The sequence below is a fragment of the Chelonia mydas genome, chromosome 2 (genome assembly GCF_015237465.2).
Source record: "Chelonia mydas isolate rCheMyd1 chromosome 2, rCheMyd1.pri.v2, whole genome shotgun sequence".
In the NCBI taxonomy this organism is placed as follows: Eukaryota; Metazoa; Chordata; order Testudines; family Cheloniidae; genus Chelonia; species Chelonia mydas.
The window spans coordinates 116,538,762-116,598,977 of NC_057850.1; the positions used below are offsets into that span (position 1 = coordinate 116,538,762).

The 60,216-nt window shown below is 44.3% G+C and overlaps 3 protein-coding genes and 1 long non-coding RNA gene across 5 annotated transcripts; 2 read left to right on the plus strand and 2 right to left on the minus strand.

The window, feature by feature from the left end:
• The first annotated feature begins 3,203 nt into the window (after positions 1 to 3,203).
• On the plus strand, positions 3,204 to 7,327 carry LOC102930047 (tubulin beta-2 chain). Its single transcript, XM_037893221.2, has 4 exons — positions 3,204 to 3,420; positions 5,229 to 5,337; positions 5,669 to 5,779; positions 6,038 to 7,327. The coding sequence occupies exons 1-4, from the start codon at positions 3,364 to 3,366 to the stop codon at positions 7,096 to 7,098; spliced, it is 1,338 nt and encodes a 445-aa protein (XP_037749149.1). The 5' UTR covers positions 3,204 to 3,363; the 3' UTR covers positions 7,099 to 7,327.
• Positions 7,328 to 9,823: 2,496 nt separating this feature from the next.
• LOC122464560 lies at positions 9,824 to 12,304 on the minus strand. Its single transcript, XR_006288723.1, has 4 exons — positions 12,278 to 12,304; positions 11,613 to 11,634; positions 11,146 to 11,193; positions 9,824 to 9,848 (listed from the first exon to the last, which is right to left on the minus strand). It is a non-coding gene; the product is annotated as an uncharacterized LOC122464560 (long non-coding RNA).
• A 16,227-nt stretch (positions 12,305 to 28,531) lies between these two features.
• LOC102944825 (tubulin beta-1 chain) lies at positions 28,532 to 31,549 on the plus strand. The gene is made up of 4 exons (XM_007058831.4): positions 28,532 to 28,691; positions 29,600 to 29,708; positions 29,995 to 30,105; positions 30,488 to 31,549. The coding sequence occupies exons 1-4, from the start codon at positions 28,635 to 28,637 to the stop codon at positions 31,546 to 31,548; spliced, it is 1,338 nt and encodes a 445-aa protein (XP_007058893.1). The 5' UTR covers positions 28,532 to 28,634; the 3' UTR covers position 31,549.
• A 139-nt stretch (positions 31,550 to 31,688) lies between these two features.
• On the minus strand, positions 31,689 to 57,810 carry BPHL (biphenyl hydrolase like). 2 transcript variants are annotated; one of them, XM_037893222.2, is made up of 7 exons: positions 57,627 to 57,810; positions 50,246 to 50,349; positions 47,463 to 47,629; positions 40,657 to 40,810; positions 39,118 to 39,249; positions 36,055 to 36,178; positions 31,689 to 32,240 (listed from the first exon to the last, which is right to left on the minus strand). In XM_037893222.2, the coding sequence occupies exons 1-7, from the start codon at positions 57,752 to 57,754 to the stop codon at positions 32,153 to 32,155; spliced, it is 897 nt and encodes a 298-aa protein (XP_037749150.1). In that variant the 5' UTR covers positions 57,755 to 57,810; the 3' UTR covers positions 31,689 to 32,152. The 2 variants fall into 2 exon arrangements, with proteins under 2 accessions (XP_037749150.1, XP_037749151.1); XM_037893223.2 differs by lacking the exon at positions 57,627 to 57,810 and adding an exon at positions 55,696 to 55,806.
• Between the last annotated feature and the right edge of the window lie 2,406 nt (positions 57,811 to 60,216).

A 60,216-nucleotide genomic window follows, 5' to 3' on the forward strand; every position in this document is an offset into this window, starting at 1 on the left:
TTAATAGAATGTCTATACTGTATACACTTTTGCACATTCGAATGTTGATAGTTCTGCCAGTAGCTAGCCAATATGCAATTTATGGGACCCAGCATAACGTTTAGCATTGGTAACACAACTACTGCAAACTCCTCCCAATTATACAATTAAATTTGCACTAATTGTGCTGCAAGCTGCAGTCTTTTTTTTAGGACACTATACATAGCTACAATGCAGTGTTTACTGTGAATAATCTATGTAAACATTATTCTGAATCGTTACCTGAAGGATCTAGTGGTCTGGTGAAAACAGGCTTAATAAAATGGTAATTATTTGTAGGAATGTAATTATAAGAATTAGATGTAGAATATATGCTTAACCTGCCACAAAAATGTTGGCTTGGAATTAAAACTACACATAGTTTGCTAAGTGTAGTCAACCAGATAATTAAATTGCTCCTTGTTTAGACCTGTAAAAGCAGATTTTTACAGGGAATGTAAGTGATCTAATTGTCTTTGAAATCACTTATTAAAGATAAAACCCAACTCAGCAGCTTTCAAGCAGACCAGTTTGGAAGTTGAATGGCTTTTAAAGGAAAGGATGCCAAAAGAAACAAGTGGCTATCCTAACAATGCTCTGTAGAACACCTTAGAACATCACATCCGATCTGCAGTATTCAATATTTAGGCGTACTGAACTGTATAAGGAAGATTTGGAAGGATTCGTCATTGACAATAATTGGAGAACAGAACAAAGAAAAGAAAAAAAAATTTGGCAAAATGCTGATGTAAATTCTGGACTCTGCTGCATTTTTTTATTCCAGTGGAATATCTGGCAGATTTATTAATATAAAGATTTGCTAAAATCTGAGGGGAAAGGCTATTTCCTAATCCTATAATATGGAAACAGTATATGCGTTTGGGCTCTGGGTTTATTTAATTTCTATTTAATGGAAATTCACAGCAAAATAAGTATACATGTGGACATCAAACGAAATGTAAAGTGAAATAGACCATAATATTGGTATCCTACATGATTTGCTGAGCACAGAAAAACATTCCTAGTGCAGCTGCAGCATAAAAGATACTGCTCCTACACGCTTTCAGAGATTCGATCTCTCTGTCTTGCATTATTACCACGTTCACTTTTGAATCATTTGCTCATCCTGCCCCTATCTGACATATTTGGAGTTCTCCCAGTAATCAGGATATTGATGTACTGTGATAAAAAATAAAAGCAAGCAACCTGATGAAACAATTATAGACTACAGTATCACACACATTCAACTTCCCACCTTCTCCGGCTCCTCATGCTCTGATAGCGTAGTGCAAATCTGCAACAACATGACAAACCGCTACAGGTTTGCTACAGTTTGATCGGTTTTGCAGCAGAGGTCAGATAAAGCTATGCAACAAGAAAATTTAGTCTATATTTTGTGCACGACGATCGCAAATAGCTGCCTGGCATGTGGACAGAGGTCAATGTTACATTGCTCGGGAGCAGCTAGGAGGATTAAATGCAGTCCCTGTTGTTGGAATATGAAAAGCTGACCTCATCACCTAGAAAACATCAGGCAGCATTACTCATGGAATATCTGGAAATACGGCCAAGGTTTGCAAGGGAAAATAATAATAATAAAAAAAAGCCATTAGCAACATAACCTCTGCGGAGGAAAAAAACCCCTGCTTTGTGGAAATGAACCGGTTTAAAGTCTCACCGCGGTTGATCCTATTTTCTGCAGGCTGTTTCAAAGTGATCCAATGTCTCATTCCAGTGAGGAAGGTCTCAATGCAAAACAAAAAAGTATATGGCGGGGAATATTTTTAAATTGGATTGTATGCAGATCAGGTTGTGAAGTTTTTTGTTAAGTTTCACAAGAATCAGTACTGACAGCGGTCTCTGATCTCCTTGCAGATCCCTTAGCTCCTCCCTGGACACACCTATCGGCAAACAGCTAATTGCATGTATGGTGTATGTGTGTGTTTGTGGGGATGGATATGTTAATAAGCAGCAATGTTTCCTTCTAGTATCCTTTTTCATTGTTCTTTTGTTCCACGAAACCGACGAGCTTATGAAAGCCCCCTTAATCTCCTCTCCTCTCCAGCAAAAATAAAATAATCAAATGACAGTAGAGTTGCTATTTAAACACTCATTGAAAAACAGGCTGGGTAACACACAACTGCATGTTTCAGAGCCCGAGCCATGTCTCAGACAGAGCCCATTTTCCTGTCCTGATCCTGGAGCGGTCCCTGCTTTCCACCAGGTAGGAGGATGGGTCCCTCAAGAAAACCGGATGTATATTAAAAACCACTTGTAACCCTCACACTGTATCTAGCGGCTCTTGCAGGGTCCGAGTTTTGGCGATCACCCCCATGGGACCACGAAGGACATCTGGGGGATCTGGCGTCCCCCAGCCAGTATTCTGTAAACACATGAGGGCTCTCAGACGTGGAAGAGGGTGTGTGGAATTGCAGCGAACTCCTCTCCTTCCCCCTCCCCCAGCACCTTGCAGTGTTTGATGCTGCAGCAAAGGGAGCTGCCTAAGAAACAAAAGGCTGAGGAAGGCGGATGCGGATGGATCGATCTATGGACGAAACAGGTTAACGTCTTCCATTCGCACAGCCTGGCTTCCCTTCACTCTTTTGTGTAAAGAAAAGGAGGATTGTGGCACCTTAGAGACTAATCGATTTATTTGAACATAAGCTTTCCTGAGCTACAGCTCCCTTCATCGGATGCATTCATTTTGTGTAAGCGCCAGCAAAGCACTTACGCTATGAAGGCTGCTCTTGTACTGCCAGGGAGAGATTTCCCTCTGTCCAGTTTGCCCTGAGCTACCTGCCCGCAGGGTTCCCTTTGATCTCCGTGTTATACAGTGTCCGTGAATGTTACTCGGGTGGAGGGTGCAGAGGCTGGGGCTGTCTCGCCAGGGCTGGGGGAGAGCAGGGCGCTGCTCCTCACCCTGCTCGTACAGCGCTACTCTCGCTCTGCACAGGATCCCTAGGGGAGCAGGAGACGCTCGTTGCCCCTCAGGCTGTGACAAGCCCCCTCCCAGCTGCTGAGGCTGCGGCTCCCCACTCCGCCCCCCGCGATGGCTCCCGCCTAGCGCCCCCAGTGCCCAGGAGACAATGCAGCAGCAGCAGCAGCATCCCCCGAGCGCACGGCGAGGCCCCGCCCCGGCATTACATCACCCGCTTGAGAAGGGCTGCGGGGAGCGGGCCTGTGACGGGAGGGGGCGGGGCCAGCAGCCCCCCTCTATAAAAGGAGGAGCTGGGGGGCCGCGCGGCTCAGAGCTCACAGCTGCAGGTGCCGGAGCCAGCCAGGGAGCAGGAGCCGTAGCCGCCAGCCGGAGGCAGAGGGTGTTTGTGGCCGTGTGACTCAGGCACCATGCGTGAGATCGTGCACATCCAGGCTGGCCAGTGCGGGAACCAGATCGGAGCCAAGGTAAAGAGCGGGGCCCGGTCGGGGCGGGGGCCCCCGCTTGTTGTGTCCCTCGCCCTGGGGCTGGCAGGGGGCGGCTCAGTGGGGTGCGCACGCGGGGGCTGGAGTTAATTAACGCTGCGCTGTATTATGTAAGGGCTATTCACGGTCACTGTCCAGCCTCCTTCCAAAAGGCGGCTGCTTTAGCGCCTGGTTGGTTTGTGTCCACACAGTGTAACGCTTTAGGGCTGACCTGCGTCGTCTTTGCTCGCGCTCCTACTGAGAGCCGCGGAGAACCGAGGCGATTCCGGCAGCGGGCCGGGGTCGGGGGGGAGAGAGTCCTCTCTTCACCCAGCCTGGCTGCCGTGCTCTGAATCGCAGCCCCTCTCGCCGGCGCAGCCGCAAGCCCAGCTGCGGGCGCCTCCCTGCAGGCTGCAGCCGCCTCGCCCTTTGCGCGCGGGGATGCGACTTCTCGGGCATGAATCCGATCCCCCGCGTGCTCGCCACGCCCTCCTGGTCCCTGTCAAAGCCGTCGGGCCGCCCGCCTAGCTAGGGCACTGCAGACCGCCCGAGCCCGCTACCCGGGACAACCTGCAGCTGTGGTCCGCCCCTCCCAAGCCCACAGCCCCCGTCTTCTGCCCTGCGCCTGGGTGAGTCTGAACAAATGGCGCTCGCACTTGCTGGTGGCTCTTAAAAAATCAGTTGCCACGTTGCTGCTGTTCTTCCCCGTCATGGATTCGCTCTAATTGTAGCCCTGCACCTTCAGCTGCTTCTGACGGGGAGACGCCTTGTCTGCTGTGTCAGTCATCCTGCTGCAGTTACCGGTTAGGTTTGCCCACTGGCCACACACTACAGGAAGGCGGGAGGGGGAGGGATGTAGTTCGGGGTTCTCAAACTTTAGCAACCTGAGGACCCCCATTTTGATTTTAAAATTTTCAGGGACCTCCCAGCCTCCCTGCTTAGCCCTTGCCCTGCCCCCTTCCCCTGGGCTATGCCTATGCCCCTGCCCCACCCCTTCTCTGAGACCATGCCCCCACTCACTTCATCCTCCCTCCTTCCATTGCTTGCTCTCCCCCACCCTCACTCACTTTCACTAGGCTGGGGCAGGGGTTTGGAGTATGGGAGGGGGGTGAGCAGTGCAGGAGCTGGCGTAGGGGGTTGGGGTATGGGAGGGGGTGCGGGTGCAAACTCTGGGCTGGGGAGGGGGTTGGGGTGCAGGAGCAGATGCAGAGTGCAGGCTGGGGGAGGGAGTCTGAGTGAGGGCTCTGGGCTAGGGCAGGGGGTTGCAGTGTGGGAGGGGGTGCAGGGTGTGGGTTCTGGGCTGGGGCAGGGGTTGATATGTGTGTGGGAGGGCGTGAGGGGCTTACCTCACGCAGCTCCTAAAAGCGACTGGCATATCTCTAGCAGCCGAGAGGGGTCTCCATGCACTGTCCCTGCCTGCAAGCACCACCCCCGTAGCTTCTGTTGTCTGCAGTTCCTGGCCAATGGGAGCTGCGGAGTTGGTGCTCGAGGAGGGGGCAGTAGACCCCATGACCCCCTCTCCACCCGCCCCAGGGGCTACAGGGCTGTGCCTGCCACTTCCAGAAATGTGGGGGAGCCAGGACAGGTGAGTCTGTTCCCCAGCATGCTGGAGGTGTGCCAGGGAGGGGGAGGAGTTCCTTAGTGGGGCCTGCAGAGACCTGGAGTCCCTTCGAGGACCCCAGTTTGAGAAATGCTGCTGTAGAGCATTAAAAGGTCTGCTGGCAGTATGTGGAGGGAGGAAGGGAGGGGAAGGTCACACAGCTGACAGCCTAATACAATTATTAACTGCCCTTTTCAAAACCACATTTCAGTTTTGGGAGGTCATCAGTGATGAGCATGGCATTGACCCCACTGGCAGCTACCATGGAGACAGTGACTTGCAGCTAGAAAGGATCAACGTTTACTACAATGAAGCCTCTGGTAACTTTTTGTTTACGGCTCTGTGTCCTCCTGAAATCAAAACTAAATGTTCTAAAGCACATACGTGCATCAGAGGTTTATGTAATTAACTTCAGTGCATTCTACACTCGGTAAAATGCTCCCTCTGAATTTCTATTAAATCCTTGGCAAAGCTTTAATGCCTACTTCAAATTCAAGTTGTCACTTCACTCAAGGCTGTTCTTTTTAAATACCATTTCTTCACTTGTCTGGGCAGTAGCAGTCTGTCTCCAGTGAATTCTGAGGAGCACAGTAGCCCACTTGTTAAACAGCTGACTGCAAGTCTGTAATCTGGCTTTTATTCCTCCCACAGGTAATAAGTATGTACCCCGTGCAATCCTTGTTGACTTGGAGCCTGGCACAATGGACTCTGTCAGATCTGGACCATTTGGCCAGATCTTCAGACCTGACAACTTTGTCTTTGGTATGTAATTGTATGTATCTATGGTTTACTATTGTCATAAAGCTTTAAATTGAACACCCACTCTGTGCCTAAAACTAACACAAAATTTACCTAGCTCTATGAAACTTGCATGGTACTTAGCACAGTGGAGCCCTCCTCCTTGCTAGGAGTTCCTAGTACTGCTGTAATATAAATAATGTTCTGTCCTAAATGGAGCATGTGAAACTTCTCCTTCATATTCTGGTGACTAAATCAACATCTTTCCACTCCACCTTCCAGGTCAGAGTGGTGCTGGAAACAACTGGGCAAAAGGCCACTACACAGAAGGAGCTGAGCTAGTGGACTCTGTCCTGGATGTGGTAAGGAAGGAATCGGAAAGCTGTGACTGTCTACAGGGTTTCCAGCTGACCCATTCTCTAGGTGGTGGCACGGGGTCTGGGATGGGAACTCTCCTCATCAGCAAAATTAGGGAGGAGTACCCAGACCGTATCATGAACACCTTCAGTGTAATGCCATCTCCGAAGGTGTCAGACACAGTGGTTGAACCCTACAATGCCACCCTTTCTGTCCACCAGTTGGTGGAAAATACAGATGAAACCTATTGTATTGACAATGAAGCCTTGTATGACATTTGCTTCCGCACGCTGAAACTCACAACCCCTACCTATGGGGACCTCAACCACCTGGTCTCTGCCACTATGAGCGGCGTGACGACCTGCCTCCGGTTTCCCGGACAGCTGAATGCTGATCTCCGCAAGCTGGCAGTCAATATGGTGCCTTTCCCCCGTCTGCACTTCTTCATGCCAGGGTTTGCCCCGCTAACTAGCCGTGGCAGCCAGCAGTACCGGGCTCTGACGGTGCCAGAGCTAACGCAGCAGATGTTTGATTCTAAAAACATGATGGCAGCCTGTGATCCCCGCCATGGCCGCTACCTAACTGTGGCAGCAATATTCCGTGGCCGAATGTCCATGAAGGAGGTGGATGAGCAGATGCTCAATGTCCAGAACAAAAACAGCAGCTACTTTGTTGAATGGATCCCCAATAACGTCAAGACGGCTGTCTGTGACATTCCCCCCCGCGGCCTCAAAATGTCTGCCACTTTCATTGGGAACAGCACAGCCATTCAGGAGCTGTTCAAGAGAATCTCTGAGCAGTTCACGGCCATGTTCCGGCGTAAGGCTTTCTTGCACTGGTACACTGGTGAGGGCATGGATGAGATGGAGTTCACTGAAGCAGAGAGCAACATGAATGATCTGGTATCAGAATATCAGCAATACCAAGATGCCACTGCTGACGAGCAAGGAGAATTTGAAGAGGAAGGAGAGGAGGATGAGGCTTAAGATAAAAAGGCTTAGGAAAATCTTTAGTAAAGGCAGGCAAGTGTTCTGAATGAAGTCTGTTCACAGTTGTGGTGAAGCATGCTTTATTATGTCCTTTGGTACCCTCCACTGTTGCCTCTGTCGCCAGTTTTGTAACCTTGACAATGTAACAGTAGTTGCAAAAGTAACTCTAAAAATCTTCTGTTTAAATGGCTAACTTCTCAAATATAAAAGGCATCTGTGTTCCAAATGGTGTCTTAGACTTATTTCTCTCCTCTCAGACCAAGAAAAGCAGAGCTGGAACTAGCTTCCTAATTGCAGTCTTACATTAAATTATGGGTGTGATTGGCAAATAGCCTGAGAAGTTGTGTACCAGTAAACAAGGGATCCAATCACTTGCACTGACATGCTAGTAATTAAGATAGTTAATAATTTTTGGAGAGTGAGTAAAAAATGCAGTGCCCTGGTGTAAAAGTCAAACAACCAATCTATTGTTGGGAAAGTTGCTTTGACTAATAGAAACAAGACACTTCACTCAAGGATCTTGCAACTTCTGTTTACAGGAATATATGATAGTGAGGTCAGCTAGACAGTAACTTATCAAAACTGATTTCACAGTGTGCCTGCAGCCTTCCCTTGTCATTCAAGAGCTCTTCTTAATGCACTTGTTACAGGGCTTCCAGCATGCTGGGCAGCTTCACCTCCCTATGACTTGAATGATCCTGAGCAGCCCAGTTCCCATTCGTGAAATGGGAAAAGTGTATGCAGAGAGGCAGGAGGTTAGAATTGCGTCAGCAATATTGTAGTCATGGTTGAGAGGGTATGTTCATGCCCAAAGAGCTGTTCAGGCAATTAATTCTTATTCTCAAAGGTGAACACTTTCCAAAATAGCAGCTAACCCAACGCACCAACATGCTACACTTCTGGCCAAACTGGATCATTCTAGTACAACTTGCTTGAAGGTTACACACAACATAATCAAAACAGAACTTAACTACCCTCTTGCAGCAGACTTTTTTTAAAAGAACCCTACGAATGGCTGTATCCCACACTAGATCTTGGCCTCTGCAGAATTCCTGCTGGCTGTAACTTTAATAGTAAATGCAAAAAGAAATGCACTTCACTTTCACAGGAAGGTCAGAGGAGGCAGGAGCCTTCTAAATTATTCTCCTTCAGTTGGGGATGTGTGTAGGGGGGAAGAGTTAAAAGGCATTCGCTCCCAAAGGCCATAGGTAACCTGAGGGTGAAAATTGCAAGGGGACCAGTGACCCTATAACACATCCTAAGGGGCTCCAGGTGTAGAGGGCCTTTGGGGGGCTCCCTAAACTAGAGTAAATCCAACCCAGCAATGTAGGATGTTGGAGACAAATAGCCTCTTTGGGCAGGTTCTGACTACATTTGTCATGCCCTGGCCTATCTGTCATTACTGCAGGGAGCAGCTCTTTTATACATTAAAACTTTTCATATCAGTAATTCTCATTAAGGTGGCAAGTACAACAGTGCATTCAAATGTTTTGTTTCATTGTTTCTCTTTAGTCAAACTTTACTTGACACAGCCTTTCTCTTCAGGGTGAAAGTCAAAATGACAGTGGTATAATAGTGGGCAATAACAGAAACACTCCCACTGTTGCTTAATAAGGGCCCTTAAGATATTGAGCTCAACCTCTGCTGAGCTAGGAGCACAAACCCAAAGGCCTGCTCTCTGGCCTTTAGGTGAAATGCTTGGTCAAGCTAATCTTGCTTGACTAAGAGTGAGCCCACCATCTGTATTTAACATTGTTTTTTACCTTACTATTTTACCCCAACTTGTCTGCTTACACAGCTCTAGCTGTGCTGTTGTGATGCTTTATGCATCGGATGAAGTGAGCCGTAGCTCACGAAAGCTTATGCTCAAATAAATTTGTTAGTCTCTATGGTGCCACAAGTCCTCCTTTTCTTTATACCCTAAGTTATAGTGCCTCTTACTGAACTTCAATTACCTTGGGCCTCATGAGAGTCTTAGGCTTTGTTTTAATGGTAGAAGATTTATTTACTTCCCCACCCCCATCTTAGAGTTCAGCTTCTTATTCTAAACCACAGGGAGGGGGATGCATCTTTCAATGGGGGCGGTCCCTGTACAGCTGTTAGATCATGCCTCCTAGCAAAACCACTTGTTGTACCTCTTATACCACAGCAGTGTTATGGTTAAGGTGGTTCTAGTAACTCATTGCACTACACACCCACTCTTGCACTCAATAAAAATCACGTAAAAGTAGGCTGCTTTGGTTGTCAAAGTAACCCTCCTTTTGAATGGCCTGGTGGGGCTGCACTTGAAATCTTGTCTGCTTTCATGCCTGCTCTAATGGTGTTAGAGTGTACAATGCTGCCTGTGTTGCCTGGAAATTGGGGGTGGTGTAGAAGGGCCAGCACTTTCCCTTTTAGGGATGGTTGCCTTGTGGAAATTACAGCGAGGATAACTATGCAAAGTGGGCAGACTATTCCTCCAGGCACAGTCTGTAATCTCAATCATCCCTGTGACACAAATCATATGTAGCTAAGGATTGGGGATAGTATGGTACTACTTACCGTAGCTGTGACTGTTACAACTCTCATTCACCCTCAGTGGGTTTAGTCTCCCATTCTATTTTAGCATCATCAATATGTCCAGGAGATAAGGCTTACGGGGAATTAGCCTACTAAGTACTGATGCTTTCAGTACTGCTCATTTGCTAGAAAGCAGCATGCCTTCCTACCCCTTTGACAGTTCGCTGTCCTGTGTGGGTTTGCCAAACCTGCCAAAGAAGAGAAGCATTAAGATAGATAATAGGATATTTTTGGATAGAGTATCTTCTACAAAGCTCAGTAACCTGTCAATCAATCCAGGCAAATATAAGGTTACAGTCTATGAAAAATTATCTCTGGGCATGAGGTGGGGAAAATATTGGATTTGTGGGGGTGCAGGAAAAATAAATTATAAGCCATGGAGAGAAGATGGGTTTCACATTTGGAATAGGTACAGGGGTCCTCAAACTTCATTGGACTACGATTCCCCTTCTGACAAAAATTACTGTGCAACCCCAGGAGGGGGCACTGAAGTCTGAGCCTACCCCAGCTCTGCCACCGCAGGTGGCGGGCCAAAGCCTGAGCCCTGCTGCCCAGGGCTGAAGCCCTTGGGCTTTGGCTCCAACCCTGGGTGGTGGGGCTTTGCCTTTGGCTTCTGTCCCAGGCCCCAGCAAGCCTAATGTCAACCCTGGTGATCCCATTAAAATGGGGTCATGACCCACAGTTTGAGAACTGCTGGGATAGGAAGATTCAATATCATTTTATACCTAGAACACTAGAATCCAACTGAACCTTTAATATACCCTGGAGACTGCCAATTACACAAACCTAAGGATTTCATATTTCAGATAATGAGCAGATGTGCCCTTCACTCCCTCACCATGGTTACACTTCTCTCTCACAAAGAAAATTTGTGCATCTAAGCAGGGTTCCAGAATAGAATCTGCCAGCCCCTCACTGCTATAAACAAGCATTTGACAGAGGCATCATAAATGTCCAGTTGGAGTGCATCTCCTCTATTATCTTGTGTATCAAATGGGGCCTCTCTTTCAGATTCGACTGTGATACGTGAGGAAGGCTTATGCATTCTAAATACCTCAGATAGTGTCTATTTAGCAATAGTTATGGGTGCAATAGAAAAGATTTTGGCAAGAAATATACAACTGAGACTTAGTGCCAATCCTTATTGGCGGTTTCCAGTAAGGCCTCACACATCATTAATAGTTAGAACCAATGCAGTCAAAAATAAGGGGATCAGTTCCTGTCATGTAATTGTGTGAGGTGGATATCTGCAGAATGTACCTAATGGATATGAATATATAAAGAATATAATTCATGCAAACAATTCTGACAAGAAAACTCTCACTGTTGATGGTGTGGAGGTACTACACTACTATGACAGGGCTGGATAATCCCTACATAGTTATATAGGGTTGATTTATTTAAAAGAAAAAAACACAACAAACTCCTGAGGTGAGGGTCTGGTATCAGTGAGATTGCCTCTTCATTTTTCCATTCATTAATTACCTCTGGGTCTCTAGTCTTTCCTTGTGCTGAAACTCTGCCTGGGGAAAGCTGGAGAAAGGATAGGTCAGTGGTTACAATGCTAGCCGCACTTTTGGGAGAACTGGGTTCGGTTCCCTGTTTTACCACCAACTTTCTGTGTGACCTTGGGCAAGCTAGTAAGGCCCAGATCCTCAAAGCAATGTATTGGGAAAAACAAGATTTACACGGGAACCAAGGCAAAGTTATTCAATTGCATTGTGATACGCTTCTGAAACTTGGCAAATGCCAGAAAACCACAATAGGAAACTTAAAGCATTCCAGCTGAGATGCTTACAAAGAGTAGTTGGTGTCCACTGGTGGAACAAAGTAACCAGTGCTGGTGTGTTACAAAGGACTGGCCAGCAGACTATAGAGACAATGATTTGAGAAAGAAGGCTGAGGTGGTTTGGACATGTTATATGGCAATATCAAAAAACAATATTCCTTACCAAGCTCTTCACTGGATATGACCTGGGGGAAGATGGAAAAGAAGAGGACAACTGATAAGAAAACCATTGAGAAAGATGTTGCTGTTATGCAAACAGACTATAATGGAACAAGAAATGTGGCATTAGATAGAAGTGGAAAGACTGGGTTGCCTCACATCACAAGGCATGAGAGCATCTAATAAAATAAGACTAGATCCTCATAGGTATTTAGGAGCCTAGTTATGTGCCTACATACCTTTGAGGTTCTGGGCCCAAGTCTTTCTGGGCTAAATCCACGAAGGGAATTAGGTGTTACAGTCCCTAACTCTTAGGTGCCCTGTCACGTAGCGGAATCCATAGCCATGGATTAGGTGCCTAGGCTCCCTATACAATGCCTGGGGAACGTTAGGCACCTAAGAATGGGATTCAAATAAGCCAGCAAGCTGAGTGGGTGGCTGCCTAAGCTAGCCAGTAGGAAATCCAGAGAAGAGTGTGGCCTAAGCCCCCTCATGGAGTTAGGTGCCTGCCTCTGGGCCAAAGGGATTCTCAACTGTGATCAGCTAAGCCCGGTCAACCCTTTCTTGTGAAAAACAGTGGAGCAGGGAAGGTGTTGGTTGTGATGCTGCTGCTGTCACTGCCACCCCCTTCCTCTTTCTATCCAATAACCCCACGGTTAGAGTACTCACCCAGGGTATGGGAGACCAAGGTTCAACTCTCCTCTCTGCCTGATTTGGCTTGGACCCAGGTTGCCCACCTTCCGGGTTAGTGCCCCAGCTGTTGGATATAAAGGGGGCAACTCCCCCTCCTTGGTTGCCTTTTATGTGGGCTCAGTGTGCTTTGAGAACACCTACGACCGGGCCCCACAAAGGCACTCAGACGGGGGAACACCTCGTTTGAGAACCCCACCAGGGCTGAGACATGAGCTAAGGCAGCTCGGTGATGTCAAAACTTAGGTAGCTTTGCACATGCTTACAAGCAGAAACTTAGGGGAATTTACCAGTGGAGACTTAGGTGTCTAGGGATTTTAAGCACCTACAGGGTTAGGTGGCAGCTGAGCAGAGGTTTTTTTGAAGCCCTTAGTGGTGCCTAAATGTTAAACTTACACACCTAAGATGGCACTTAGGTGCTTCAGTACCTTTGTGGATCTAGCCCTCTGTGCTTCCCTCTATAAAATAGGGGTACTAGTGAGGATCAACGTGTTAAAGAGTGTGGGATGCTCAGATACTATGGGAATGGATAAGTACCTTAGATAGACGATAGCGCTGGTGCTGTGTGTGTCCTCCAGGACTCAAATCCACATGGCCTGTTCCATTGAAGTCAATGTCAATCTTTCTACTGGATGTTAAACTGGGGTCACAGAGAATGAAAATGGCAATGTGGGTTAGCAATGTGGAGAAGGAAAGGAGGGACCCCATAATCTTCAGCTCCTCTCTATGTGGGTGTTGTCAAACCCATACCTTTTATTTAAGTTCCCCATTGTTGTTTAGCTCCCACTGCAGAGCTGTGGGAGAGCAGTGTCAAGAGAGGAAGCCAGTTTAGAACTCTCAGGGAAGAAGTAAAGGGGTGTGTTGGGGTGTCTGGTGATGTGAGGCACGTAGAGGAAAACTTTTGCATTTTTCCCTCCCTGCCCAAACCCTAGAACAGGGGTAGGCAACCTATGGCACGATTGCCAAAGGCAGCACACGTGCTGATTTTCAGTGGCACTCTCACTGCCCGGGTTCTGGCCACTGGTCCAGGAGGCTCTGCATTTTAATTTAATTTTAAATGAAGCTTCTTAAACATTTTTAAAACCTTATTAACTTTACATACAACAATAGTTTAGTTATATATTAAAGACTTACAGAAAGAGACCTTCTAAAAACGTTAAAATGTATTACTGACATACGAAACCTTAAATTAAAGTGAATAAATGAAGACTCGGCACACCACTTCTGAAAAGTTGCCGACCCCTGCCGTAGAGGGTTAGGGGTGAGGACAAATCCCCCATTGCTATTTGCCTATATGGCATGCTCCAGGAATACTGTATAGGATTAACTTTTCCATAAGAAAGGTAATCTCAGGGGCCTAAATAGGTTTATACTAACATTTGCATACCTAATGTTGTGTAAACTATTCTAGCCTCTAATTAAACAATTGGTGTTGTCTCGTTTGCTACATGAGTTTTTGATTTAATGAGCCCTGGCTTTTTTGTTTGCCCCAATTACCAGGAGATGAAACATTCCCTTAGGGATTCCAGGACTTTCACTTGTATTTGGCTCACACCCTTTCTCCTCAAGGGACTCTTTATTTTCCTCTTCCACCTGTATTTGTGGCTCCACAGCTTGAGGGTCTGCTTGTATTTTTCTGGCTCACCTTGAAGCTGTGGGTCAACTGTCCCCCTGAATCCACCCTGTATATGGCAGGCACTGGTTTCTTACTTAGAAACACAAACCCCACCACACACTCTTTCTATGCAATATTCCCCGGTTCTCTCTAAATATGTGCTTTTTTTTTTTTTTGTAGGAACCAATTATGATGCATTCCAGCTAGTACTAGTTGATGTCAGTCCAGCCAGTTAAGGCCATTTTCACCCCCTTGTTCAATTCTGCAGCATTTACACAATTAAAAAAATATATTAGGAGCCAACTCTGCACCTGGTTATATCAAAGGTTTCTTTCTGCAGTATGTCCCTGATATAAGATTCAATTATAGTTAAGGACCCTTGCAATCCATCCATCACTACTTGCGCTGTGTGTTCTCCTTGTACAAGTGGGAGTGGCAGCACCTGGACCTAGCTGCTCCTGTGTTGAGCCTCAGACACCTCCATTTTGGATTCTTTCTAACACAGTCCAAGTGCACAGCATGCTCAACTGTATGAAAATTCAAAATAGAGGCACCTGGGCTGTGGCATGGGGCTAGCAAGGTGCTACAGGACCCAATGCATTTTGGGAAAGGAAGGAGACTGATTAGACCCCTACCCCATTGGACACTACTACAAGTGGAGCCCCTGGAATGCTCATTTGAATACAAGCCAGTGGGGGGTTGGGGTCATGGGAGAGTTCTGAAAGGACTACCTCCCAGGGACTAAGCAATCAAGAGAAATAGTGCAGGTGATAACCTTTCTGTATCCTCCAGCAGTTTAACAAGGAAATTGGTTTCTCACCATTAGTTTCAATCTGATGCAAACTATTTCACTCTCCATAAAGTCATGCTAGTAGAAAGAGAAGTGATAGCTCTTCAAACACTTGTCAAAAGGTTACCAGTTTACATTCTCCGAGCAAGCAAGACACAGTTTAAGGTTAGACTATTCTCCTCACCCGCCCCTCCTCAAAACCTTTAAATGTGGGTGTGATGTTACTGACGTCTACTGTGTGCATCCGATGAAGTGAGCTGTAGCTCACGAAAGCTTATGCTCAAATAAATTTGTTAGTTTCTAATGTGCCACAAGTACTCTTGTTCTTTTTTTGACATAACCTGTGACTGTATAGATCATTGTTGCAACCACTGTTATATATTTGCAGCAAATATTGTACAAAGGTTGTTGTGTAAGGTGTCTATGGAAAGGTTATGATTTGCTGGTTATGATTATATTATCCGTATGGGTGTATCATTTTTGCAGTTGAAGTTATGAATATTGGCTATGTACTTCTATATCAATGTGTTTTGATTCTAAGTAGCCTCATTGAAGCATTTGGTCAGCTTCTTGAGAAGGGACTATTCTCAGTAAGTGCCCAATCAAGAAACACTTAACTGATAATGGATTTTGGGAGATGCCAATCCACATCTGAGCTTTCCTGGGAACATTCAAACTAACATGTAAACAATGGTGTTGGCCTGTAAAGAACTAAGTCATGCATGGACATGTGGCTTGCCCATGTGAGTCCAGGCTCCTTCTTGCTGCTGGGATCGTCCACAAGGCAGAGGATATAAAAGGCTGCTGCAGCTCCTCCATTTTGTCTTCAATCCTGCTTCTTGCCTCTGGAGAGACTTTGCTACTGAAGCTCTGAAAATAGGATTGAATGACCCATCCCAGCTGTGGATGTACTCCAGAGACTTAATTTGAACCTACAGTTTATTCCATCGCTGCTACAAGCCTGAACCAAGAACTTGGCCATTAGTGTATGTAATTGATTCCATTTAACCAATTCTAGCTCTCATCTATATCTTTTTCCTTTTATGAATAAACCTTTAGATTTGTTGGTAAGATCTAACTTGTATATTGACCTGGGTCTGGGGCTTGGCCCTTTGGGATTGGGAGAACCCTTTTTCTTTTACTGGGGTATTGGTTTTCATAACTATTTGTCCCCATAACGAGTGGCACTGGTGGTGATACTGGGAAACTGGAGTGTCTAAGGGAATTGTTTGTGTGACTTATGATTAGCCAGTGGGATAAAACCAAAGTCCTCTCTATCTGTCTGGTTTGGTTTGCCTTGGTGTGCAAAGGAACCCTAGCCTTGGGCTGTAACTGCCCTGCTTTAAGCAATTTGTCCTGAATTGGTGTGCTCAGTTGGGTCCCACCAAAGCCAGCATCATTACAGTAGGATTCTGAATTCAAGGAAAGGAGAACTGAGTTAGCCCTACTAGTTTCTTATTTAATCTTTGACTTTTGTGCAGTAGCTAACCCTTTCCTAATGTACCTCAGTTTATCAATATTTTTGCACGTGGCTTCCTGGATTAGTCAAAGGCATTATTTTTTCTTTTGGCCATAATTCCTCTATAATTGAAGTGATGGAAGTGTTAACAATACTCCATCTCAAATGGACCCTGAACACACTTATATTGAAAGCTGAGACAGATGTTTTAGGCACCAAGCTATGCCATCTTTGTTGAGTGTCCACTGTCTTGGTTTCAAGCAGGTTCTCACATTTTTCTGTTTATGCAATCAAAATATACTGCCTATCCCTAAAATTAATAATGAAAAGGTCCAAGTGGCGGCGTTAAGCTCAAACTAAGACCTACATATATAGAATGGAATTCTGGCTTATTGATCTGTTAAATTTTGCTTCTTTGCTAAATGCATAATCTCTGTCTTATTATTTGTATTTCAGAGGCATCTAGATGTTCCTTGTCCTAGGTATTGTACATCCATATAGTAAGAGCCAATTCCTGCTGTAAAAGCTTACAAACTAAATAGACAAGTCAGACAAAAGGTTTAAGGGAAACAAGGCACTGAAAGGTGAAATGACTTGCCAGGTCACACAGAAAATTAATGATAGAGCCAAGAAAATACCCACTTCTCCTGAGTCTCAGTCCAGCATCCTATCCACTGGATTACACATCCTCTCATCCAGTCTTATCCAGATTGAGCATAATCTTTCAAGAAACTAAATACTACAGCAAAAAATATCTGAGTAATTATGATGCTCAGTAAAGCAGGCTTGGATTAAGCAGCTGCAGGACCGTGAGAAAAATGAGAACTCGTGTAAGATTCTACCGGAGAGAACATAAAAATGTTTTAATTGAGAGGAATACTAGATGAACTCCAGAGAAATTTTGCCCCAAGGCACTACTTTGGTTCTGAACTCAGGGTGTAACTGTAATTTCTACTTGCAAACCCATTATAATTAGCAATGTCTGAAAGCTTATTTGGAAAAAAGAAATTTGTCACCTAGTCAAAATGGTACTTTTATAGCTCTGTTCTGATACTACAAGTTAGAACCAACTTCTAAGCCAACAGATAAGGTTCTGCGTTTGCCCAGTCTATAGTTAAATTGCAAGTAACTATCTAATTGCAAGATAAAGCACTGAGACTAAGGAACAGGAGCAACTCTGACTGGCACGTGATTGTTACAATTCATACCTTGCTCTTGCTGGCATACAGCACATTTGTTCTGCTAGAAATAGTTGTAGCGGCATCTCATGTATATTGATATTGGAACCTTATTAACATTTATACTAAAAGAGCACTGCTCACAGGAATAACAAATACATTTTCATCTACTGGATGGCACCCCATCAGTGTCGTTATTTGCTGAGTCCAATATTCATGGCATAATGTATATTTATCATCAGGGGCAGCATTTGCTATAGGGTAGGAGGACACTTCCTCCCCCCAGCCTTGGGTTTGATTGCCCAGACTTTTAAGCAGCTGCCTAGGGCAGTAAATTTCTGCACAGCTGCCTAGTGTGGCAGACTTGGCCCGGCTGCCTCTCTATCATGACAGGGGCAGCTGGGCCAAACCTGCCATCCTAGGCCTATGAGGAAGAGGTCAGCACACTGAAGTTTTGCCAAAGTAGATTTTCTTGAGCAGCCTCTGGTGCCGCTCTCCTCTCTCTGCCAGTTGGACAGGAAGCAGCAGCAGTGGCCTGGGCAAGAGCTGAGTGTGGAGTGAGCTAGGCCCTGAATCTGCCCCAGGCCACTCATGGTTGAGACACGTGACCCCCAGATTGCTCCCCTCACTCCCTGGGATAGGACTGGCACACCACCTTCCTCCAGGATGGGACACCTATGAGCAGCCATGGCTTCAGCAAGGAAGTGGATGCAGGGATACTGACATAACTCCCCGCTGCCCTCCCTCCCCCAATTTTTCTAAAATGATGATCCTGGTTATTATGTTTATTACGGTGGTGCCTACAGGCCAAATGAGAATGGAGCCCCATTATGCTAGGTACTATATAAATATAGAATAGGAGAGACAGTCTGTCAAGGTTCCTCCCCCACTCTGAACTCTAGGGTACAGATGTGGGGACCTGCATGAAAAACCTCCTAAGCTTATCTTTACCAGCTTAGGTCAAAACTTCCCCAAGGTACAGAATATTCCACCCTTTGTCCTTGGATTGGTCGCTACCACCACCAAACCAATACTGGTTACTGGGGAAGAGTTGTCTGGACACGTCTTTCCCCCCAAAATACTTCCCAAAACCTTGCACCCCACTTCCTGGACAAGGTTTGGTAAAAAGCCTCACCAATTTGCCTAGGTGACTACAGACCCAGACCCTTGGATCTTAAGAACAATGAATAATCCTCCCAACACTTGCACCCCCCCTTTCCTGGGAAATGTTGGATAAAAAGCCTCACCAATTTGCATAGGTGACCACAGACCCAAACCCTTGGATCTGAGAACAATGAAAAAAGCATTCAGTTTTCTTACAAGAAGACTTTTAATAAAAATAGAAGTAAATAGAGATAAAGAAATCCCCCCTGTAAAATGAGGATGGTAGATACCTTACAGGGTAATTAGATTCAAAACATAGAGAACCCCTCTAGGCAAAACCTTAAGTTACAAAAAAGATACACAGACAGAAATAGTTATTCTATTCAGCACAGTTCTTTTCTCAGCCATTTAAAGAAATCATAATCTAACACGTACCTAGCTAGATTACTTACTAAAAGTTCTAAGACTCCATTCCTGGTCTATCCCCGGCAAAGACAGAATATAGACAGACACACAGACCCTTTGTTTCTCTCCCTCCTCCCAGCTTTTGAAAGTATCTTGTCTCCTCATTGGTCATTTTGGTCAGGTGCCAGCGAGGTCACCTTTAGCTTCTTAACCCTTTACAGGTGAGAGGGGATTTCCTCTGGCCAGGAGGGATTTTTAAAGGGGTTTACCCTTCCCTTTATATTTATGACACAGTCCCTGCCCAAAGAGCTTACAATCTAAATAGATAAGAGAGACACAGGGTCAGGGAAAAACATGAGTTTCATTCAAAGACAGCTGTTCCCATTGAAGGAAAGTGGATCTTTGTAGAAATAACATCGCCCTATGCCCACAAATTGTGCTGCATCTCTCTCTCTCTCACACACACACACTCACACACACACACACACACTCTTTTTCTATTTTATCCTTAGCCAATCACATGGGATTTAGACAGTGTAAAACACAAGTACAGGAGACTATATGCTAATGCCCTTTTTACTTATGAACAAATAAGCATCAAACACAGAAAGCGTACGAAAGACCGATGCCCTTGCCAGAGTGACCACAAGTGATGGTGTCACAGCAGGCATTGTGTAGTGAAGTTCTCAGATCTGGCTCAATCCTGTTAATCCACAAATCAATGCGGCAGCCCCACAGCTGGCACCAGGTAGGGTTAGGGCATGCACCCCTTTGTACGTCAGTGGAAAGTTTGAGAGCACGGTGTGCTGGGGTGTTTTTGTCTATCCTGGTGACATGGCCAAAAAGCACGCAACCCAGCTTTTAGATATAATGAGTGACCGGAGTAAGGCCAGATCGCTGTGAGACTATGACATTTAGCACAGAGTGAAACCATTTTATACTCAGGATTTGGCACTGACTGCATGGAATGCCTCTAGCCGCTCCAAGTCTGCCTGTAAGCTGGTCCAGGTTTCTAACTCATAGAAATACAGGTAGTACACAGGTTTAATAGATCCTGAATTTTGGCTCAGCACAAAGATGTTATGAATAAAGAAGTTTATTTAATCGATCTATACATTGCTCATCACTGTTGTGTCTGATTACCTATCTAGCACATAGTGGGCTGTAATTAGGAAGTAGGAATATTGATTCTTCTTATGAACTTTTATTACATGACGTAAAAGCACCTTCATAAAGTTTCCCAGCTCCTTGCTGAGAGGAACAGTCTTGTGTTTCTCAGCAGTGCATACAGTACTTCAATTGCAGCAGGTCCAAAAGGTGATCTCAGGCAGGCTTCATCAGCTGGAAGAATGGTGGCCATGGGGTAAAGGGTGAAAGACAAAGTGAATAAAAATAGATTGATCATGAGTAGGGCCCGACCAAATTCCCAACCATGAAAAACATGTCCCGGATCGTGAAATCTGGTCTCCCCCCGTGAAATCTGGTCTTTTGTGTGCTCTTACCCTATACTATACAGATTTCACAGGGGGGAGACCAACATTTCTCAAATTAGGGGTCCCAACCCAAAAGGGAGTTGTGGGGGGGGTCACAAGATTATTTTAGGGGGTGGGGCGCAGTATTGCCTTCAGATCTGCGTGTCTGGAGTGTGGCATCTGTTAGCTGGGCACCTAGCTCTGAAGGCAGCTCATTGCCAGCAACAGCACAGAAGAAAGGGTGGCAATACCATGCCATGCCACCCTTAATTCTGCACTGCTGTCCTCAGAGCTGGGAGGCTGGAGAGTGGCGGCTGCTGACTGAGGGTCCAGCTCTGCAGGCAGCAGTGCAGAACTAAGGGTGACCATACCCTACCATGCCATCCTTCTGTGCTGCTGGTGGTGGCAGCTCTGCCTTCAGAGCTGGGCTCCTGGCCAGCAGCTGCCACTCTCCAGCTGCCCAGCTCTGAAGGCAGTGCTGTAGCCAGCAGCAGTGCAGAAGTAAGGGTAGCAGTACTGTAATCCTCACTATAATAACCTTGCCAAACCCTCCCCTCCCCCCAAACTCCTTTAGGGGTCAGGACTCCTAAAATTGCCTAAACACTGGCAAATTTCAGATTTAAATAGCTGAAATAATGAAATTTACTATTTTAAAAATCCTATGTCCGTGAAATTGGTATGGCCCTAATCATGAGGGATTCCAATAGGAAAAGTCTCCAGTGAGTTATGTAGTCTGTCCTCTATGTGTACCCCAGTGAGATTAATACCATGACCAGATATTTGGTCTATTGTTTATGCTGCAGCAATTTCCATACTCATATTTGCAATATTTTCAAACTATGCGGAATAATTGACAAGAATGAAAATGTTACAAGGGTTTTTGTTTCCTTCTTCCTTGTGCAGACTGTTTCTGAGGTTGTGTTGGTTGCCTAGGAAACTGCTGAAGGAGGAATTCGATTGAATGTGCTCCCAGACTGAACATCAGCGTTGTGGGCAGTGTCAATTGATAGAAGTGTATGTGTGTGCACACCCACAATGTATACGCTGGATGCTATGGCCCAGATCCACAAAGATATTTAGGCTCCTAACTCCCACTGATTTCAAGGTTTTTGTGGATCTGGGTCTTTGTTTTTTTTTGTTTGTTTTTTTTTTATATTTGTAATATCAAAGAATCCTGAACATTCATGATGTTATGTTAGCTATTATATTTTTCTATCTAAACACAGTCTATGGCCAAGATTTTAAAAAGTGGGTGCTTAAAATTAGGCTCCTATAGCCATATTTAGATACCTAAACAATTTTCAAAAGTGTTCCACTAAGGATGCTGTTGTGGGGCTAAGCACTTTTGAAAATCAGGTCAAATTTTCAGGCATCTAAATAAGTTTTTAAAACACCTTGATACTATCCCCAGTTATATATAATATATGGAACAAGTGGAAAAAAAGGTTACAATGAAAAGACTGCTCAAGATTACAAAAGCATGTGTCTAGCAAATTTGGGAATATAATGAAGATTTCTAGACTCTCAGACCCGTGCTGTAACCATTGCAGCATCATATCTCCTTAAAGAGCTTTTTAAACTTCCAGTCCTCACAGGACCAAAATCATAATCTTGGCAACATAAAGCAAACACTCTAGCTGTAGGTGTAACCACACAATTAGAATATGCTGAATTCACAGATTTTAAATTACCTATCGCAGAGGTTGCTTATTGTTAAGCAAATATGATTAAGTACCATAGAAATATATTGAACATTATGAGGAAAAATTAATAATACAACCTCGAATGTATAAAGGCTTCAGCATTCAAAAAGTCTGTTCTCAAACTGATGCAAAGATCTCTGAGCAAGCACAATCCCTTGATAATAACCTGTGTGTTTTGCTACTGCAAATGTTGTAATAATAATAATAGTGTGGCAAAGATCATGGGGCAGATCCATGATAATTTACACCAGCTGAGGATCTGTCCAGGAGCCTCCTAGAAGATCCCCAACTTGCAAGGAGGACGCTCCACTGGAGCAAATTGAGAGACTCCAGATTAGTGACCACTTTTGAAAATTTGTGCCTAAGTGATATACCCAAGGTCAGAGCAAGCCAGTGTCAGAGACAAGGACAAAACTCAGAAGTCTCGACTCCCAGTTTTATCCTCCAACCATTAGGCAATGCTCCTTCCTTTAGGTGTAAACACCAAAACAAGATCTGAGGTGAACTCAACAACTTTACAATACATTTTATATTATTGTTTTAAAAAAACAAAACACATTATTGTTAACGACTGAGTCCTTTGCTTCACTGGCCCCATCTGACAGCTCTGTAATTATTACATTTGTAACTGCACCATTACTCTTGATATAGTGATACTGTGACCAACAGGCCATCAATCTGATGATACAATTAGCCCCCGATTCCCATCTCCTTCCCCCAAGCCCTACTTTCAGCACTGTGAATCTGTCATCAATTTTATAAGTGGACTTGATGGATTCATTTTAGACTTATCAAATTGAAAATCATTCCATGTTTCTTACATGATGAATAGAGCAGTTGGAGGAAATTTTGGGTCAGTATCTCTGGGGTGGTTGAAACAAATCTGAGACTCCCTATCAAGTCTTTAAATTACCCCCAAATCTTGAGCCATATCTTCTGGTGGGTTTAGTGCCACAAGGAGTGAGGGGAGGATCTGTGAAATAGTTAGAACAGGAGCACATCGTTGGGTGGGTGGGGGCTAACTGTGGACAGAATCTGTATATGTTAGCACTGGTTGGGGCACAACAAAGAAAGAAATCCTGTTATCCCAGGGGGATAAAATATCATCATCACAGAGACCTCTCTGAGCACAGATCAGCTCTACACCTCTATATCACACAGCGCAGGTAGCAAATCTCATGCTAGCATTTCTACTTTTCCTATGTGTGGTCAGTCTCTATGATGCAAGGGCCTCATGTCTGCAGGCTTGGGCAGCTGTAGGTGCTGCCATTAACAAGAAGCAGATTCATCCTACTTGTGGTTGAAATAGGAAAAAGTGGTCTTTTCACCGAAGCAAGCATCAACCAACATTAATCATGTAAGACCTGGAAACCGATGTGGGTGGAACAAGTTAAAAAAAAAAAAAAGGCAATACATGCTCTACTGCTATGCTGCAGTTTTCAACAGTAGCAGTGGCCGTACGACACATTCCCATCTAACCTCTCTCCCCCCACAATCTGAGCACTGCTGTAAAAGAAGCAAACAGATTTAAGACTTTCTCCACATCTAGGTCACTTGATCCCTCCCCAATCACCTGGCCATGCAAAATGAGGTCATTTCTACACAACTCCGTATCAACAACATTGTGTGATTTTTTTTGTTTGTTTTTTTAAGTACAACTTGAACTATTTATATTATTCCTAGGTTAAACGAATTACCTGTTCTTGTAATTGCTTTGAAAATAAAAAAAGCGATGTAAGCCTTTAGTATTATCATTAATTTGCTAAGGCAGGAAATAATAAATCACTAAAAATCACAATTTAACAACTGGAACGAATCTATTATAATTTATGCAAAATATAATAAGCAATTTATTCAGGAAAGCAGTGTGCACTTGAGTTTCTTAAGACTGATGTTTTCAACCTACTGCTCTCTGCCATCCAGTGTAGGAGATGTGATAGCTTTCTGGTGAGTGCCTGAATTTTCCCTTTAAAATCTATGCATATTTAAAAAAATTGTGATCAGTTGCAGCAAGCCTACGCATATCGTCCAAGTTCAGTGGTTCCCAATGCTGTGTTCAAATTATATATTGGATGTGAAATGGGAGCCTGACTGCAGAATTCCAGATGACCATGGATCTGTGAGTTTAAATTGCGAGAAACCTATTCTAGTACAGGAGGCCTACCTGCAACATATCTTCAATTAATTAGGATCAAGAGAGGTCTAAATCCAGAGTCTCAAAGGTTATTTATAAAAAGAAAAGGAGTACTTGTGGCACCTTAGAGACTAACAAATGTATTTGGGCATAAGCTTTCGTGAGCTACAGCTCACTTCATCGGATGCATTCAGTGGAAAATGCAGTGGGGAGATTTATATACATAGAGAACATGAAACAATGGGTGTTACCATACACACTGTAACCAGAGTGATCACTTAAGGTGAGCTATTACCAGCAGGAGAGTGGGGGCAAAAACCTTTTGTAGTGATAATCAAGGTGGGCCATTTCCAGCAGTTGACAAGAACGTCTGAGGAACAGTGGGGTGTAAAGGGGGAATAAACATGGGGAAATGGTTTTACTTTGTGTAATGACCCATCCACTCCCAGTCTCTATTCAAGCCTAAGTTAATTGTATCCAGTTTGCAAATTAATTCCAATTCAGCAGTCTCTCTTTGGAGTCTGTTTTTGAAGTTTTTTTTGTTGAAGAAAAACCTTCAAAAACAAAAAAACTTCAAAAATAGATTCCAATGAGAGACTGCTAAATTGGAATTAATTTGCAAACTGGGTACAATTAACTTAGGCTTGAATAGAGACTGGGAGTGGATGGGTCATTACACAAAGTAAAACCATTTCCCCATGTTTATTCCCCCCTTACCGCCCACTGTTCCTCAGCCGTTCTTGTCAACTGCTGGAAATGGCCCACCTTGATTATCACTACAAAAGGTTTTTGCCCCCACTCTCCTGCTGGTAATAGCTCACCTTAAGTGATCACTCTGGTTACAGTGTGTATGGTAACACCCATTGTTTCATGTTCTCTATGTATATAAATCTCCCCACTGCATTTTCCACTGAATGCATCCGATGAAGTGAGCTGTAGCTCACAAAAGCTTATGCTCAAATAAATTTGTTAGTCTCCAAGGTGCCACAAGTACTCCTTTTCTTTTTGCGAATAGACTAACATGACTGCTACTCTGAAACCAAAGGTTATTTATGTGATTTCAGTGATTTCAAATGAAGATGGGCACCTAAATATCTTTGACAGTGTGGGGACTACTGGTTAGAGTACAGGATGGGGAGTCAGGAGACCTGGGTTCTAGTTCTGGGTCTGGTACTTGCTCATTGTGTGGTATTAGGCAAGTTTGTTGCATGATTTCAATTTCCCCATCTATAAAATGGGGATAAAAACATGTCCATTTTTGTATGAAAAGTGGTGTATCAGTGAAAAATCTGTCCATTACATAGGTACAGATAAGAAACAAGTCCAATATTTTTAGACTGAATTTAGTAGTATGCAGCAAGTTGGAGGTTTTCTGTTTCTTAAAAAATATTTCCCAAGGGATCAAAAGGTGTCAATGTTCTGGTTGATTTTTCTGGTCCAAAAACACACAAACAAAAAAACCCCTCACCCAATCTGCTTTTAGAGTCTCTTCCTTAATAAAAAGCACAAGAAAAAGAAAAGTTGAAAATAAAATTTAGGATAAACAACTGGGTCATTCAAAGGCATTATCCTGCCTCTGAATTGGGAGATTGCAGTGGATAGAGGAATCTGGTGATATAAAGACTTTCCAGTCCCCTTCCCCCACTATCCTGCAGTATTTACTCATGATACAAAAGAAGAAACAAAAAGCATTACTCTTATTTACCTAATAATCCCTGTGATGTGTTCCTGCCGGGGTGCCACCAGGAACTGCGGTACCACTGAGACACCCCCACCCCCTACCAGCCTGGGCTCCCTTTACACTGTACTGCTATGACCAGCTTGCACTTTCACCAGCAGACGTACAGGTAGGGACATATCCAGCTGAAGTTACATGCAGATGCTGTGATCAGCTCTGCATGGGAGGGCTCTAGTTAAGGAGCTTTCCAACTATTCAGGCATCCCCTCCCCCCATCGGAATGTAAACCCAAAGTTATACTGTCTTGCGCTGCACAGGGAACTGTACAGCACAAGCTCATGAAATTCGCCCCCCCTCTCAATGTGGAGAGAAATCTACAATAGCTTTCTGTCCCGAGTTATGACTCCCACACACTGGTTTTAGACAAAAGCAAAAACAAGTTTATTAACTACAAAAGACAGAGTTTAAGTGATAGCAATCAGATCAAAGCAGATTACCTAGCAAATAAACAAAACATGCAAACTAAGTTTAATTTAGCAAATCCTCACCCTATGTAGTATTCATATCTGATCTAAGTGATGATACAAGCAGGCTGCAGATTCTTAAGGGGCAAGCTGCACTTGCTTACAGCTTAGAATTCCCAGATGTTCCATTCACAGGCTAAAAATCCCTTTAGCCTAGGTCCAGCACTTCCCCCAGTTCAGTCTTTGTTTCTCAGGTGTTTCCAGGAGTCTCTTTGGGTGTGGAGTCAGTGAAGAAGCACATTGATGTCACTCCCCTCCCTTATATAGCTTTTGCATAGGGCAGGAACCCTTTGTTTCAAAGCTTGGTTCCCATACCAGTCAGTGGAAAAAACCTGATATCCCAAGATGGAGATCAGTACAAGGTGACCTGGGCACACGTCCCTGTAGCGTCACAGCAGCCATGCATTGAAGGGTGTCTGCAGCATCCTCAGGAAAGCCCCCGGGGTGGGAAATAAGTTTCTGCTAAGGCCTATTATTCTCTCTAATGGACCCTCAACCTGAATGGGTCCTTCCCAGCCGGCCATCTAGACCGGGGTGAACAAACTGTGGGCCGCTTCCCGGCCCATCAGACATATTTATCTGGGTCTCGAGCTCCCGCCAGAGAGCAGGACTGGGGGCTTGTGTCACTCTGCATGCATCCGATGAAGTGAGCTGTAGCTCACGAAAGCTTATGCTCAAATAAATTTGTTAGTCTCTACGGTGGCACAAGTACTCCTTTTCTTTCTGCCTGCCCAGAGTTCCAGCCGACGAGTGGGGTTGGGGGCTTGCCCCACTCCTCCCGCCCGGCGCTCCCCAGCCCCTGACTCACAATTTCCTTGATGAGCACCATCTTCCAGCAGGCACAGCCACACTGTGCAGGCACGACTTCACCGCACTGTTTCTAGGATCGGAACCCTGCCCCTACGTGGCAGCTCCCCCCCCCACGGCAGCGCACCCAATCCCCTCCCAGTCTCCTGTGGCCCGAACCTTGAGAGCCTCGAAATCACCCAGGGGCCGCACCTGTCCCAGCTAGGGTGTCTCTGCCTATGGCAGTGCCTGGTACGGCACCTTGGTGTCAAGGGCAAGGCCCCTAGGAGTCCCCGGTACCACTCCTGTAGAGCCTCCCCACCGCGCCACACGAGTCCCCCCCCACCTCATTAACATCTCTTATAGAGGCCTCCCCATGCTACACCCCATAGAGTCCCCCTCCCCCACCGGGCATTCATGGCCCGCCATACAATTTCCATACCCAGATACGGCCCTGAGGCCAAAAAGTTTGCCCACCCCTGATCTAGACTGAGATCTTTTTGCCTAGTGAGCATACACAAAGGTGTAAACACATTTGTAATACAGATATATAGTCAATATTCCTAACTTCAGATACAAAAATGATACATGCATACAAAGAGGATAATCATATTCAGTAAATCATAACCTTTCCAATGACATCTCATATGATTTACCTTGCGTAAAATGCATTATGATTGTGTCATAACCGTATCATAATATCACCATGAAGAATATGGGGTGCAGTGTCACACTCCCCTCTACCTTTAACACATTATACTTAAGAGCCCTGTGGCGCTAGAAAGCTGGTCTCTCTCACTCACAGAAGTTGCTCCAGTAACAAAGTTACCTCCCTCCCACCTTGTCTTTACATACATACAGGCGCTCAGCTCATATAAGGCATGTCACTTAGCTGACACAGCTTGTTACAGAAGGGAAATCTGTCCTCCTTCACTTCTTATTTTTGAACACAGCAGGATCCTTCTTGACTGTTATGCCCAGGACTCACCGTGGAGGGTGCAGAGGCTGGGGCTGTCTCGCCAGGGCTGGGGGAGAGCAGGGCGCTGCTCCTCACCCTGCTCGTACAGCGCTACTCTCGCTCTGCACGGGGGGGCCTGGGGGAGCAGGAGAGGCTCGTTGCCCCTCAGGCTGTGACAAGCCCCCTCCCAGCTGCTGAGGCTGCGGCTCCCCACTCCGCCCCCCGCGATGGCTCCCGCCTAGCGCCCCCAGTGCCCAGGAGACAATGCAGCAGCAGCAGCAGCATCCCCCGAGCGCACGGCGAGGCCCCGCCCCGGCATTACATCACCCGCTTGAGAAGGGCTGCGGGGAGCGGGCCTGTGACGGGAGGGGGCGGAGCTCCGTGGCGCGAGGGGCGGGGCCAGCAGCACCCCACTATAAAAGGAGGAGTTGGGGGGGCCGCCCGGCTCAGAGCTCACAGCTGCAAGTGTCTGAGAGAGCCAGGGAGCAGCCGGAGGCAGAGGGTGTTTGTGGCCGTGTGACTCCGGCACCATGCGTGAGATCGTGCACATCCAGGCTGGCCAGTGCGGGAACCAGATCGGAGCCAAGGTAAAGGTCGGGGCCCGGTCGGGGGCCCCGCTTGTTGTGTCCCCCGCCCTGGGGCTGGCAGAGGGCGGCTCAGTGGGGTGCGCACGCGGGGGCTGGACAGATGCTGCTGCGGTGTCCAAGCGAGGTCGCTAAGTGGGGGTGGTGCTGGAGGTTTGGGAACAACTCCATGTTTACCTAAAATAATCTTCAGCTGACCCCTTTGAATCAGTGCATCAGAGCACCTGTTTCAGCTCCCCGTTGAGTCGCCACTTCTACTCCATAAGAGATAATGGCACAAAAGGGAAGATTGGGCATTGTCTCGGCCGGGCGTGGGGAAGCGTATTACGACAGCCTGATTGCCGTGCTCTGAATGCACAATGGCGCTCAGTTCCTTGCTGATGCAGCAGACAACTCCCTGTAGGCTCCGGTTGCCTCGCCCCCTTACACGGGGAGGTAGCTGTGCTTGGAGCAGCGTCAGAGATGCTTCAAGGGTGTCACATCTGTGTAGGTTCTTTCCTGTAGTATCTAACTGGATTCCTAATGGGGGAAATTTCCTTTCTAGTGTCTAGCAACGTAAATCACTTTGAAGACTACAACTGATTAGAGATACTGTAATTCTTAAAGCCTATGGTAGCATTTCTGAAAGCGATACATTAACCTAATTGTAACAAGCATTTGCTTACTGCCTGATGCTGCAGTTTCCTGCTATTCCTTCTTAATCATAATTGCAGCTCTACCAATTCTTAACTGCTTCAGGGGCAGGGGGTAAACACCTTGTCTGTGTTTGTCTCATCAAGGTGTGGTTATTGGTGACGGCCCTCGGCAGGGGATAGGTCCATGGAACTAGAACAGACATGTTGGCAGCATGTTGGATCACCCCTGACAGCCTAATGCAATTACTAAGTGCCCTTTTCAAAACCCTATTTCAGTTCTGGGAGGTCATCAGCGATGAGCATGGCATCGACCCCACTGGCAGCTACCATGGTGACAGTGACCTGCAGCTAGAAAGGATCAACGTTTATTACAATGAAGCTGCTGGTAATTATACACCACTTATTTCTTCAGACCTTCATAATTTTACTAAGTAAGCCAAAATAAGTCAAGTGTATAGATGTACAGTTCATTATAGTTGGGACACTACTGTAAAGGAATTTGCTATTGACCCTTTGTTAAAGGACACTGAGTCTTTCCAAGATGGCTCTACTTAATACTCTTTCCCTTCTGTCACTGCAGCAGTCTTTCCAGTGAGCTGTGTTGAGCCTGCTCAGAGCAAAGCAGCCTGCTGACTGCAAGTCAGTTATACTGATTTTTGTTCCTTTTACAGGTAACAAGTATGTACCCCGTGCAGTCCTTGTTGATTTGGAGCCTGGTACAATGGACTCTGTCAGATCTGGACCATTTGGCCAAATCTTCAGACCTGACAACTTTGTCTTTGGTATGTAACATTATGTATAGCTGCAGCAGTCTTTGGCTCCTGTGTTGAGACAATGAATTTGAAACATCCCTGTAGAGCTGCTTATATTAATGTCTCTTACTGCATACATTCAGTGTGCCCTCTGTTTTTGCGTTGTTTGCATGAAACTTAAATGGAATAATTTAGCTTTTAACTTGTGGACTTGTAAAGTCCAAACACAAATGGAATCACAGTATACACAATAGTCCATTAATTGTAGTAAATCGATATAGCTTGGTAAAACTATTCCCCTTTGTCCATAAATTAGGATTTAATAGCATTTGTGCCTTGTACACCATATCCTAAACAGAGTATGTGAAACTAAACTGGTGACTAAATCAGCATATTCCATTCCACCTTCCAGGTCAGAGTGGTGCTGGAAACAACTGGGCAAAAGGCCACTACACAGAGGGAGCTGAGCTAGTGGACTCTGTCCTGGATGTGGTAAGGAAGGAATCGGAAAGCTGTGACTGTCTACAGGGTTTCCAGCTAACCCATTCTCTAGGTGGTGGCACAGGGTCTGGGATGGGAACTCTCCTCATCAGCAAAATTAGGGAGGAGTACCCGGACCGTATCATGAACACCTTCAGTGTAATGCCATCTCCGAAGGTGTCAGACACTGTGGTTGAACCCTACAATGCCACCCTTTCTGTCCACCAGTTGGTGGAAAATACGGATGAAACCTACTGTATTGACAATGAAGCCTTGTATGACATTTGCTTCCGCACGCTGAAACTCACAACCCCTACCTATGGGGACCTCAACCACCTGGTCTCCATCACTATGAGCGGCGTGACGACCTGCCTCCGGTTTCCCGGACAGCTGAATGCCGATCTCCGCAAGCTGGCAGTCAATATGGTGCCTTTCCCCCGTCTGCACTTCTTCATGCCAGGGTTTGCCCCGCTAACTAGCCGTGGCAGCCAGCAGTACCGGGCTCTGACGGTGCCAGAGCTAACGCAGCAGATGTTTGATTCTAAAAACATGATGGCAGCCTGTGATCCCCGCCATGGCCGCTACCTGACTGTGGCAGCAATATTCCGTGGCCGAATGTCCATGAAGGAGGTTGATGAGCAGATGCTCAATGTCCAGAACAAAAACAGCAGCTACTTTGTTGAATGGATCCCCAATAACGTCAAGACGGCTGTCTGTGACATTCCCCCCCGTGGCCTCAAAATGTCTGCCACTTTCATTGGGAACAGCACAGCCATTCAGGAGCTGTTCAAGAGAATCTCTGAGCAGTTCACGGCCATGTTCCGGCGTAAGGCTTTCTTGCACTGGTACACTGGTGAGGGCATGGATGAGATGGAGTTCACTGAAGCAGAGAGCAACATGAATGACCTGGTATCAGAATATCAGCAATACCAAGATGCCACTGCTGATGAGCAAGGGGAATTTGAAGAGGAAGGAGAGGAGGATGAGGCTTAAGGCAGTTAGTACCAGAGGAACTCTACCAGGCATGTGGTCAGAATGAACTCTGATAATGGTGATAAAGCATGTTCTTCTTGGCCGTGTACTTGATTATCCTCTGTCGGCATTATGTAACCTTAACAAAGTTCTCTATGTAATAACTGTAAAGTCAAGTTTGACGGCTTTGATCTTAACTTTAAGACACATAAAGGCATGTGTTCAAAATGTCTCCTGGTTTGTTTGTTTAAAATAAGTCTCCACTTCTCATCCAGCATATCTCTTTATATATAGTCTTGTTAACTGCACATTCAGTGCTTCCTGATATGGAGTTAAGTAGTTGCTAGATAACAATCTTGATCCAGTCAGACACATTTAATGCTGCTTCACTAGTTACTTTTTTACAGACAGATTCATCTCTGCCATGCACTACTTTTTTACCAAGCAAGATATAGTAAGGATCTTAATCTACCTAACTGGCATAAATGCAAACAATTTCCTTTTACAGTTTCTTATAATGGAGAATCAAACGGCCAATAAGTCAGCGACATGACTGGGATGGCCACAGGGGGAGAATATAATAATTAGACTAAGATAACCTTACATACTTAATTTTTTTTTAACTCTATTGTAGGAAATCTTCTACTAATCTGTTGAATTCTTCTGCAAAGCGTAAATGTAGATTGTGCTTTCCTTCTGGCATCAGAAACAACCTAAAAACAGATAGTCATGTAAATGCTAAACGTATACTTGCATATAAAACACATAGGGCCATTGTATGACCATGGTAACCAAGTGCAAAATTTGAAGCAACTCCTATGGTTTTTTCTTTTTAAACACTCTTTAGATTTCCTTTGGTGTAAAGTCAGAATCTGGCTCCTCCATTTAATAATTAGCTGAGTTATTCTTAAAATTGAAACCTTGACAGTCTATAGCTAGTGCCTACAAATCTAAATGCCATCTCTGGGGAAGACAAATTGGTGTTGGATCAGGGAAAAATGTGTTAGATGAGCTGTAATTGTGAATCTCTGGGAAATTTTCTCTTTAAGTCAGCTACTTGCCAGAAGCCAGATACTTGGTTTCCACTAGCGCAGTGGTTCTCAAACTTTTGTACTGGTGACCCCTTTCACATAGGAAGCCCCTGAGTGTGATGACCCCCCCCCCTCCACCCCCTTATAAACTAAAAACCCTTTAAAATATATTTAACACGATTATAAATGCTGGAGGCAAAGTGGGGGTTGGGGTGGAGGTTGACAGATTGTGCCCCCCCCCCCAATGTAATAACCTTCTGACCCCCAGTTTGCAAATGCCTGCACTAGCGGGTGTAGAGAGTTAAGATTCCAGAGGTAGCATGAGATGTTACAACATCTCACTAATGTCTCCTATGAGGCAACACTGGAATAGAATCTACAGTACTTGCCTTCAGGGAAAAGAGCAGGGTGATGGTCATGAGTTGAAGTGATCCTCTGAAAAAGGGGAGGGAGTAGCAATGCTGGAGTGGATGGAGGAGACTTGTGGTGAGGGCAGTGTGACACTAAGTGTGCCAGCTAAGTAACTAATGGGTTGGGCTGGGTATTAAGTTTTGCTAATGGAGCAAACCTGTATGAATTCTGTATGAACAGGGAAGCCTGTAAGTAAACTCTAATTTTCATTTTGACAGAGGTTAAACCAGCTAACTAAACAATTTACCTGTTTTGTCTTCATAAAAATGGCTTCTGTTTTCCTAATCCTACTCTACTGCTAGTGTGCACTGTGTGTTGGAAATAGTAATAAAATGGAGCTCTAGCTGTCACAGCTAGGAAGAGAATGAACAGCTGTATTCCACATGCTAAGAGGATGCATTGCCACAGTTTCTAGATGAGGTGAGCACTGCTTCAAGATTTTGGGTAAAGGGGTTGAGAGTAACATCTCTGGATATATTTGTATTCTGTACCGTTTATTATTCCAAAAACACTGATGCACTTGAGCAAAATAGTTGACTGTCACTTCATGTTTATTATGAGACCAGTGTCCAGTAGTAAAATATCAGTAAATGGGTAGATAGAGCAGCTATGACCTTAGCATTCAGTGCTAACTGGGCTTCCTGCTCCAGCTGTAGTATTTCAGTGCTTTGTTAGCTCTGCTGAAGGGGATAGCGATTAGATATCATATGGCACAAGGAGTGCAGGGGCAGTAATTCAGATGGGTGGAAGTGGTCTTAACTACATGGTTTCACTTTTAGATTAACAGATTCCAAGGTGAGAAGGCACCATGGTATATAGCTCAGAGGCCACAGACCTTCCCTAAAATTAATTCCTAGAGCATATATCCTTTTATTTAATAAAAATTTTAAAAAAATCCAGTACTGATTTAAAAATTGCTAGTGATAGAGAACCCACCATAACCCCTGGAACACTATTCCAGTGGTTAACTACCTTCATTGTTAAAAATTTACACCTTTATTTCCAGTCTAAATTTGTCTAGTTTAAACATCCAGCCACTGGATCATGCTACACCTTTCTCTGCTAGATTGCACAGCCCATTTAGACTGTAATGATGTCACCCCTCAACCTTCTCTTTGAGCTCCTTGAGTCTATTTATCTTAAACAATTTCACTACAAGACATGTTTTCTAATCCTTTAATCATTCTTGTGGCTCTTCTCTGAACTCTCTCCAATTTATCAACATCCTTCTAGAACTATGGGCACTAGAACTGGACATGGTATTCAAGCAGCAGTTGCACCAGTGTCAAATACAGAAGTAAATAATCTCTCTACTCCTATTCACGATTCTTCTATTCATGCATCCAAAGATAGCATTAGTCCTTTTGGCCTTGGTGTTACACTGTGAGCTCATTATCAGCTGATTATCTGCCCCCACTCCCAACTCTTTCAAAGTGACTGCTTCCCAGGATAGAGTCCCCATCTTGTAAGTATAACCTGCCTTCTTTGTTCCTAGATGCAGTTCCAGGTTTACAATGGCGCCAGAGATCAGACATCCTCCCCCCTGAGCCCCAACCACCTCCACCCCCACCCAGATGAACCCCACCTCCCCTGCACCCAGACCCCTGACTGCACCCCTCCACCCCCTTTCCCCCAGCGGCTGAGCTCTAACTACTTTCACTTGGTCTCCCATTGCCCCTGCACCTGGAACCTTCCTCTGCATCCAGATCCCCCACTGAGCTGCCTGCACCCAGACTGCCCCACACAGAACCCTCTTACTCCTATCTGGATCCCCCCACACTAAGTCCCTCCACACTTGGATCCTGCTGCCAGGTTGAGCCTCCCTGCCCACATCTGGTGTGCCTGGTGCAAAAGGGGCAGGGCCCCAGGGAGTTTCTGTGGCAGACATGGCCCTTGTGCTGTGTCGGGGTCAGCCTCACTGCCAAGTCCCGGTCCCAGGGGGGTGGGGGAGGCTGCAGGGTATTCTCTCATCTTGGTGGCCGGTGCTTCTCCCCTGCCATGATGGAGCTTCCATGTTTGTTTATTGTTAAAAGAAAAAATTGCAGAATTTTGAAATATTATGCACAGAATTTGATTCAGAATTCCCTCAGGAATCTGTGGTGCTGTAATGGTGGGACTGTGAAGGGGGTGCTGGACAATAGGTGATCTGTGAGTGAGGGAGCTGGGCAGGGGGTATGGTGTGCAGGGTGCTGTGCAGTTGTGGTGGGAGGTCAGCGGGAGGGGTCTCTGGGCAGGGAGTGCTGGGCATAGCAGGTCTAGGGGCATTGGGCATAGGGATCTGTAGGGGAGGTCTGGGCGAGGGGGTGCTGGGCGTAGGGATCTGTGGGGGAAGTTTCTTGGTGAGGGGGATGCTGGGCATAAGGGCAGGGGGCAGTGTGGAAGGGGCATGCTGGCAGCACAGGGCTGGGCGGGCCAGGGTGTGTCTAGCAATTTTGGGTTTGTAAACATTGCCTTTGTGCTTGGCTGAGAGGGACCACTCCCGCTGCGCTGCACCTAATTGCCCCCAACTGGCCCCTCGCTCTGCGGACTGCCCCCCCATCACATGCCCTATTTCTCCAATGGGGGCCCACAAAAAGTTAATCTGGCCCTGCCTAGATATGCACCTTTACATTTGGCCACATTAAAATAGGTACTGTTTGCACCCACACTGCTCTAATCAGTGACCCGTCCTCTTCATTATTTACCACTCCCCAAATCCTTGTCACCTGCAAACTTTATCAGTAGTGATTTTGTTCTCTTCCAGGTTATTGATAAAAATGTTCATAGCATAGGGGCAAGAACCAATCCCTGTGGGATGCACTAGAAGTGCATCTGCTCAATGATGATTCCCCATTCTCAGACATTTTGAGGCTATCAGTTAGCCAGCTTTTAATCCTTTTGGCTCCTTACTCCTTTTTAAAACAGTACTATAATGTAAAAAGGATAGTCTGCGCTGCTCTCAATGTACCATTCTGGGGATGCTTACAAACAACTCCATCCGTGTCTGAGAAATTCTGCCTAAAGATTTTCCATTTCCATATTGTGTGTTCACTTCTTCCCTTCGCAAAAGGTGCTTCAAAACTGTGCAGCTGAAGGCATGACTCACCGTGACCCTTTGATGTGCGTATGAAGATAGTCCGCGTGAAACTGTGGTACCAAAGGGTCTTTTCCACCATGTATTATAAATGTTGGACACTTTATGTGAGGCAGTAAATGTTGACAAATGTTACCTGAAAAACATAGGTTAAGGTTATGCTCTTTATTTTAAAATATGAAAGTTTAAAACTGAAAAAACTGTTAGAAACTAGGAACTTCTATTGTAGCTCTGATCACTAGTACCCACTGGCATGTACAATGTAGTCACCCTGCCACAGAGGGATAATAAGCAAGTGCCAAACATACGCTGCCTAGCATCAGAACACAAACCTCTTTCCCCAAAGATGAAATACATAATATATTTCTACTTCTGTGTGATGAGCTGTTGACTAATGAACCATCACTACATAGCAAAGCCAGTGCATGAAATATTTGTGGCACCCACTTTTCTAAACATTCTAACTGCACATAACTAGACAATGCATGGATTGCTTGGCTATAATTCATCTCTTCCGTCTCTGAGGTCTATGCCATCTCATGTTTATGGTACTGTTGGTTATTCTAGGTTATCAAGCTGCAGGTTACCTGACAATTTTTTTAAACCTATGATATAAAAATTAAGTATATAAATATACAGTAATATCTGCTCATAATGGACATTTCTCTTTGTAATAGGTGTCCACCTAATCTAGAATTAACCAAACCAATCAAAGGTTTTTTTCTGTTCTTTCATTTAATGTAAACCTGAAAATAATGTGCATTCTGCTTCCCTTTTCCACACATCTCCATTATACTGCCACACAGCAATACAATTTATGCACTCTTTTTGGCTAGCTTTCCATTCTTGGCTTTGACTCCTGCTTTCATGAGTGAGTTGTGGGTAAATCAAGGAGGGGAGAAACTTTCATTTGATATTCCAGACATTCTCAAACCATTTTTGCTTTCAATTTACAAGGCTTTCCTCACAGATATCGGCAGCCTTAGAACCCAGTTCAAGTGTATATATTCATGTTGTCCCAGCTCTCAAGTCACTCGTTGCTAGTTTTAAATAATGATGCCTCCATCTCACCCATTACCTTACTTTTTTTCAATTATTGCCCAGTAATCATTTTCACTTGGTACTTTTCATCCAAGGATCTTAAAGCACCTTTTCAATGTTGTTTAAGCTTCAGAACAGCAAGTACAGAAAGGTGAAGTCGCTTGCCCAAGGTTAGAGAGTCAAGAAATAGACACAACCGTCCTCTGCTTTAATCACCAGATTGTACTTCCTCCCTTCGCACAGTTGGTACGCTTTGCAGGAACATTCTTCAGTTTTGCAGCTTTAAGCCACTCATGCAGCGTCTCCTTAAAAGTCACCATCCTCAGTGAGTTTATAATTTATTTTTTAGAGTTTCTTGCGCCATCAGCTTTCCTGCCTATTCATGGCAAATAGTCTTGAGAAATTTTAAGCAACAGGCTGTGTTTGAGCACAAGTTTTTGCTATTCTACTTAAATCATGTTCATGCATGATTAATTCCAGTTTGAATGAAAGAAAATCTAGTGTTTTTATTTGTCCCTTTTCTTGATTTCATCCACTGGTACCTTGATGCATGACTGGCTCTCAGTACAAAAGTAGCTAACTGCCTTTCACAGATGACCTAGTGTACACTGGATCAGATCGTGCAAGACGCTGACGGCTGAGTGCTGCCAACTATTGCTGACTGCAGAGGGAGATGAGAATGCTCAGCACCTTCCAGTGCTGGGTCCAGTTACAGCACCTGGGCAAGTCAGCTAGTTGGTACATGTTTCCAGGTGGTCTTTTTCCAGGGAGACTTATTTTCACAGGTGCTGAAAATTGTGGCCACTAAAGGATGTGACTACTGCTTGCAGATGGCTGTCAGCCAAGGTTTCACTGCATATATACCCCAGACTTATACTTACCCCTATCTAAGGGGGTGCTATTTTTTTTTAAAAAATGACAAAAGAACTGGAATACAACTTTTTAAGATGCCTCCCTACTGGGAGAAATTATGGTACCAGCTGACTGGCATCTTTCTTACAAGTCTGTCTCTGGATTTGAAGAAGTAAAATGTAAGGAAACACTTTCCTTGCAGTCACTTGATGCCTACTGTCTATTCAGAACTATTGTCAGATATTTACTATTTTGGTTTTAAGGACTAAAGGAACATGTACATAAGGGAATCTTGGGCTCTTTGCCTTGTGTGCACCATATGTACTGTATATATTGTTTGCATTCAGCAATTTAAAAGCAAATTTGCTATGAATTAAAACAGAAAATTGCTGTTTAGCAATTAGGGTCAATCTTATTTGCAAAGTCTATAGGAAGAGTTTATTCCCAAAGATTTTTAAGAGTCAAGCTTAAAAATAACATAGTTGTTCCTGAATTGTAACTGACTTATTTTAGATGCTTTATCTTTGGCTGCATTATTTTAAATATGCTTTGTTAAATCTGAACCACAAATCTTTGAAAACCAACCTTCCCTCCCTTGCTTTCAATATCTGCTGCTACCTGTAGAAACCATAAAACGAATGCTCTTTTGGGCTATGTCATCTCTCTCAAGTGGAAAATATTCCCTCATTGAAAGAGAATTGAAAAGGAACCTGAGAAGAAACTCTCCAACTACATCTATTTAAAAATGATATTTTTAGTAACTTGGGGGGGAGGGATAGCTCAGTGGTTTGAGCATTGGCCTGCTAAACCCAGGGTTGTGAGCTCAATCCTTGAGGGGGCCATTTAGGGATCTGGGGCAAAAATTGGGGATTGGTCCTGCTTTGAGCAGGGGGTTGGACTAGATGACCTCCTGAGGTCCCTTCCAACCCTGAGATTCTATGATTCTAGGCTTGTGGCAAAGCAAAGGCAGAGAAAAGTGTCAGCTAATGACTTCCAAAAGCTTTTTCCTCCTGTTCATCGCTTAGATTCTGTGAAGTGTCTGCTGTATTCATGAGCGCGAGTCCGCTGGTTCATAACACTGTGCAGTGTGTGCATCTCGTTCTTCCTCTGCTGGCTGCTAAGAGCAATGTTGAGAGATTTTTAGCTGCAACTTTTCTGCTGCTGCAGTTGCAGGAATCTTACCATCTGGCTTGTCAGCAAACTGAGAGATTCCATCCACCCAGGCCTCACAAGTTTTTGCAAAATATTCATGTCCATACACTTCTTCCATTGGTTTCCTGATCTTTTCACTCCATTTTGAAACATCTCGGATAGCTATGTAAAATGGCATTGAATACATTAGACCCTTTTCAATAAACAAATAGCATTCACATAAATACTTCAGTGTGCATTTTAAGAGCCAATTACAAATGTACATTTCAGATGCAAAATTCTGTCAAAGGTTTTTTTTTTTAAAAAACAATCCGTGGAAGGGGGAAAAATAACAAATTAATTTCAATGTCTGTATCAGAGTCCTTTCTGAGTTCAAGTTGCAAATTGTTGCTACTGTGTTTGCAAGGGGTGGACAAATATGCTCTCTGCCTGCAGTGGGAGGGAAGGAGGAGGGAGGTGTGCTTGCAGGATGAGACCCCAAAGCATGTACAGTCTCTTTGGTGGGGTGAGGGAGAAGAGTGTTTATCTGGAATCAAAGTTCAAATCATATCTATTTTTATAGAAAATGGGTAGGGTATAAATGCCCTGCTCTAGGACAGCTTTCTGCTCTGGCCTCTGGATGGAAGCTGGCACCTGGGTTATTCACTAGTGTTCAATGTCAGGAAGTCTTTACTAAGGCATTCCAGTATGCTGACATCATAGTACATTTGCCACATTCTCAGAGGAAACCAGGATCTGCCTACTCAGTGGAGTCCTGCTGACTCACTGCATGTTACTCAAAGCTGTACAAATAATCTGGAATTCTACTTTACTCACCTGTTTGCCAGGTTTAGAAATTTTGTATCTCTCCAGCTGACAATAATGCCCATAAAGCAAATGTCCCCAAGAGTGACAACTACCATACAGCATCAAATTTGGATACAAAGCAAATTACAAATAATTTTCAATAAATAGCAATATGCAATTTCTAGAAGAAATAATTTTCCCAGACATTTCTCAGGTCACTGAAATCAGATTTTTTTTCTGCGTGCTAAGTTTTTTTCTTTAGGTTTTTCAGCTTTTGTTTTGCTGGAAAAGTTGCAGTTAGCCAGAAATCCAGGGTCTCTTTACTTTATAAAGCTTTTTTTTTTTTTGTCAATAGAGCAAAGAATTTCAAGGGAATTAAAGTGGAAAAGGAAACATGGGTGATTCATTTTTTCCTGCACACAAATGAATTTTATTTGTCATTATTTTCTGATTGTGTATTCTGACCTCAGGAGGGGAAAAGTTCTTGCTCATTATATGCTAGAATACTAGATATTACACATTTTTAAAAAGTTTTGCTCTCGTTCCTAAGGAACGTTTTTCCTTCTGTTTTATTGCACCTATGATGGTTTGGGGGAGGAGGGTTTGTGTCACTAAGATTTTTAATCTATTCCTGTATTTACTAAAATAGGGAATTCTGTGATGTGTTATTTCCTTTAAATTGTTATGTGTTTGTAATTATTTTAAAGGATCAATACAAAGATACAAGAAGAGACTAAGTTATTTGCCATCAGACATGTCTCCATTCACGCAATTAATACTTACCATTGTAAAGCTTCAGATCCTCTTGAGTAACAATGGTGTTTGCTCCCCAAACAACTAACTTATGGATAAGGGTTGGATATTTTGCAGCTGCTATGAGAGCTGTAATCCCACCATCACTCCATCCCAGCAAAGAGAACTTCTTAAACTTCAATGCCTTGATTGGTGTGACAAAATCACAGTAAAAATCACTGGCCTTCACTACTAAACAGTTGTATCTACCTGCAGTCAACTGTTTCTTGAAAACTAATAACTTCAACCAAAATCTCAAATTTAGTTAAATTATGATTAACACACACAATTAAAATGGAAATACAGACTGCTTTGCTGAATGGTGGAAGACTTAAGGACAAGTTCAAATATCTAGAAATTATATTTCCCCCCACTATGGTTTGGGCTATTTAATGGAGTAAAGGCTAAGTACATTGACAGTAGATTTTACATTAAAACGGGCAGCAATTGAAAAAACCCTATTTAAAGTAAAAGTGAGTGTGACGCTGCTAGAGATTCTTGGATTGCCTTCCTGTAGATTTGAAGAATCTGTATGGCAGTGGGTGACTGCATCTTAGATGAGACTGTGCCCTGGTCTACACTAGGATTTTACACTGGTAAAGTAAGTCTCTCAGGTGTGAAAAATACACATGCCTGAGAGATGTAACTGTACCGAACTAACCCCCAGTTTAGACAGCAGTAGACAGAGGGAAGAACAATTTAGCTACCGCTTCTCAGGGAGGTGGATTACCAATACCAGTGGGTGAACCCCTTCTGTTGGCATAGGTAGTGTCTAGACTGTAGCACAGGGATCGGCAACCTTTCAGAAGTGGTGTGCCAAGACTTAATTTATTCACTCTAATTTAAGGTTTCGCGTGCCGGTAATATATTTTAACATTTTTAGAAGGTCTCTATAAGTCTATATTATATAACTAAACTATTGTTGTATGTAAAGTAAACAAGGTTTTTAAAATGTTTAAGAAGCTTCATTTAAAATTAAATTAAAATGCAGATCTTATCAGTTTAGTGCAGTGGTTCTTAATCTGGGGCATGCACCCCCTAGTGGTGCGAGATGCCCTTTCTGGGGGTGCAAAACATGCGAGATTTTTTTAGAAGGTAAATCATACAAAACACAAATTAAGCACAGGCACATAAGTACAACTACTTTGTTTCATCAGACCTATGTATTTCTTAACATTATACATTTTTTAACTATTACTGTAATATACAAAGTTTGTAAGTTTTCAAGTTTTTAAGCTAATTGTAGTGTAATTTTTGATAAGGGCTGCAGAGTGTTGGGCCCCGGCCAGGAGCAGAGCCCTGGGCTGGCTGCCGGTTCCCCAGGCCAGCAGGAGGGCCCGAGCAGGGCTGGAGGCCCGGACCCCAGCTGGCAGGGGGCCGGGCAGCTGGAACCCCAGACCAGCCGTGAGGTGAGCGGGGCCGGCAGCTGGTATCCCAGGCCTGCAGCAGGCTGAGCGAGGCAGATGGCCGGGACCTCGGCTGACAAGGGGCCGGTGGCCGGTACCCCAGACTGTCAGCGGGCTGAGTTGGGTGGCGGACAGAACCCCAGACTGGCAGCGGCTCACCCGCTGCCGATCTGGGGTTCCGCCGGCCCCACTCAGCCCGCTGCCGGCCGGGGGTTCCGTTCACTCAGGCCAGCAGCGGGCTGAGTGGGGCTGGCGCCCAAGACCCCAGCTGGCAAGGGGCCGGTGGCCGGACCTCCAGACTGTCAGCAGGCTGAGTGGGGCCGGCAGACAGAACCCCAGACCGGTGGCGGGCTGAGTGGTTCAGCCTGCTGCCGGTCTGGGATTCTGCCCACCGGTTCCTGCCATCCGGGGTCCTGGCCGCCAGCCCCGCTCAGCCCGCTGCTGGCCTGGGGTTCTGTTCACCCAGGCAGGCAGCGGGCTGAGCAGGGTCAGCAGTGGGGACCCTGGCTGGCAGCAGCGTGCCAGTAAAAATTGGCTCACATGCCACCTTTGGCACGCGTGCCGCAGGTTGTCGACCCCTTCTGTAGCATTTTAAGTATAGACGAGCCCTGAGAAGCAGTTACTAAAGAGTCTTAGAAAAAATAAAGGTTAATAAAACCTGGAAAACAAGAGCTGGTTTGCTGACACTTGTTAAATATCTATTGTGGGTTTTAGAGAGTGTACGTGTGTGAGAGCTACCTAAACTGGCTGAACTTTTTAAAAGCATCCACTAATTTAGAGTGCTTCAGATTTTGAGTGTCCAACTTGAAACAGCTAGGGCCTGATTTTATGAGGTGCTGAGCGCTCAGAATATCAGCTAGAGTCAATGTAAGTAGCTGTGGGTGCATTTCACCACTCAAAACTAGGCTTAGAGGGTCCAAGTTTTTAAAAGTAACCACTAAATTTGTTCCTGCAATTGCGTGCACCCAAAATCTGAGTACTTCAATATCTAAGCCAGGGGTCGGCAACCTATGGCATGCGTGCCAAAGACAGCACGTGAGCCGATTTTTAATGCCATGCTGCTGCCTGCCGGGTCCCAGCCGCCGGCCCCCTCAGCCCGCTGTCGAACTCAGGCCAGCAGTGGGCTGAGCGGGGCCGGCAGCCAAGACCCCAACAGGCAGCCATGTGCCATTCAAAATCCTGCCTGCCCCAGCCCGCTCTTCTCTGCCCCCCGTGGGGACAGGGTGAAGAAGCTTGGTCCGCAGCTGCTGCTACAGGGCTGGCAAGCTTCTCCCCTCCCACATCTCTTCCCCCAGCGTGCTGGGTTCCTGCCCCTCCTCCTCTCCCTCCCTGCCTCCAATCAGCTGATAGCCCTTGTGCGGGAGGGGGAGAAGCAGAGCTGCAGTGCGCTTACTCCGGGGAGGAGGCGGAGAAGAGGTGGGGAAGGGGGCTGGAAGCACCCCCACAACCCTAGCCCACACCCCCAGCCCTCTGCCCTGACCCCTGCATCCCCCCAGGACCCCAGCCCCCCCCATGCCCTGACTCCCCCCCCCCCACATTCCCAACCCCACCCTGAGCACCAAACAGGAGCTCCTGCACCCCCCAACCCCATTCCCACCTGCACCCTCGCACCAAATGGGAGCTGCCCAGGTAAGCACTCCACACCCAAACCTCCTGCCCCAACCCTGAGCCCCTCCCTCATTCTAGCTCCTGGCCAGACACTGCACCCCAACCCTCAGCCTGCTCCTTCACCCCCAGCCCTGTGCTCAGTGCACTCCCATCCTCAGCTCAGTGCAGAGAGAGAGGAAGAGAATGGGCTAGAACCAGGGAGAAGGTAGGTACCCACTCTATGTGGGCAGGGCCGGGATCCCAGACCGGCAGAGGGCTGAGTGGCAGCAGGCTGAGCCGCTTAGCCCACTGCTGGTCTGGGGTCCCGGCCGTTGGCCCCGATCAGCTCACTGCCGGTCTGGGGTTCTGGCTGCTGGCCCCTTGCCAGCCGGGGTCCTGGCCACAGGCCCCGCTGAGCCAGCTGCCAGCCTAGGTGAATGGAACCCCAGGCTGGCAGCGGGCTGAGCAGGCCTGCGGCATAAGATCAGCATTTTAATTTAATTTTAAATGAAGCTTCTTAAACATTTTGAAAACCTTGTTTACTTTACATATGACAATAGTTTAGTTATATAATATATAACCTATAGAGAGACACCTTCTAAAAAATGTTAAAATGTATTACTGACATGCAAAACCTTAAATTAAAGTGAATAAATGAAGACTCGGCACACCACTTCTGAAAGGTTCCCGACCCCTGATCTAAGCAATTTGGTACAAATCCACCTTTTTTTGTGCTTAGAGGCATGGTTTTGGCATGTTAAATGTGAAGCTGGATTGAAGCCACTTAGAAAACATGATCTGAAATTTGAACTGTTCTTGGTTATAACCGTGTTCTTTAAATACTGCTTCATGATGAGTTTCAATTAAAAATGTTTATGTTGAAATGATTGCCTTCCCCTAAGGAAGCAAGATTGTAGCCCACAAAGACCTTAATTTATCCTATGTACTACTTCCCCCTAGAACTTGGCAGATTCTAGGTCACATTCTCTGCTGCACCAAGATCCACTAACAGCAGGAAGAGAGTAGTGGGGACAACCAGGGAGCCACTTACAGCTTCCTATTTCTATGGGCTATCTTGTGCTGGCTCCTGTCCTGTAGTATGACAGCATTTCACTTGAAATTACCTCCGTCCAGGGCCCCATACGTAGTGTGGCCATGTACGGTCTGACACAATTACAGATTGTTTTTAAGTTGCTGTATAAAATAAGCTTTCATTTGAGTCAAATGTAAATTAACACAAGTGATGTCTGCCTGAGTCTGCAGTCAGTCTGAAACAATAATTCAGAGACACGTGAACTTATCCCTTTTGGCTCAATGAGATGTTAAAACGGAAGTATCAGAAGGTTTTAAATATCAATATTAACTATCTCATTGTTGAAAATTTTAGAAGCAATGCTAACGTGCTTATTGGTCATTGCTGGATGTAGTGGTAGGCATCGGAGCAGGGTGCAGTGAAGCAGGCTTAAAATGTTCTTTTCCCATATTAAATTCCACTAGTAGTTATAAAGAGGTCTTTATTTCAAAAAGGGATTTAATTCAGATGGTAGATGGCGACACCTGTCTTGCACTGTTATCTTGTTCTTCAGAATCTCAGCTTTCATTTTATTAAGAAAAGCTTATAGCAGTGAGTTGGGAAGAAAATTTCAAAAAATATGAACCAAGTCTAACAGACACAGATGCTAGCTAACAAAGCTATTCCTGCAAAAACCCCAGGCTGGCCACAACTACGCTGGCAGAAGAGTGCTTCTGTTAGCACAGCTAATGTCATTTGGGGAGATAGTGTAGCTATGCCAGCAGAACTCTGTTGGCATACACTGCATCTCCACAAGGGGGCTTGTCAGAATAGCTAAACCACTATGTGGCAAAGGATTTGTAGTGTAGTCAATACAAGTCTGTAGAAAGCCAATAGGTCTGAGGGCTTGTCTGCACAGGAAAGTTATACTGGTATAAGCTAAGATGAGAATTTAAACTGATATACCTTATGATTCCCCATGTGGACATACTTATTCTGGAAATCCTAATCTTCATTACTAGGGCTGAGTCTTTAGCTACTGTGCTATCATACAGTATTTGTGAGAATGTATAAACAAGTTAATCCATGCTTCATAAGTAGGCTTGGCAGAATTTGTTTGTTTTTTTAAAATAATTTCAATGGATAATGTTTGTTTTAAGCATTTTTTAATTTTTATCAACTTAAATTTTCAGTTGTGGGAAATTATGCGAGTAGGGTGTCAGACAATTATTTAATGACAGTGGTTGTTGATATTCAAAAAGATAAAGCTTTACAGCCATTAAAACACAAATTGTCAACATCATATGTCAAAGTATACAAAGTAAACAGCCTGAATTAAAACTCTAAAGTTCTCAAGCAGCATTTTTTTCTTTGCCTATCTGTAAATTTCTGTTGATTGAAATAATTTTTTTCATCAGTTTGTATAAAGTGAAATCAATGTTTGACATTCCATTAAAAAAAAACCAATCCTAATCCTTCCAAGCCTATTCATAAGAGAGATTTCAATAATCCTTTAATATACGTACTTATAAACATACAAATCTTCAAAAGCGGAAGATATGCTACACAGTTTTCTGTTGCCAAAAAATCTAGTCAGTTATACTTTTAACTTTAGCACTGATTAAATGTGAATGGGATACTGCCCTGCATTCTACCCAATTGACTACAAAGCATCGGATTATGTACTCCTTTTGAGGACAGCATCTTTTTTTTCTGTCATGCACTCATTAACTGTTTGAAGAGAAGCAGGTAAAAGGAGTTCCAACCTTTCACATTTGGAAGCCAGTCACCTGCTCATGATAGCATTTTTGTCCTGGTTAGCCAGAGTGGTACTGGCTTTGTACGTTAGTCTGCATATACTGTAAATCAAGGGGCAACCAGATTTCATGACTAGGGAAAAACATTTCTCCTGTGTTTCCTGTCAGACTTATTTTGGTTCAACTAATCTCCTTATGCAGCGTACTTTAAGAAGGCTGCATTTTCAATTTCCCATGGGTCTGCAAAGTTGCTGCTGTTCAAAGAAATAACTGGCTTCGCTGTCCAAACCCTATCTGATATTTCTGGAACATATTGCATTGTCAGGATTCTTAACATGGCCAAAGATTCTGTGTAGTTTAACATAAGGAATTCCATTTACAAGTTGCCAATATGGTAGTTAATATTTTATTGTCAGGCTTTCCTTTAACATTAATGTGGCACAATCATTAACAAAACAACGGGACAACATATTTTTCACTTTATGATTCTACAAATCAGGCTTAAAAAGCAGGAAAAATAATGACAGACATGAGTCATGTTCTTTGTACTCACAATATGTGTAAATTATATTTGGTGTGGATTTAGGAAGCCTCTGACTCCCCATTCTAACTATTTCAGGAATAGACCTTACAATGGAAATGTCAGTTTAGTTTGCAGGGATCAGATGTTAAACCTCGTAGCTAAGACATTTTGCAAGAACCTATCACCCACTAGAGAACCTGTCAGCTACAATCATTAACTGTAGGTCTTGTTTTTAATATATAGTTTTCCTGGACTTCATTCAACTATAAAGTCACAAACATCCTCGGATAAAATATTTGGAATAAGAACGTGCTGCTTCCTTACATAATTAATTCCATGGCTAAATCATCCGTGTGATAAAAGGGAGATGGAAGCAGAATGTATCTCCATCCATTTTAAGCACTTTTGCATAATTTAATATCAGCAATTACTACTGTAAACATATAATCCTTGACTTCATCCCTCCCCACCACCATTAAGGAAAACCAGACTTTATCTCAGAACAGATTTACCTGCATCAGATCAACAGCATCTCTTGCATCCCTTTCAAAGAAATCTGGAGGAAAATCTCGAGCTGGAGGGATGGAATGTCCATAGCCCCGAGGATCCCAAGCAACTATTGTGAACAGCTGCTTGTTCATAGATTTGAGCTGTGGTCCAAAATCAGTTTGACTACTCCCTAAAAACATTATGTCCTGATAAATTAATCACCACATTATACAACTACCCTATACATGCTACAAATGGAGGTGAGGGAACCCCTACCTTCAAATAATGTGAAAGTTGAGACCAATCCACAAAAGTGAGGTACCTTTCTCAGCCTTATTGTAAGTAGGAATTGCAACTAGCAGAGGATCAGTTGTGCATTAAAAACCTTTAGTAGTATTCTAATACATTTAAAGGAAATTACTACTCAAAAGTATGCAATCTCACCGAATCAGCAGGACTTCATAAATTCACTTAGTTGGGACACCTACCAGTGAAGAGATTTAGATAAATGGTATGGACCATGACCACTGCTTAATCACAACAGTATGAATAAAAATTTTGCTGAATTAAGATGTTTTCTTCTAAGTGGTATCAATAGGTAAGTGTTGGTTAAGCAGGTAATATACCCATTTTTAGAGTTTTCTGTAGCACCCACTACTGTAGGATCTAAGAAGGCCTTGATTTGGCAATATTTTTCAGACTTACATTTTCAGACATTTTTTAAATTTGGTGGGGTGTCAGCAAATCAGTTGGGCTGTCTGAGTATAGAAGATTCTATTGGACTATAATCTCTATGAACACAAGGGTTGAGATAGCAGTTTTGTGATCAAACTTATTTAGCCCTAGTATAATGTATTGAAAGAATGTAAATCAAAATCTCATCCCATAATGGCTCTACACTTCTTCTAGAATTTAAAAGGGGCTGTTAAAATACTTTTAACATTCCGATTAGAATACCCCAAATTCCTCCTTTTACATCAGTAATAGTAACTGGAGACATAACAAAACCAGTGGAAGTTTATGGGAGCACATGGGCTCTGAAAAAGAATCCCAATACCTCCATCATCTACAGCATGGTGCAATTAGGTGATTATATTAAGGGATGAGTTTTCTTCCCTTGCAATAATGTTTAATGGCCACAGCCAGAAGCAGAATACCAGGCTAGATGGAGAAGCATTGGACACTGACCTGGTATTATAAATCAGCTAGTAATTTTATTAGTAGATAGTGCTGTGATCCCAGTGCTTGATACCATTAAAAAGCGGGTTACTTTATTTTTAAGGGCACCTTATGACTAGTCTATAAAGGATAAATGATTAACCACTTATTAAAACAACTATTAATTAATTGACTCCGTGGGTCAATAGGTTGCTTATAACCATCTATAACACAAAGTCCATGTCTCTAATATGCTACTAATTATTTAACATTTTATAAAATGACACCAAAAAGTATATAATAGTCATTTATTTTTTTTACTAAATGTTAAAACATGCCTGTACTAACACATTATACACCAAGCTTCAGCCCAAAGACATTTAAAATTGGTAAGACAACAAAATCTGGCAACTAGTGTTTTAATGGTGGTAATTAAACTATAGCAGTGTACATTTCAAAATAAAACAATGTATACATTGCAAAAAATCAATTTTGAATTCATAAGTGGGCCTTTCTTGACTTCTCTCAGAAACAGGATGAATATCAATAATGAACAATTTAAGAATTATTATTTCTCAGATACCATTAGAATTAGATATTCCCTTTTCTTCCTATTTTTTTGCCATCTCTCCAGAAATGTCTTCCAAATTTATGTATTTTTAAAGTATTTTATAACAAAATATTTTTATGTCAAAAAGAAAAACTGCATCCCACTTTGCATATCTCAACAATCTATGGCCCTGAGCCAGCAACCTACTTATGCATATGCATAATTTTGAGCACCTGGGTAGATCTAATGAGTTCTTGGCAAGAAGTGGCACTAAGCAAATGAGCAGCTGCATTCTGCATCAAGTGTATGTATTTTCTGGGTGCTGCACCATAGTGACTCACTCTGGAGATGACAAAGGTAGCAATTACTGTGGCAAGGTCAGTATCCAAAAAGAGAGGATGCAACCACAAGCTAGACATTCCTGGCCACTGGCACACTCAGTCTCCAAAAGCAGCTGAGAATCGAATATAACTGATGCATTATGAAACTGAATAACCAAAAGGTGAACATACACTCTTATTAAAGAAAAACCAATATCATCTCTGCTATTTTCCCCCTTCATGAGAAAGCTCTTGTTTAAACAAGATGTAAATGCTGCCATCAGTGTTGTTCATTATTATAGCTGGAATTCGAAGTCACTTATACTCTTTTTAGAGATGATCATTCATTCAGTCTTTATATACTAAAATATAAAACAACGGAGCTGACGCGCCATTGTTTGTACCTTGCATAGTCATTTGCACCTGTGAAAAGTGGATGTACAACATTACTAAATCAGAATGGTAGCATTTTACATCCACTTCGTGGTGGTGTGAGTGTCTACAGAAAGTGCAAGGCAATGGAGATTCAGGCCTAGAATGTTTGCATTTAGAAGGTCTCTGGTGTTCTAAATGAGTTTGTAAAACTGGTAAATGTTTAAAATAACTGATTTTTCCTAACTCTATTACATGTACCAAATTCTAGTTTTTAAAACGTAATGCATAAAAAAAGTAAAAAGTTGCTGAAAAAGATCTTACAAAAAGAGTACAAAATAGCTTTAGAAAAATCAAGAAAAAAAAAATTCCGATATCAAGTCGTAATATGACAAAAGCTCCTGACCTAACATCCCAGGAAGCAGCAGAACTGCATGATCCCCTTGTCCTGTCTGTTGATAATGCAGGGGCACTCCATTCACTTTGATTTTAGCAGATGTTATTGAAGTACTAGAAGGAAAGAAAATTATTCAACATGCTAATATCTCATTACAGTGCAGTCATTCAATGGACTAGGCAGTAATTACTAATGCTAGACACTGACAGCACAGTCATATTTAAAGGGTTCTATTTGCCTTTGTGGGGGGGGGGGCATGTTGAGTGTGTGTGTGTGAGAGAGAGAAAGAATCAAACAGAGTGCTACGGGAAAACAGAGGCAGACTACATAGGAAGTCAGGGATGTGACATTTTTACTTTATAATACTGTGTAGTTCTGCAAAGTGTCTTTTAAAACAATGTGTATCTTTTGGAATAAAACAAAATGTTGCAAACCTGCATAACATTATAAAAAGAAACCTCTTACTGAACACCTCCTCCCACCCCCCAAAAAACCTCAGAAGTAATACTGTGTACCCTCCCCAGCACAGAAGATGATAGGACAATGCTTGGAGCAGGAGCCAGTACTCTGTGGCAAGATGGAATACCGGGAGATCCAAAAAAGAAAAGAGGTAAGTTCTAAGTTCTGAATGACTCTCTTAGCCTGGCTATTGGAGGTGTGTAGCACATTACTAAAGTTATTGGAATTTTGTTAAAATCCTTGGTATATCACTTTTCAGCACTTCGTTCTATACAGTACCCAAATGAAGTGACAGATACAGTAGGAATAAAAGCAGAAAAATGGTTAGGTCTAGTTTGTGCACACCCACATAGGGAAGCAAATGGGGAATAAGGCACTCCCCTTGCTGCCCTGACCACACTACCTGAGTCTAGGCATGCAGGTTAAAGGGGCATTGCATTCCTGTTTACTACCCTGCCTTGCCCCTTGAGTAGGTGGGCCTGGAGACTAGGCAGAGAGCTTAGCTTTGCACCTCCTAGGAACTGGCCAGTATAGGTAAGCCAGCATCCTAGGGATAGGAATACATTATCTCCCCTAGGTGCAAGGAGGTAACACCTCCACTTGTATGGTTCCTGTGTAGCCTTTGCGGCTGGCATTTTTTAAACTACTGTATCATAATCATGTTAAACTTTGCTCTATCATAATCATGTTAAACTTTGATGGCTTCGGTATGTCACATGATACTGATGGTAGCACAATAATAGGAGATTTTAAGAAACAATCAGTGTAACTACAGCTTTAAGTACCTACAGAAGTGTGTTAAAAATAAACAAACAAACATTAAAAGGAAATATCACTGTATTGCTGAACTGCTTCCAAATGGCTGCTGTTGTTGCACTGAACCTCATCCTCTGCTGCTACATAACAAAATGTGGTGTATGGTTACTTATGATTCACAAGTTGTGTAATGAAAAAACCTATAGCTGGGGGCAGGGAGAATCACATCATACAATTCAATTCAATGTAATCTGAGCAGAGAGTATTGTTCAATTAGAAAATACATTATTGTGTAAAATGTTCCAACAGGAAGAAGTAGCAAAGTAAGCCTTCAAGATTACACAAAAGTCAGTTACAAGCGGAGGAAAATTAATGGTAAAGATACTTGTATTTATATAGTTTGGAATTCTGATACCATCATCAGATAATTCTTAGAGGGATCATTGTTACATTGACTGTTAGGCCTTTGCTAACCCGCTACATATTTATGAAAATGTAAATTAATTAGATTTTTAATATATATTACTACTTGGAATATTAGTTGGTTTTAGACCCTAAATGTTTCCAAAGTGTAATCCGTGAACACAGGAACATGGTGCAGTAGAATTTGACTTATCCAGAAAAGTGATTATTTTTTCCCCTTGAGTCTCTTTCAACTGACTGTTGAAGCCTGTCCGTTTCAAGTGGCTGGAGCAGAGAAAGGAGGTATTAGTGCCATTTTGAGTCATTTTTCTGCTCTGAATAGCAAAAATCTTGCTGGATATTGAGGAAATGAAGTACAAACCCATTTCCCATTGAAGAGGCAAGATAACTTGATTACTTTTACTTTTGTGTAAACTTCTATTCCAGCCACATGAGAACTCAAATATGTAAGTGTGGGAGTTTTCTTCTATTCTACTCTCTCTAGGTTCTTATGCAGCTCTCATCACTGTAGTATCTGAGCACCTTATAGCAGTGCATTAAGTGTCATGAGTAACATTGGTCACTTGTTTTTTTTCTCTCTCTCTCTCCCATCCTCTCCTCAGGGGAGAATTGTGTGTGCAGGGTAGTTGATTTTCTTTTTCTTTATTGTATCACTATACGTTGCATTTGGAGAAGGCAAGACCAAAGAGGTGAACCTTGCACTTGGAGTGGAAGGTTATGAGGTTTATGATGATGCTTAGTTCCTGTGGGAGTTCTTTGCACAGTTACGGACCAGTCCATGAGAAAGCTCTGCACAGGTGAGCTTTACCCTTCCAGGTTATATCTTCACTGTAGAAAAAGGTGTGTTTTTACATTGAGAGAGCTAACCCAGATTAGCAATGTCAATGTGAAATCCTAGTGGAGACAAGGTACAGGTAGTCTTTTATCTCAACTAGCCTCATCAAGGTAACACTTACCTGTGCCATGTCTCTACTAGGATTTCATATCTAGAAAGCTAATTCAAGTTAGCTAGCTCCACGTAATATCACACCTTTTACTTTGCAGTGAAGACACAGTTCTACTCTCTACTCTATGCTACTACTCTCAATCCTGGCCAATCAAGGAAGCACTTGTTACTAGCAAAAGTGCTTTTTTTAGGAAAGCATTCAAGCATGTGCTTAAATCCATCCCTATTCAGGAAAGTACTTACACACACGCTTAACTTTAAGCATATGTGTAAGTCCCATTGACTCCAGGGGCTTAAATATTTAAGTACTTTTCTGACCAGTATGAGTGTTGGCCCTGAACTTCTGAGCCCTCTTTCCACCCCTGTGTAATTTCCTGTTCCAGGCCAATGGAATAGTCACCCCAAACTACAAGGACAGCTTCCTCAGTGACATGTATGAAATACACAGATGCTCTACCCTCTTTCTAGCTTTATCTCCATGAGCCTCCCAGTGCTCCATAGCCCATGAGATTTACTTAATTGTACTTCTATTAGTTAATATGTGTAAAGTTGTAATTGTACGTTACGATATGATAGCACCAGATCTGTACTGCACACAGGAATATTTGGATCCAAGGACAGGCTGCCAATAATCTCTCAAAAAGTCTGCACTTTAACCTGGCATTACTACTGTGTACTGGAAGGTGAGTAGAGGGCACAGGGTGTTTGCAAAGAGATGGGGTGAGAGACTGAGATATTTATTCATTTTCCCATTTAAGCAAAAATGTTTTTTCTAAGCCATAATCAAGGAGGGAGATAACACCATTAGGCAAACAAACTTCTATTAGTCCATTGTCACTTTGTTATTTAAAAAGGATACTGAGTATATTTACACCATAACATTGTTGTAAACTCTGAGGTGGACCTTCATCAAGAAATGTTTTTTGAAAATACCTGACATTTGGTGCAATCTGGGGCATTCCAAAAGCCAACTCCTGTAAAAAATCTGCTTTTCAGAAGTATTTTATGAGCCTCAAGGATGCAGTCTACAATGTTTCTAACAGTGTCCATAAAAGGATGAACACCACCAAAAGCAAGGACATCACTTCAATCATTCATTCAACTAGTTAAATCTGAACAAAGGGCAATTTTAACATAGTCACCATGTAGATTACTGAGAAAGCACTTTAGAGATAGTGATAGATCAGACATGAGGTATTAACCTAAGTAGGAAAGGACAGCTGACTGAAGTGAGACATTATTGTAATTCCGTATTTTATCCACTGTGAAATGATGTCAATGGATATCATTAAAATGAGCTGCGAGAATAGTCCTGGCAACTGGAATTTTAAATAATTTTAAAAGGCTTTGGCAGTAAGTCATGTCTTGCTCAAGAGGATAAAAGACCAATTTCTAAATCTCAGTTTAATACCATTCTTTTAACTGTACCAAATATGAAACATCAGTGAAACTAATGTTTTTCTACACTTTGTTTTCTTACAGAATGTTGTACTTTGATGTTGTTAATGATCTTTAAATACAACACTGTTCTATGATTTCACTGTATGGTTCTTGTCTTCTGGCATAGCTCTGTATTACACACTTACCTCATTCAAAAACAGGCATACGAGTTTGCATTTTGTCTTCCAATTAATTTATACCCTAATAGTTACAGTTCTCTTCTGACTAACTTATCTCACTTTAAAAAACAAAAAACACATATAGACGTCTCACCATTTGGTTACCTAATGGTTAACCTTTATTCATTTTACTACTTTACCTGCCTTAAATATCATGGGTGAAATCTTTGCCCCATTGAAGCCAATGAAAGTTTTATTTGCTTTTTTGTAGGAATGTTACTTTAAAGCATTAAGGTTGAGAGAAACTTTCTTTCTATGCCACTCACAAAACAACTTCATGATTTAGTGAGATTGTTCTGTTATTTATTAAGCTTTGACATTATGCTTATCTCTGTGCTAAACACAGAGGTAAGCGGCTGACTTAACCCCTGCCACATAGTTTACATTCAGGACTGAATTACTTCTACTTTAAATCATTTTTCATAAAGCAACCCAAAATGAACAAACAATGGCTGTACAGACTCCTATTCCTAATTTATGGTAGTGGGAATTAAATTGCAGCCCTTTGTTCACAAGAAGGCAGCCCAGACTGTACATAAACTAAGTGTTTATGTAACACAATACTGTAGTTGGTAATGGCACTTACCAAACTAAGGATCTGATCCTGCGATTAGATCTATATGATCCATCTACACAGATCCTTTGAAGATTGGGGTGCAAGTCCAGAACTGGTTTTCATGACTATGGCTCAGACTGGAAGTCATTATGCCATTTATAACTTAATGAATTTTGACTATCTGTTATGGGGATACGTTTTAACAAATTAATTTGACTATTAAAACTGATCAACCAAGCTTTTTGTACCTACCCTACTGTAAATATCTATGCATATAAACCAAGTTTCATAACCAAATATGATGCAGCTAAATGTTTGAGCTTAGGGTAAGAAGTATGGCACATCCTTAGATCACTTTTTGAACAACACTTAATAGAAAGCACAGCTATATTAAAAAAAAAAAAATAGTAAAACACAGCACTTGTCTTTTGATTTAAAAATTTCATTCCATGAAGGTTATTTGACTATATCCTTCACTATGGTAAATGAGCACCTCAACTCAATTTTAACTAATCCTTGTAGGAACATTTAATATCCCATTGCTTGAAACCATTTTAAAAATTGCAGAAAACCCTATCTTTACTGACAAAACACAATCACTACCCTCCTGTTGCCTTTTTTTTAAGTGGGCAATGAATTGGTGTTTTTACAGACCTCTGGGGGAAAACTATACTGCTTTCCTTTTTCATGTTGCACTTACACATTCTGTAGCCTTTCCCTCTGACCAGTTATTAACTGCATGTGAAGTGACCTTCTGCTGAATGTGTGATGCTGCCTCACACTTGCTCTTGAGCCATGTAAAAAGACACTGTCGGAATTTCATAGCTAATATATACAGACCTTTTTATCTGGATGAAGACCAAGTGAGGGACTGCACCACAAACTCAGCAAATCATCACATTTCTGTGAAGTTAATATGTAATCAGTTGGGGAAAAGGCTATAGAATCAGCAAATCAAAATGCGAATCTTAAAAAATTAACCACTCTATTTTTTTCAGCAGGCCTGAGATACCTATTCTAAGTAGGGAGTGAAATGGGGTAACACTCAGAGTGTTACCGGTTTGTCAAAAAACATTAGGCATAGTATAAAAATGTTATTGAAGCATGTAAAAATAAGAGCAATATTATTGCCTTTGCCAAACAACAAGCCCTTGCACGTCTTTTATGACTTCCAAGATAAAATTTGCAGTTTTGTTTGTCCCGGCTACACATCTAAGAGATTCTCTGCTCCTTGTATCTTCCTCCTTGATTTTGACAGCTACAAAGGTCTTTTGTTTTGGAAGAGCTGACAGTATGCACAAGACCAGATAGATCAGTGCCCCCTAAAGCCATGGTAGCTTGATAATGAAATGGAAATTATTTGCCATGTGTGTGTGTTAAATGGGACAGAAATGTCACTAGGAAGGATCCAGCACACTGGATGGAGAAACTGCGATCAGCAATGTATGGACTGCGAAGTATGTCTTATGACTATACTATAGAGAGGGTAAGTCTGTACAACATAATTCTCAGAAAAATAAAATTTCAGTCCATGCTGGTCCGAAATTGTGCTAGAATCATGCTAATACAGATTTTATCCCCTTGACTCCATCTACAGTAACTTGTGGAGGCTGAGACGTCAATTTTTTGCCTGGTTATGTTGGTCAGCATAAACAGGGCATTGGAACAAGATGTGAACAGTGTCTGAAACCTGTTTTAAAGAACGTATGCCTCATTTCACACCACTCAACACAACCCTATATGTGTACAGAAAACTTGTTTTTAAAACAATGTTTAAAAACATTTCCTACCTGTAATGTAGAGAGGGCCAAAGGCTACAGGCCCATAGTCCTGAACTGGGAATTACATTCAATCAGTAGTGTCCAGCAGCCTGTGCTGGTGCATCTACTTCTAGAACAGTAGTTTTCTGCCCCCCTAAAGCCTGGCTCAGCCTTGCACCGTCCATAGGCTGAAACCACATTTGTAGTGTATCCACAGATCATGCTGCAGCATTGTGCTTTGCAGAAATGGGATGCAATTTGTGAAGGCCAAGGGAACGACACTTCAGTTACAGCTACACCACAAATCCAAGCTGGGCTTTGGCTGGGGGCAAAGGACTGTGGCATGAATAATGGATTTGCAGGGGCAGCTTTTAAATTCCCCTGCCAGCCTTCCCTTTTCCTTTCTCAGTCTTTCTTCCCTACCACATCCCTTAGCAACCCTGGCTGCTTCCAGCAGGCTGCCGGGCCCCTAGTAGAGGGGCTAGGGGTGCAGCCTGGCACCTATGGCGGGGGGACGGACGGGACAGGGACTCAGCCCAGAACTCAAAAAGAGCAGAGTGGGGGTGGACATTAGTGACAGCTCCTTACACCAGAAAAGAAAGCTGAGGAAATGAAGCGCCCTCCCCCAACATCCCTACATAGCCTACTGCCAAAGCCCAACCCACAAATACCCCCCGCCCTAGCCCGATCCCCCCCCCCCCCCGCCTTCCCCAAAGCACTACACCACCCCTTCCTCAAAACACCACCCTCCCCACTGCACAACCCCCCGCCGCCCCAAGGCTCCCCAGCAGCAGCAGCTGGCTGAGACGCCCTGGGAGGCGGGGGCGGCTCCGCGTTGGCAGCGCCGCGGCCTGGCCAGGGCTGACTTTACCCGTAGGAGGCGGCAGCAGCAGCAGCAGCAGGTCCCCGGAGCCCGAGCGGCGCCGCCTCCCGCGCGGCCGGCGGGAGCTGGGAGAGGAGAATCCGCAGCAGCGCCCCGCCAGCGCCCGGCCGAGCCATTCCCGCTCCCCGCAGCTGCCAGCCGCCCCGCCTCGGGCGCAGGGCGGGCCGCGGTGCTGCAAAGACCCCACCCCCCCCCGGCTCCCGCGGCGCCTCGCGCGGGCCACCCCCCAGCTGCTCTGGCCCAGGGTGCCCCCAGCGCCGTGCCGCTCCTTGGGGCGGTGGCTGCGCGAGGCCTGCGGGAACAGAGCGGACCCGGGCTGCTGGAAGCGCGGCGAGGCTGGGCGGGCCCCCAGGGGGAGCCCTGGTGCAGGAGCTGCTCCCAGGGGAGCAGCGCTCCCTCGCTCGCCCCCCTCCCCCCGTGTGCCCGCTCCTCCTGCAGAACGGGGGCCCCAAAGCTGAGTGAGTGGCATTGCGACCTGGTGCACGGGCTACAGTGCCACGCGGGTGCAGCTGGAGGGGCTACCCCTGAGGGACCCCCGCATGCTCCTCCTCCTCGCTGGCCTTGGGAAGGCCCAATGCTGGTGACTTGGCCCCTGCCCATTGGTGGAATGAGTGTATGGCCCTGGGGGCCACTGCCGCACACCTAACAGCTCACCCTCCGGTGATGGCTTTGGGGCCCATTGAATGGTGCTGTGCCCATGTCACTCACACCACGGGGATGGGTGGTCTGTGCCATCAGACAGCCAGAGCAAGGTAGGGTGACCAGAGAGAAAGTGTGAAAAATCAGGACGGGGTGGGGAGTAATAGGCATCTATATAAGAAAAAGCCACGAATATCGGGATTGTCCCTATAAAATCAGAACATCTGGTCATTCTATACCAAGGTGGCCCTCCTCAAGGAGAGTGAGGCCCGTGCCACACACAAAGTTGCAGTGGTTTACCTTGAGATGTGATTTTTTTAAACCAGGTTAGTTAAATTGAGCCATCTGTGCATGGGGATACTTAGGTATGGCTGCACTGAAAGTGCTTCAGTGTAAACACTACCTATGCCAATGAGCGGGGTTCTCCCATGAGCACAGGTAATCCACCTCTCTGCGAGGTGGTAGCTAGGTGAACAGAAGAAATTCCATTGACCTATCACTGGCTACACCGGGGGTTAGGTGCTTGGCATACCTAAATCTCAGGGATGTGGATGTTTCACACCCCTGAGAGACATTGCTATTCAATGTAAATTCTCACTGTAGAGCTATGTCTACACCATAAGCCCATGCCTGCATAGCTATGGCACCACAGTCCCCTAGCGTAGACACTGCAGGTATGTCTACACTACAATCACTACAGCGTCACAGTTCCAGTGCACCACCGTAGTGTGGTGCTTACTGCGGAGAGGGAAGGGGTTCTTCCGTTGCTGCAGTAAATCCACATCTCTGAGAGGCAGTAGCTAGGTTGATGGAAGAATTCTTCCATCAGCCTAGCACTGTCCACACTGGGACTTAGGCTGGCTTCCTTACGTGTCTCAGGGGGTGAATTTGTCACCCTGAGCGATGTAGCTAGGTTGACCTACGTTTCTAGAGTTCTTCTGTCTACTTAGTAACTGCACCTCTGACAGCATGCTTCACTGAGGTCCTGCTGACATAGGTATGTTGCCTGGAGTTGTGAATTTTGCACATTTCTACATGACATAGCTATGCTGGCAGAATGGCCCCGGCATTATACAGGAATAAGAGTGTCTATGTGGGAGTTATATGGGTATAACTATAGCAGTTTAAATTCACATCTGAGCTTATACTGGTATACCTTTCTCATTGTGAGGGAGTAGAGAAATTGCTGTCCAGCAATGGTGACGCCTGGGGGTGGGCCCTCCTCACATGACCCTCCTCACAATGCCGGGGGAGAAGGACAAGGCCCACAGCCGGGAGATGAAGGGGCAGGGCCAGAGCCGGAAGGGAAGACGCTGGGCCAGAGCCTCTCCTAGTCCAGCCTCCTCTTCCGGCCACGCTGCCTGGTGCGGCACTCTCCCAGGCAGTCTGCGGCCACACTGCTTGCCCCCATGGGAGTAATGGAGCATGGCACAGAGAGGTCAGTTCCCAGAGTGAGGGGCCAGTCAGGGGCAATGGGCATGGCATGGCAGGCGCTATTTACAAACCAGCAGGTACCAGACACACACTAGCTCACCCAGCCCTGTGCTGCCATCATGAACCTTCCCCTCGGGGGTGGACCCATGCCACGCCACGCAGCCCCCTCCCAACATCCTCCTGACTCCCTATGGCCAGAGCCCCGCCCCAGACCTACTATGCCCAGTGCCCCCCCAATCCCTCTCACACAAATGCATAGTGCCCTGCACAACACCACCCTGGCTCAGCACTCCCCTGCCCACAGCCCTACCACGACTGCCCAGCACCCCCCACAAAACCCCCACTCCCTAGTGCCCCAACACATAGATCTTCCCTGCCCTCTCACAGCCCAGCACCGTCCCTGCAAGAAACCCACTCCCCCACGCCCTGCCTCTGGCCACACTCACTGGCCCTGCTGGAAGGCAACTGTGTGCCAGTAGTGCAGCCAGAGCTGGTACCAGGGCGG

Excerpts from the sequence above, each read along its gene's own strand:
- LOC102930047 (XM_037893221.2), top strand. The coding sequence starts at position 3,364 with ATGCGTGAGATCGTGCACATCCAGGCTGGCCAGTGCGGGAACCAGATC. Across the intron at positions 3,421-5,228 it reads GGAACCAGATCGGAGCCAAG|TTTTGGGAGGTCATCAGTGA; the intron begins GTAAAGAGCGGG and ends ACCACATTTCAG. Across the intron at positions 5,780-6,037 it reads ACCTGACAACTTTGTCTTTG|GTCAGAGTGGTGCTGGAAAC; the intron begins GTATGTAATTGT and ends TCCACCTTCCAG.
- LOC102944825 (XM_007058831.4), top strand. The coding sequence starts at position 28,635 with ATGCGTGAGATCGTGCACATCCAGGCTGGCCAGTGCGGGAACCAGATC. Across the intron at positions 28,692-29,599 it reads GGAACCAGATCGGAGCCAAG|TTCTGGGAGGTCATCAGCGA; the intron begins GTAAAGGTCGGG and ends ACCCTATTTCAG. Across the intron at positions 30,106-30,487 it reads ACCTGACAACTTTGTCTTTG|GTCAGAGTGGTGCTGGAAAC; the intron begins GTATGTAACATT and ends TCCACCTTCCAG.
- BPHL (XM_037893222.2), bottom strand. The coding sequence starts at position 57,754 with ATGGCTCGGCCGGGCGCTGGCGGGGCGCTGCTGCGGATTCTCCTCTCC. Across the intron at positions 50,350-57,626 it reads GCTGCTGCCGCCTCCTACGG|TACTTCAATAACATCTGCTA; the intron begins GTAAAGTCAGCC and ends CTTTCCTTCTAG. Across the intron at positions 40,811-47,462 it reads ATGCTGTTGATCTGATGCAG|GCATTGAAGTTTAAGAAGTT; the intron begins GTAAATCTGTTC and ends ACACCAATCAAG.